Source organism: Arachis hypogaea, chromosome 16 (genome assembly GCF_003086295.3).
Source record: "Arachis hypogaea cultivar Tifrunner chromosome 16, arahy.Tifrunner.gnm2.J5K5, whole genome shotgun sequence".
Lineage (NCBI taxonomy): Eukaryota > Viridiplantae > Streptophyta > Magnoliopsida > Fabales > Fabaceae > Arachis > Arachis hypogaea.
Window position 1 is genome coordinate 142819670 of NC_092051.1, and position 72089 is coordinate 142891758.

General features: G+C 30.7%; 2 protein-coding genes across 2 annotated transcripts; one reads left to right on the forward strand and one right to left on the reverse strand.

Annotated features, from left to right (window-relative positions):
• The first annotated feature begins 8083 nt into the window (after positions 1-8083).
• LOC112757738 (tetrahydroanabasine acetyltransferase) lies at positions 8084-12150 on the forward strand. The gene is made up of 2 exons (XM_025806294.2): positions 8084-8706; positions 11254-12150. Exons 1-2 carry the CDS (start codon positions 8224-8226, stop codon positions 11863-11865), a joined length of 1095 nt encoding a protein of 364 aa, XP_025662079.1. The 5' UTR covers positions 8084-8223; the 3' UTR covers positions 11866-12150.
• An 8482-nt stretch (positions 12151-20632) lies between these two features.
• On the reverse strand, positions 20633-40576 carry LOC112754134 (fatty acyl-CoA reductase 3-like). Its single transcript, XM_072220760.1, has 11 exons — positions 40444-40576; positions 38273-38446; positions 38064-38167; positions 36074-36276; positions 35844-35944; positions 34914-35094; positions 22619-22780; positions 21909-21990; positions 21555-21821; positions 21329-21456; positions 20633-21037 (listed from the first exon to the last, which is right to left on the reverse strand). Exons 1-11 carry the CDS (start codon positions 40574-40576, stop codon positions 20884-20886), a joined length of 1689 nt encoding a protein of 562 aa, XP_072076861.1. The 3' UTR covers positions 20633-20883.
• Between the last annotated feature and the right edge of the window lie 31513 nt (positions 40577-72089).

The following is a 72089-nucleotide window of genomic DNA, read 5'->3' on the forward strand; positions in this document are numbered from 1 at the left end:
CTGGCTTTATTATCCATTCCTTAGAGCTAAAATGCGTCTGGTTCGCTTAATTTCAGAGTGATCATCATCGTTCAATTGTGTAGATACTAAATAGTTCATATATCAAACCAGATCGACAAAAAGTATCCTAACCTAGCCAAAGCGGGACTTGAACATAGTATGACTGAGTTAATAAAACTGTAATCAATTGGATTGATCATATCACATGAAGAAATACTACTTAATTTCTATAAAATTTTTTAGGGGTTATAGCTCTCCCTCTCACCCCATTGTTATCTCATTCCATTGCTGCCACTCCATCATGTTGTGGCTGCCCCTCTCACCCATCGATGTCGTTGAAATCGCTAAAAACTTTAAGAGTAAAATCATTGGAAGTCATAAATAAAGGGAGTACTAAGGAGCAGTAAGTTTTGTGATTTGTAACTATTAATTAGTTATTATTAATGTTTTTAATGGTGTGAGATTTCATCAAATAGTGTGGAATTGCTCATTTTTTTTTTGGCTGATTAAGTGCTGTCACGAACCAGAAGAATCATAATTACTTATAATGAGACGAAGGACTAGACCAGACCACGCAATCACACTAGATTTTAATAAAAGTGGTGGGATTTTCTTCATAATACTAATTCATCGTCTTAATTATTCTCTTAATATCTAATAGAATAAAAAATTTTAATATATATTTTATTTTTAAAAAATAAATTAAGATTCTTAATATTTTTAAAAAACTTAAATAGGCACTAATAGTATTTAAATGGAAAAAACTTTAAAACAATAAAAAAATATGTTTTTGAAGAATATTTAGAAAAGCTTATATACAAACACTTTTTTAGATTCTTATTTTATATAATATAGATATAGATTATGTTATTATTGATTTACACAACCACAAAAAACTCTAATATGTTCTTCTCCTTCCCCCTTTCTGTCAAGCTACTAAAAACCAAATTTATAGAATTAAAAATTTAAAAGTTTAATCAAAATTTAATTAGAATTGAATTAAATATAATAAAATAATATACTTATGTGTAAAATATTTATTTTAAAAATATTTTTTTATTCTAACATGAGAATGTTCGAATAGGTAAAATAATAAGACATTTAGTACAAAATCAAAATTATATAATACATTATTGCATTATAAAATTAGAACTAGTACTGGATATATATATATATATATATATATATATATATATATATATATATATATATATATATATATATATATTCATTTACTGCATTCACCTAACCATTTGGTACTTTCAACACCTCACTTTTTCTTTCTTAATTTCTTTCTCCTTTGTCTATTCCATATTTGTGGATTTGTTTTATTTAAAATAGAAAAAAAAAATCCTTTTTTTTAGCTTTTTCTGTTCTCTGTTATCTTTCTCTTTTCTTTATATATATATATATATATATATATATATATATATATATATATATATATATATATATATATATATATATATATATATATATATCAGAAATTTTTGGAATTAACCGTTTTTAGTAATTTTGACTAGTTAGCATAACCATGAAATTTTTTTAATAAATACATTTTATTAATTAAATTTTGATAAATATAAATATAAATTTTATTAAGTCATGTGTTCAAATCTTAATAAATATAAATATAAATTATATATTTTTTATGTATAAATTTATATAAATAGGAGTTATTACTAGTTGAGAAAATAAAAAGCAAAAGAAAATTGAAAGAAGACAAAAGCACAGCCAGCAGCTGCACAGGTATGAAATCCCACAAGCTTTTTAAATAAAATCTAACACAAGTTTTTTTTCCAACTTTTACAAAAAAAAATTACGTGAGTTTTCTTCATTTATTTATTTTGTGTTATTATGTATTGCATGTGAATAACCTCTCTTTGTTCGTTTTCAAATGTCTCTTGACTTTATTGAAAAGTAAATGTTATTTCAGTTACAATGGAATTTACTAAGGTCTTATAACCTATGTATTAGAAATGTGTTAGGAAATTAACTTGGTTGGTTGAGTGATCAGCTTATTCGTTTATTTAAGTAAATGTTGAAGATTTAAATTTTGCTTTGTGTATGAAGTAACTCATGGATCAGTGGCAAACCCCTTAAATATAGCTAAAATCTGCGACAGATTAGTTTATGGCATGTCAAACATGAGTACAATTTCCTCATTTTACATATGGTAAGTAAAAAAGATTATGTGCGTATTTGTAATTTTTAAAAAAAGGTTTAATTACTTTATTAGTCTTTATAGTTTTACTAAATTTTTAATTAAGTTCTTATATTTTTTCTTTTTAATTGAATTTCTATATCATATCAGATTTTGCAACTAAGTTTCTACCATGATAAAAACGTTGGAATTAACAGAATATTCAGTCAAGTGTTAGGCATTTTATTTAATGAAATATCCGTTAATTCCAACGTTTTTTTTACGATAGAGACTTAATTACAAAATCTGATATGGTATAAAGACTCAATAAAAAACAAAAAAAATATAGAGATCTAATTAAAAATTTAGAAAAACTATAACAACTGACAGAGTAATTAAACCTTTAAAAAATAAAAATACTTTTGAAAACACTTTAAGTGGAGCTTTTCAAAAATGGGTTATGTTTATCAAAATTAAAAATTTAATATAATCTCATATATTAATTAATATATAAATTTAGTTCTTGCATTAATGTTTATTATAATATTTTTAAATTATAAAATTTATTTTTACCAAACATAAATGTTACAATTTTTAAAAAACTATCCTTTAAAAGTTAGTTTTTATAAACTAATTTAGAAAAAAATATATAATTTTACCAAACCAAATATAAATTTTCTCACATAGAAATTAATCCAAACACCAAAAAGTCAACTTTTATAAATTTAAACTTTTTTTGTATTTTTATATAATAAAAATTTTGACAACCAGCCACTAAAATTAATTATTAATATAAAATATATAAATATATGATGACTGATTTTAATGTATAAATAACATTTTTTATATCAATGACTCTCAATATCCTTTAAAATTTTCACCGCAATCTTGTTGTTATACTCTTAGTATGTTATGATTGCCGTCTCTTAATAAGACAATAATAAAATAGGTTATAGACGATAGGGGTGTCCGCGGATCGGGTCGGATCGGATATGGTCAAAATTTCGATCCGATCCGCACTACAATCATCGGATCGGATCGGATCCAATATTCGCAGTTTTTAAGGTTGGATCCGATCCGATCCGATCCGCACATTTGCGGATCGGATCGGATCGGATATCGGATATATCCGCAAAACACAAAAATATTTTTAAAAGCTTATTTTTATTAAAAAAATATCAATAAAATTTATTTTTTTCTATTCTTTTAAATATGTTTACTCTTAAAATAATATTAAACATACTTTTCTTGAATAATAAATTAAAATAATTTAACATATATGATAATTATTAGTTAAAATAAAACATAAAAAGAATATTTTACTTATTTATTTCTTTATTTTTGTGGATACGCGGATATGCGGATCGGATATGCGGATACCAACACAAAATCCGCAATCCGATCCGATTAGTGTGTGGATCCGATCCGATCCGATCCGAAAGCCTTGCGGATCAGATCCATATCTGCAATTTTCAGATCGGATTCGGATAAACACCGCGGATATGCGGATCGGATCCAATCCATGGACACCCCTAATAGACGACTCACCAACTGTTGGCAAGACATACTAAAATTAGTATTTTAATTTTTTAGTGATGTTACATGTATAAATTTTATTGACAATTAAGTTTAACTAAGTTGATCTAATTATAATAAAAATTACTCTCAAAATGAAACCTATGACATATGAGTAGTGCTCCACTAACACATAATTTAAAGAGCTTGCACTAAATATACTAGTCTTTCTACATTTTTTAGAGTATACAAATTTTTGAAGTGTAGCACACAAAAATTATAATGTAACACAAATTTATTGACACAACACACAAATTTTTGCACATAATATACAAATTTTTTAAACACAATATACAAATTTTTACTACACCAAAATTTATGTGTATATTCTTTTATTGAGTTATATTATACATTTTTTTCTCTCTCTTTTTTTATGATGTGTAAACCAATCACCATTCATTGCAAGCCAATGTTACATGATAAGTTTCATTTTTCAAAAAGAAAAAAACACACACACATACAAAAAGTACTGTTGACACTCTTTTTAAATATGTCATCATGGTTCATGGCTATTAATTCTGATCTGCAGTTTCAATATTTCTTGGTGGTTAGGGTCTTCAGAGAGTGCGGCACGACAATTTTTAAGTGCACCCAACACATTTTCTTTGTGCTTATGGAATGTTGTTCTTAAATGCAAGGGGTGCAAATCAGCTTTGAATGTAAATGGTTTTTGAAAAGTTCAGCGAACGCTTCGTCTTTGTTGTAGTTGTCCATCAACACTGTAAACACTATACCACATCACATGTGTAAATCAAATAAAATGAAACAACACACACTCTTACATTTTTACAGCACATAAGTAACGGAAGCTATTAGTTTGGTAGCTCACACTAATTTGACAGGTATCATTAAACAAATTCTGGTTTATCATAGCACACAAATATTTAAGTGTAGCACATATTTTTATTCAGTATAGCATACAAATTTACATATATAACTGCATAAAAATCAGAATCATAGAATAACACTAATTTTTCAAACAATTCAATTAAAGAAAACTAAAGACATCATAAATAACCATAATAAAAGAAAAAAAATATATACAATAACAATACAAATATCGAATATAGCAAAATAACATAAGTAATAAAGTTAATAGTTTAGTAACTAACACTAATTTATTAGAAATGATTAAATAAATTCTGGTTTATTAAAGCACACAAATATTTAAACGTATCACATAAATTCACACATATAGCATACAAATATTGAACATAAAAAAATAATATAAAAAATATTTATACGTTTTCAATTTCGCTCAATAAAAAAGATACACTCAATTCAAAAAAAAATAAAAAAAAAGAAGAAGAAGAACAACAACAAGACGTTAAAGAAGGAAAAGAAAAAAATGAACTAGTAATAATAATAATAAGAAGAAGATGACAACAATAATAGTAGCAGCAGTAATAATAATGACAGTGATAGTAGTGATAACAGAGGAGCAGGAAGAAGAGAAAGAGCGCAACTGAAATTTAAATCCTAGTAATTTAATTATCTTAGTTAACAATAAAAATACTTAGACACCTAATATTTTTATTATTTATTTTATAGCGATGCAAAATTAGTTACAACCGGGTATAAACCCAGATAGATATTTACTTTCTTAAAATATATAAATTAATGTAAAATCTAATGATTATGTAATTATGAAATTTAGATTAAATTAGGCTATTAAGTAAAGTTATAAAAAATTCAATTATATTCATTTAATTTTATATAATTATTTTTATCTTATTTTTTTAAATAATCACTTTATTTATTATTTTTTCTTTTTTTAGTTATATTAAAAAACGATAGTGTAAGACTAAAATTATTAAGTGCAATACTAATATAAAGGTGAATTCTACCATGTCTTCTCTAAATTAAAATAAAGGGTAAATTATCCCTTGTGGCATATATAATGATTATTGATAAATTATTTTTTAATTAGATTTTTAAAGTTTGAATGAGATCGTCAAATCTAATTACTATCTCTAATACGATCCCTAGAAAATCTAAAAAACGAGAGAGCTAAAAAATGATAGAAATTTGTGATATATTAGTTAAAAATGATGGTAATTGGTGCGTGAAAGGAGACACCAAAGTATTTTATTTTTTTTTATCTTTAATCGTTCTTAAATTATTTTTCAATTATTATTCAGATAATAAAAATCCTAAGATGGTAATTATTGACTCATTGTTTTTATGACTAACTAATATTTTGGTTTGTTTTTGTTATATAGTTATACAAGGTTACGAAAGTTGGTTATCTGAAGAGGAGTATCATTGTTAATCCGACTGAATTTTAAGAAAAATACTAGGAAGAAAATCTTAGGAAGGAGAGAGCTGAAAAATTAATAGATGTGCTCGTTGAAATGGGAGATTGAAAGTATATGAACAAGTTTAAAATCCTAACCTAATTGATTGGAAATGGTGATTAGATTTGAGAGGAATTATGGTTTTAAAATTGGAGAAGAAAATGTGTATTTGGTGTGGATTATGAAAATGACACTATTATCAAATTTAAAGAGAAACATCGTGCCAATTGAAAAGAAAAAAGAAGATAACGTGAATCTTGGAGGTCTAATAGAAGAATAATTTATGAATAATCACTGTATATATCACAAAGGGTAATTTACCCTTTATTTTAGAAAAGATAGAATAAAATTCACCTAATATAAATATAATATGAAAAAGTCTAGGGGCCAGCAACTTTGTTAAATTCTGACCAGCATGTAACCAGCAAAGAAAAGTGAGCCATTGAATAAAATCTCACACCATTAAAACCATCATTAATGGCTATTTGATGACTACAAATCACAAAAGTTACTGACTATTTGATAATTACAAATCACAAAGTTACTTACCCCTAATATTCCTCATATAATATTTCAATAACCGAAAATACTATTCACTTTTTCATGAATCATAACAGTGTGTAGTTTCAGCAAACATTATTGTTATAACTACATAAAAATAAAAAGTAAGAGAGGATGAAAAAATAAGACTAGACACTATATAAAAAAATATAAAGAGATGTTTCTAGAGTATTCAGATATAAAGAGATGTTTCTAGAGTATTCGGAGTATAGAATTTAAAAATTAAAATTAAAAAAAAAAGTTAACTCCCTCATTAAAATCTTTATGGAATTGACCTTTTTGAATAAAGTTTTTACAGATATCAAATAATAAATGAAATAAATTTTTAGAATTGAGATAGGAAGTTAACTTTCTTGAGTTAATATAAACAGTTTTTTAATTTAAAATTTAAATTGTAATTTTAAAAAATAAAAAAAATAATTTTACAAAAAAATTTGTTACTTAAAAATTAGTTGTCTGTATTTTTCAAATTTTTATTTTTACGAAGATAATATCAATTTCTATAATAATTTTTTGCATAAAAAATAACATTTTCTTTTTTATGAGATGTTTAAATAATATTTTTTTTATTTCTAAAATATGCATTCTTCTCATCTGCAAGAGTTAAATGACATACATTTTAATTTATTTGACTAAAATACTTTTCAATAATTATTTTTATATATCGATTAATGATAATTATTTGGTTATTCAAGAAAAGCAATAATATATAATATATAATATAAAACTATTATTATTGTAATAAATTTTAATTTTTAATATTTTAACTTGTTATAAAAATATTTAATTTAAATTTTTTATATATTTCATGATTAACAATAAAATATAAAAAATAAATAAAATTAATTATACTAACAGTAATATATTTTACTTATTTTTGATATATTATTATTAATCATGAAATATATAAAAAAATTTTAATTGAATGTTTTTTTAAAAAGGTAAAATATTTTATATTATGTAATAATAGTAATAATAGTAATAATAATAATAATAATAATAATAATAATAATAATGATGATATGAAATATATATTTATTGTTAAAGTAATGAAATTTATTTATTTTAAATATTTTATTATTAATCATAAAATATATAAAAAATTATAAATTAAATATTTTTATAATACGTTAAATATTAAAAATAAATTAATTTTGTTACATTAATAATAGATATATATTTTATATTATTAATACTAATATATATAATTATAATATATTATTAAAGAGTATTTTAGTCTAATAGATTAAAATGTATGTTATTTAATTCTTATAAAATAATTATATATTTTAAAAATAATAATAATAAAAAAAGTCATTTAAAAGAAAAAGTGTCATTTTTTTTTTCTAAGTCTGTTGAAAATGCTACACAAAAATTTTTATATATAGGAGTTACTTAAATAAAGATGTCAAAAATATCTTTTTATAAAATTATTTTATATAAAGTACATTTTAAATAAAAATAATACTTTTATAGTATATCAAAATATAATCCTACAATTTTCATCATATAAGGATCAACAAAAATTTATTTTACATGAAGGAGTATCCATCCGTGTATATATATATATATTAAGAGTGACAGTTCGAAGTAGAATCCGTACAATTCATTCCAACTATCAAAGGTCATTACTTAACCCAAGAAATCATGGAGGTTGTGCTTGACAAAGGTGGCAGCCATGATGATGATCATAGCCTCCCAAAGGTGCGGATCTTAGCCGTGAAGACTGTGGCACCGGTCAAGGAAACTCAGCCACGGCTAGCTCAAAAAGTGTTGTTAGCCAGTAACGACCATGATAGCATTGTTGGAGGGTGCTACCAAGTAGTGTTCTACTATAATAACGATAATGGTGAGGAGAGTGGTTGGTCTTTTTATGGTTGGATTGTGGAGTCACTGTGCATGGCCCTAGTGGACTACCCTATACTCGCTGCCAGGCTCCTGGAAAGAGACACGGGACTCGAAATTGTGTCTATTGATTCTGGCTTTCGATTATTGTCGGCACAGTGTCAATGGACCTTGTCACAATTTCTTGATCTGAATGAGAGACACAATGATAATGAGACTGAGCTTGTCTACTGGAAGGAAATTGATGAGACACTTCCTCAGTTCTCACCCTTGTGCTCCGTTCAGGCAAGTACTATTATTTCTTCTACATGTACTTCACTTTACTTTTCGTTTAATGAATTACTGGTGCATTTACCCATAGCATAAGTTTAACCACCTAAACGTCTTTTTTTTAAATGTTTTCATGTTATGTTTTAATTGGTTTCTGTATAATTTATTTGGTATTCCTCATCATATATTATTAAATTATTCAAAAGATTTTCTATCCAAAAATAATAAAAAACATTTAATTTAGACTAAAATAAAAAAGGTAATAGATTTAAAAGATTATTTACATAAAAAATATATCACATTTATCAAAAAAAAAATATATATATATATAAAACAAGCTCTTAAAATTTTTATAAATAAAAATATAATTAATTTTTATTCGTATAATATATAAAATAATTATTATATTATTATTATATTATAGATTAAAATTTACTAATTTAAATTTTGTTTTTATTTTTAATATAAGCATTAAAAATAAATAAATTTTTTATAACAAGATGTAATCTAACAATATATATATATATATATATATATATAATATTAATTAATTTTTAAAAAAATTCTGAAAAGATAATTTTTTTAATAAAGTATTATTAAAAAATTAACATTATAAAAACTAATTTCAACCAATATGATATAATAGGTTATTAAATATATTTAATACAAAACACATTGAATATAAATTTTTATTGAGTTTAAAATTTAAATAACTTTTAATTGAATTTCGAATATTTTTATTTTAAAGTGTTAGAATATTTTAACATCATTTTTTTCGTATCTTTTTAATTGAGTCTTTGATTTTTTAAATTATAAACCTTATTTATAATTAAGAGTAAATGTTTTAACACCACCAATTAGTCACACATATAAAAATACAAGAACAATTCTATTGTCATAATTATAATCTAACTTTATAAGCAATACAATACAATGAAATTATATATAAGTAATATATCTAAATTTTATCTACATCTATAATCACATTTCATAAATAATATAATTAAATTATATTTATGTTTATAATTAAAATATAAATAAAAATACAAAAAATTATCAGGATAGTTAATTTTTTTCGTTCATAAATTATACAGAAACCAATTAAAACACAACATGAAAACATCTTTAAAAAAAGATGTTTTAAGCATCTTTATCTGAGTGGCCTCCATGTGAATAATAAGGTTTTAAGGGGACACAATCATATCTTTTGTAGTTAGTGGAGGCAGAGGAGTGTAAACACATTAAATCCATTACTAAGTTTATTCATTTAATAACAACAACAATAAAGCTTTGTCCCACTAAGTGGGGTCGGCTACATGAGTCAAACGATGCTATTGTGTTCTGTCATGTGTCATGTCTACAGAGAGACCATTTACATATAGATCTCGTTTGACCACCTCATGGATGGTCTTCTTAGGTCTTCCTCTGTCTTTCGTCCCTTATCCATCTTCCATCTCATCCACCCTCTTGACTGGATGTTCTATCGGTCTTCTTCTCACATGTCTAAACCACCTAAGACGCGATTCAACCATCTTTTCCACAATGGGTGCTACTCCAACTCTCTCCCTTATATCTTCATTCCTTATTTTATCTAATCGCGTATGACCACTCATCCATCTCAACATCTTCATCTCTACCACACTCAGCTTATGTTCGTGCTCTCATTTAGCCGCCCAACACTCCGTACCATAAAGCATAGCCGGTCTTATAGCGGTGCGATAGAATTTACCTTTAAGTTTTAAAGGCACTTTTTTGTCGCATATAAACTAGATGCACTCCATCATTTTGACCACCCTGCTTGGATCCTATGATTTACATCCTGCTCAATCTCTTCATTTAAATTGGCGAATTTTTCCTTCTAAAATTAGGTTGGTTTAAATTTTGAGTTAAATAAATACGTTATATTTAATATATTTTTTTTGTATTTATTAAAACAACACTTTTTTGTTAATATTCTTTATCAGAAAGATTTTTTTAAAAGACAAATACAAAATAAACATATCATCCCATTTAATTTGTTGAATTGATCATAAACGATTTGAACTGAAAATTTATGGCCATAAACAAAACATTCACTCAATTTATATAACCTGGGGATATAGATAAATTGAATCTAGATAGATCGTACTAGTCCATTAACAGCTTTAGTGAGTATGACTATTCGATAAGCCCTTAAATGCATATTTGCATATGAGGCCGTATAAAAAAAGTTGCTTATTCGAGTTGTTCAAATAATATTATTTTTTCCATCGACATCAGTTAATTTTTTTAATTTTAATTTTAAATTTTAATCCAAAATTCTAATATTAAATCCTAAATTCCTAAAAAATAAAGCAAAAAAATAATTTAATAATGAGAAAATGGATTAATTTCGACTATTTAAAAATTAACTCTCTGTACTTTTTATATTATTATAATTTTGTGTAAGTCTGACTTACCATTTTTCTTTCCTCGTTCATTTTTCAGCCAACTGAAATTCAAAGTTAACATCACATATCATGAAATTCAAATGTTTTGAATATTTTATTGAAAGTGATATTTTTTCCCCACTCACTGTCTTAGGTGACTAAGTTTGAATGTGGAGGGTACTCAATTGGCATTAGCTGCAGCCTCTTATTGACAGAGGTTTTGGCAGTTGACAACTTCCTCAAGAAATGGACAGAGATATACCAAGAAATGTTACCCCAAAATGGAGAAATTAAGAAATCCATATTTATCCACCCTTTGGTGAAAGATCATGAGGTTCTCCCCAGCCATGTAATCAGCCCCACATTCAGCAGAAAGCGAGCAGAAAGCATGATTTTCAAGATCACTTCCACCACTGATGTGATGATCATGAGTATCAATCAAGAAACATGGAGGGAGTTAGCCATGCTTTGTGTTAAAGACTTGGAACATAAACATAACATACAAATGGGTTCAAAATTTTCTTTCCTTGTGAAGAACGACTCATCCTCATCAAGTGGGGTCGTCACAATTGAAAGCTGCTCAAATAATGGTGGAAACAATGTTAAGAGTTTGGGTCTCAAATATCAAATCACCCTAGCAACGTGGAACGAGTTTGGATTGTACGATGTAGCATTTTGTGAAGGAAACAAACCTGTCCATGTTTCATGTTGGGTTGCATCATCAGTTCCTGAAGGACATGTTATGGCAATGACAGGATTAGCATGATTATAGTCACACTCCAACTCCAAATTGACACGAGGATAATATCCATTTAAGCTTAGCTTGCAATAAATAAATCAAGTTAGCTTATGAGCTACTTGTGGATAGATTATTAACAAAAGCTTATGGATCGACCTTATATATAAGTATGGTTTAAATTAAGGGTTTGAACTTAATTATTTATATTAAATAAACCAAATGGAAGTGCTGTTGTATTTGATTTAATATCTATAGGTTGTGATTTGAGTCGATAAATATAATAATACATTATTATATATCTAAGTTAATATACTTTTTGGCGTTCTTTGAAAAAGTTTAAAAATAGTCCCTGGCTATCTTATTTTCAGTTTTCCAAAAAAGATTTTCAGCCTCAAGTTGAAGAGAAGAATTTGTTGTCTGCGCTCAACTGTTCTTGAGGAGATTTTTTTTATCATGCAACATTTTTGTCTTTTCCTTGTAGAATTTATCATTCTCATATACGACAACCATAAACTTATTGAGCTCATTGAATTGAAGGAGTCTCTTCCTACAGTCTTAGCATCAAAGTTAAAGAACTTGGTAGCCCAATAAATTCTATGCTCTAATTCCACTAGTAATAGTAAGTGAGAAAATCTGCCATACATAAATTGGTATGGTAATATATTAATGGGTGTCTTAAATGCCGTTTTATATGTCCAGAGAACATCATCTAATTTCTTGACCCACTCTTTCTTAAAGCTCCCACAGTCTTCTTTAGAATCCTTGAGTTCTCTATTAAAAACTTCCACTTGGTCACTTGTCTGAGAATTAAAAACTTCTCTATTAAAATATTCTTTATGTTTGATCCCATGTATTTGTGGAGAAGAACATCCAATTATTTGTTACAGAAGTAACTTCTTCCATTACTAATCAAGATTTTAGGAATACCAAACCTATTGAAAATGTTCTTCTTGAAAAATTGAAATACCACTTGAGCATTATTAGTGGACAATGGCGCTGCCTCCACCCATTTAGAAACATAGTCCACAACAACTAAGATGTAATTATTTGAATATGAGGGAGGAAAAGGTCCCATAAAATTAATTCTTCACACATCGAACAATTTCACCTCTAGAATGAAGTTTTGGGGCATTTCTGCTTCTTTGGGAAGTTTTCTAACCTTTGACATTATGGACAATTCTTTCGAAATTCCTCACAGCTAATGGCATAGTGCATCATGTTAATAGTCTTGGCATTGAGCTTCACTTTCTTTTTGTCTTCATCATTCCACTCCACTTCTTTTGGAACAACTTCACCTTGGCATTGGTCTTTGTTGGAACATCTAGGCTGTTTACGATTATCTTCCATACGTTGTAGGCTACGGACTGTATAAAGATCATCATCATTTCCTTCCAATAGGTGTAGTTTTTGCCATTGAAAGATGATGGTCTGTTATTGGATTGCCCTTCGTTAAGAGTGTAAGCAACCACATTTGCTCTTATATTGGCCATTTGGATCTTTTCTCTAAGTTGTTAGACTTGATGCTTCAAACATTAGCTCTTGATACCAATTGAAGGTTTTCAATCGCCTAGAGAAGGAAGTTTAGGGTCACCTTTTTAAGGTTTTAAAACTTGAACACCAAAATAGATTTGGCATCTACTGAGTCTATGATAGCGATTATGCAGGAGATAATTTATTTTCGTTTCATAATTAACGATATAAAAACAGGGTAGAGAAGAGAAGAGTATACGGTCATATATGTAACATCCTACCACACAGAGCCTTACGCTTAAGTTGTAAAGCAGAGGTGGCGAGGTATTACGACCTCTAAAAGTAAAATACGTATATAAATATAGTTGAAAGAAATCATATCTATGAGCCTTGAAGAAGAAGCTAAGCAAAAGCAAAAACAGAAAATCGTGTCACACTCGCATGGATAATCATAAAATAGATAGGTAATATCATAAGAAGGCAAAAAAAAAAAAACATAATATACAGATTAGAGTTCCAAAACATAGATATCAAGTTCCAGACTCGACTTGCGAAGCTAAGGCTGGCCAGAGTATATATATATATATATATATATATATATACAACCTAAAATAAAACTCAAACTATAAAATAAACACATGTTTCTCCAAGTTAACCTCTGAGAGGGGCAAGTATAAAATACAAGATGGAGAATCTATATACAATAAACATAAATAAAATACAACCCTAAGTCCCCAGAGTTCTTCGCTTCTACAGAGTCTCCAGAATGCTCAGTGAGGTACCTCCTGACCTGCATCTGAAAAGCAACAATATGTATGGAATGAGAACTGGAGGTTCTCAGCATCGTAAAGGTGCCTGCATAGTTAATATAAAAGGTTCCAGAAAAGGCAGAGGCATTCCTAGAACTCCAACACACTCAGATTTTAGCTTAAAGATCCAACTAAACAAGAAATTAAGTAAGTTATCTAAAGTATTCAAGTTCTAAATCTAACTTTAACTTAACACTTCACTTTCTGTCTCCTCCAATCCTTCGAATCACTGGTGGAACAACCCCCTCACACCTCCACTAAAAAGGGTCTCTCAGAAAATATACGCATGCAATTTAACCAAAGAAATCACAGATAGAGGAGCAATTATAACAAGTAGAACAAGTAGCAGATAAGTAGAGTTAAGCAATTAAGTAAACCAAAATAATACACACTCAAGCAAAATATATAACTGCACATGATGTATGCATGTCCTATGGCTGATGAGCTCATTTGTCGATTATATAGCCAAACCCGACATGTCCGGTAGCTAATCCAAACACTGTCTCTCTGTTGCGCATTAATACCATTAGAGGGAATACGTGCCCTATCACTATTAGAGGGATTATGTGCCCTATCACCCTTACAACCAGAGAGAAAACACAGACATACTCATCATCAATCAACCATAATCATGTCTCGTTTATTATATTCATTCAATTTCATAATTCAAACTTAGTTTTCATCATTTTTCTTCCTCATCTGTTCCCGGAGCAAGTGTACAACGCCACTGCCTCTTACCCCGGGTCACATATCTCATTCATTTACAAACCATCATTTCCGCACTTTCTCAACCACAATTCATTACTTCAAACCTTATTATCACACCTTCCGTTTCGTTCATTAATAATTCATACTCAAAACACAATTCATTCTTTTCTAAATAAAGTAAACTCAAAACATAATCTTTTTCTTAATAATTCAAAATTAAATTATAAAATCCTTAAAAATCCAAATCTTTCTAAATAATCACTTCAAACGAAACTTCATATTTTCATAAAAATTTCGGTAACATCTCTTCTAAAACTTGAACTTTTGCCACCCCTTAATGGTTCCATCCACCAAACCAAACATCTCTCGGTGATTCAAATCATTTTCAGTATCAAATTATTTCAAAATTAAATCACACATTTCTCAACTAATCCGTTCAATTCAATTTCACAAACCCTTCATCAACCCTCAACACATCAACATTCATAATTATTTTATACTCATCAATGTCATAATCCAGCACATACAAATTAATTCATCCTTTATACACACATCATATACCATATACACAATCTATCAATAATTCATTCAATTCATTCTTATCTTAAAGTCTTTTAGCCTAAGTTTTCACGAGACATTAAACATTAACTACAAGAAACCAAAACCATACATTGACCGATTCCTCTCTAAACTCAGAATGCCTCAAAAACCTCTTTTTTTACAAACTCCAAGCTTCCAAACGTCAATTCCTCAAACTTAATCATCCAGATTTTATTTCAAACTGCCCAATTAAACTCCAAATCAATAAGAACAAAATCTAATTCACCCAATATCACTATAATCATCATAGGATTTACTAATTCAATAATTCACAAGGGTTTAACAGTTCCTTACCTTACCCACACATCAAATGAACAAAATCTAATAGTTTCCTCAAGCAAACTCAAGCCTAGAACATCAAAATCACATAATCTATCAAACTCAAAATTTTAAAATTCGAAATTAGTGAAGAGTGGTTGAGTAAAAACTTGCTAGATTCTTACTAAATTGATATGTGAGTTTTGTAGAGAATTTCGAGACGAAAGCGTGGTCGCTAACAGCTCATCAATCAGATCTCTGAATTGAAAGTTATGGACAATTGAAATTTTGGTGGTGAGGGTTAGGAATTTCAACGTCGTTCTTCACTCAAGAACGTGAATCCCCTTTCCTTGAGGGAGAAGTGGCTGAAGCCACTTATAAGAGTGTGAATGGGTTGGGCCTTCGGTTCAATTTGGGCCCAGTCCAACTGGTTTGGTTCATTCGGCCTAATTTTGGACTAATTTTTTTAAAATTAGTGTTAAAATTTATATTTTAATTATTTCTATCTCATTAAATTATAAAATTTAATTTTTTAATTTTTTAAATAATAATTAATTTATTGATTAATTATTTACTAATTACTCGAGGTTTACAATATATCCTGGTTTAACCACCTTATATAGTGTGGCATACATCTAGTATCTACTACAACTATGATAGAATTTTTACTATCTTTTTTAAAGATTAAATACACCAATTTTCTTGGATTCTTCCTAATCCTATCCAGGATGATTCAAGCTTCTAACTAAACTTATTTTGGTTAGGTTCACTCCCTACACTCTCAACACTAAGTGCTAACCCAACTTAGCAAGAAAATCTCTCATGCTCATGACACAAAACAGAAATACATCAAAATAGTTTGACATATTCAATGACCATTTTTTTTCAAGTTCAACTCTCTTTGCCATTTCTTTCATGTGGCCTTTTCATATATCTCACAAATTACATTTTACCATGAAAAATTAAAGAAAGATAAACTGAAAAAGTAAGATATTCAATGTAACTAAATGAAGGAGAAGAAATAAGATAACTTAAAAATTATGAGAAAACCATATTTAAGCCTCTTTTTATTTGTCTTTTGTCTTGGTAGAATGCTCCTTTAATATAGGTGCATTGCTTTCAAAACTTCAAAATTAACCAATAACAAAGATGCTATTAGAACCTCTGATTAGTATTTTCTCTCCTTGTCTACAATATTTTACTGATTACTCCTTTTATGGGGGGGGGGGATAATACTTCCAAAGCTTAAAGCTGTCCTTGGTGACAACTTTGCAATAACAGCAGGATCATAATGTCTTTAAACTTCAAAGTACTTACTAGATCAACACATTTGATCCTTAAGTTTTGGCCCCAAAATACACTCTTTTCCCTTCATTTTATCTGAAAAATAAGAATTCCTTTTTCTTCTTCATTTTTGAAATGTTGCAGCATCTTAAAGTAGCTTTAAATAGCTATTTTGTTTGCACATTTTAATTGTTAGAGAATCATTAGAATCAATTTAGATTAATTAGTATCGTCTAGTATATCTGTATATTAATTGTAGGATTCTATGCCTTTATTGTTCTGATTCATTTATCACCTATAAATACCCATTGTATATTGTACCTTTCAACACAACTCAATAATACACTTTTCAGATTACTCTCTCAGTCTCTTATTTCTAACATGGTATCAGAGCTTAGTTTTCTTTTTTCAATGAATATAAGTATGCTTCAGATCTATATCAACTTTGCTACTATGATTAAAACTCAGTTTTCCAAGGTCATTAAGGTTTTCCGACGTGATAATGCTATGGAATATCGTGATTCCAAACTCTTATCCTTTCTTGCAGAACATGGTACTTTATCTGAGTTTTCTTGTCCTGGTACATCTCAACAAAATGGTAGAGCTGAATGCAAACACCGTCACATTCTTGACTCCGTCCGTGCAATGCTCCTTTCTTCTTCGTGTCCTGAGTGTACTTGGGGTGAAGCTGTTCTTACTGCTGTTCATGTTACCAATAGACTCCCTTCTTCTGTTCTTGGTAATGTTACTCCCTTTGAGCGTCTTTATCATACTTCCCCAGATTATAGTTCTCTTCGAGTTTTCGGTTGTGTATGTTTTGTTCTTCTTCAGCCTCATGAACATAGTAAACTTGAACATCGGACTCGTATGTGTTGTTTTCTTAGTTATGGCACTGAACATAAGGGTTATCGTTGTTGGGATCCTCTCTCTAAACGTATTCGTATATCTCGTCATGTTGTCTTCTGAAAGCACCACATGTTTTCTCGATTCTCATCCTTTGAGTCCATTCCTACTACTCAGTCATCTTTGTTTACTAACTCCAATGTTGATCTTTTTCCTAGTGATGATTCTACAGATTCTATCTTGAGTGACCCTCCACAGCCTCCTATTCTTCCGCCTTCTCCATCTCCCGATGATTCCAGACCGGACGATAATCCTGCTCCTACCGTCATGCCTCCTCCTCCCGCTCGTTCTTCTAGGGTAAGGAATTCACCTCCTCATCTTCTTGATTACCATTGCTTTTCTACTATTCTTCATCAACCTGAACCTAAGACATTCAAAGAAGCCTCCTCAAACCCAAATTGACAACAAGCAATGCAAGAAGAAATACAGGCACTTAAAAAAGTACACACTTGGGATCTGGTTGATCCTCCTTCTGATCAGAAAGTTGTGGACAGTAGATGGGTATATAAGATTAAGACTCGCTCTGATGGCTCTATTGACCGTTATAAGGCCCACTTGGTTGTTCAAGGTTGTACGCAAGAGTATGGTATTGATTATGAAGAGACTTTTGCCCCTGTCGCTCATTTTACGTCTGTTAGAGCTCTTCTTGCCATTGTCGCGGTTAAAAAATGGTCTCTCATTCAGATGGATGTGAAGAATGTATTTCTTAATGGGGATTTGAAAAAGAAAGTCTATATGAAACCACCTCCGAGATATCCTTGTCTTTCTAATAAAGTTTGTCTCCTTCGCAAGGCACTTTATGGACTTAAGCAAGCTCCTCATGAATGGTTTGACAAGTTCAGCACTACCATATGCAGTCTTGGTTTTACTTCTAGCCTTCATGAGAATGCGCTCTTCATTCGCAAAAGCGAACGTGGAGTTGTTCTTCTACTTTTGTATGTTGATGACATGATCATTACTGGGGATGATGTTGATGGTATCTCTGATCTCAAGGCCTCACTTCACCGTACCTTTGAGATGAAAGATCTTGGTTCTCTCAGCTATTTTCTTGGTCTCGAGGTCATCTCCACTGATGATGGCATCTATCTCTCTCAGGCTAAGTATGCTTCAGATCTTCTTGCTCGTGTTGGGATTACAGATAGTCGCACTGAGTCTACTCCTCTTGAGCCTAATGTTCGATTTACCCCTATGGATGGCACTGTTTTGGATAATCCGACTCTCTATCGACAGTTAGTTGGCGATCTCGTCTACTTGACTGTCACCCGACCAGATATCGCCTATCCGGTTCATGTACTTAGCCAGTTCTTGTCAACTCCTCGTACTACTCACTATGCGGCAGTTCATCGCATTCTTTGCTACATCAAAGGCACTCTATTTCATGGCCTTTATTTTTCTGTCCATTCCTCTTTGTCTCTTCAGGCTTACTCCGATGCTGATTGGGCTGGTGATCCCACTGATCGTCGTTCTACTACTGGTTACTGTTTGTTTCTTGGCGACGCTCTCATTTCTTGGCGTGCTAAGAAGCAAACATTCACTGCTCGCTCAAGCACAGAAGCTGAGTACCGTGTCCTCACTGACACCACTGCTGAAGTTATCTCGGTTCGTTGGCTTCTCGAAGATTTGGGTGCTCCTCAGTCGTCTCCTACTGATGTTTTTTGTGATAATCGCAGTACTATTCAGATCGCCCATAATGATGTGTTTTATGAACGCACCAAACACATTGAGATTGATTGTCACTTTGTTTGGCAACATATCCTTATTCATGCTGTTCGTCTCATTGCTGTTGGAACACTAGATCAGACTGCTGATATCTTCACGAAAGCTCATCACCCGACTCGTTTCCAGACTTTGTTATCCAAACTCAAGTTGGTATCCTTAGCTCCCACTTGAATTTGAGGGGGGATGTTAGAGAATCATTAGAATCAATTTAGATCAATTAGTATCGTCTAGTATATCTGTATATTAATTGTAGGATTATATGCCTTTATTGCTCTGATTCATTTACCACCTATAAATACCCCTTGTTATCTTATATATTGTACCTTTCAACACAACTCAATAATACTCTTTTCAGATTATTCCCTCAATCTTTTGTTTCTAACATTAATTATCATAACTACACCACTTTTCTTCAAAACAAAATCAATATTTGATTTTGTCTTGGGCTCCATTATTTGACTTTTTCCTCTGGTGCTTATTTGATGAAAGTTTTTGGCTTGTAATAACAAAAAATGAACTGCCTTTTGCTTGATTTGCTTCACCCGAAATGATAAAGCTTTAGCTATATCAAAAGCTTTTATCCATGTAATGAGCCATGTTGCTGAGCTTTGTTTCTATTTGGATTTTGCAAAGAAAAACGACTATGGCTTGCAACAATAAATCATACATCAAACAATTTTTGGACTTTTAACTCAATCAAATACTTATATATTAGTCATCACCAATAATAAAATTGTTTCTTATACTCAAGACATGTATGTGAAGATCATGTTCTGGTTTCTGTTTTCAAATGACTCCCCATACATTATAAAAAAGTGGATACTATAACGAAGATTTTATAATTATCTTCATGTGAATATATATTTTTTTATCCTTAAATGATGGATTGTATGATTAGATTTTAATATTTAAAAAAGTGTTGTTTTTGTTTAAAGTGTGGCTAAATAAATAAACCATACTTTTAAATAAAACATCTTTATGAGGAGATATTTTTACCATCTTCATTTGAGTAGTTACCTTATAAAAATAATTGGCAAATTGCATTATTTAAACGTAGTAATTGAGAACAAATAATACAATAATACAGTGTCAAAGTTTTCAAACTAATTTGGGAGGCAGCTAGCTTATATCAATTACATACACTGTCTTTGATTAACAAATAAATAACATACAGATGGATTCAATCACTCTAGCACAAATTTGAACTTAACATATATAACACTATATATATACCAGCTTAAATAATCACTTTAATTTTTCTTTTTTATTGGATAGTGCTAATTAATTATAATGATCACTTGAAAATGTACTTGACGAGGCCTGGGATATGAGTGTTTATAAAGTAATCATCCCAATTGATCACTTTAGGATCGAAGCAAAACAAATCTGTCTCTACCCTTCCTTGTGTTGCTGCCACTCGCAGTTTCTCTGTGTTCATATCATCAAATCTGCGTCCCATAACACATTTTCTCTCTTACATACATAACCAACCAACATATATATATTAGTTATAGATGAATGCTAGAAGACCGTCAGAATTTATTGTTTTTGGTCATCATTTTAGTCATTAATATTTAAAAGTATGTAATAAAATATGTTGTTGGATTATTAGACTAAAAAATTTAAATTAAAGGAATTAAGTTGATAGCTTAATGATGACAAAAAATAATAAATTTTGATAGCTCGAACATTTCTCTTAATTAATAATGACTAGTGTTAGGAAGAGCAATACTACTTACATGCCGTTGAAGAACAAGTAAGGCCTATAAAGCTCCACCAACCGCATCACAATTTCGATCTTCCTATTCAGCTCTTGATATGTTCGCTGAAAGTACCTGCAAAATGCTATATTGGCCAGTTCAAGTCCCTGTTAAATTGTAAAAGAAAAAATGTCAGCCTAGTTAATTAAGAAAAGATTACAATGACAAAACATTGATATATAGTCAAGTGATTGCGACGAAGAACCTTCAACCAAAAGAGGTAGTGAATGAACATATATCTGCGGAAGCTAGCCATGTTGGCGAGGACAGTAAGTTGGCCAACTTTGACAGGTATTCCATCTCTGTTTATCCAAGGTTTTGCAGTGAAATACCTAACTACATAGTCTTGGAGATTAGCGTATCTAACAGGGTTTCTAACAGAGGAACCCACATGGTATATGGCATCACTTGGATGATATGCATGGGCCACCATGGCCACCAGTATTGCATTCACCACCATGTCTGCTGGTATCTGCTTGTTATATTACATTGCAGCTTATCAAAAATCATGTCATATATTTTGGACAATATAATAGTTTCATGCGAGCAACTAACTCACCACATCCACAACTCCATTGATGTTTCCAAGGAAGCATGTTAGTTTTCCTTTCCCATAAGCAACACCTAAACTATCAATTGTTCTGTAACAAGTACAAGAGTTGAAAGAATTCATATTACTTTTCATTAATGTATTATTATGTATCATACTATTTCCGTTTTTAATTAACTATCCGTTCTCTTTATTTGGATAAAACATAGGTATAGTGGACAGCGGGACAGTTAACTAGAATAACAAACAAAGTAACCAACTTGGATTGGTCGGATAGTCAGCTCACTCTTTCGCTTAAATAAGTATCGAGTGTTTGAATCTCATTTTGTGCATGCAGCAACCCATTGTCAGCGGCAGACCTTTAAATAGAGCTCAAATTCGTGACGGATTAATTCTTGGCCTACTAAGCTAAGAGATATTGTGCACAAAAAAAAAAATAAATAAACAAAGTATATGAATGATTATTATTTGGTGCATTATATGGTTAGTGGTTTTATGGTCAACCAATTTTTTTTTTTTTTCTATAAAGACACAATTTCAGTCATTATTATTATCTGCTTAAAGTGATACCTCGTCAAACTTAGATAAAATTATCCCCTATAGTAAACTTCATACCGTTATCAAGAAAAGTTTAATTAAAGTAATTCTTGACTCATGATAAATAAGATCGTATTCATCATAAATACTCTTATAAAAGTGATGTTGATCTTAATATTTACCTTAAACCTTCAACCCAGCCAGGAAAAGGTTCGTTGAATGTACTTGTAACAATGGCAGGACGCAAAATAACAGCGGAAATAATATCTTTCATTTGTTCTACAAGCATTTCAGCTATTGCTTTTGTAAATACGTACGTATTTGGCCAACCATACACCTTTGCCCTGATCAATGATATAAAACATAATACATGAATAATGGAGCTGATAAATTGAACCACAATGTATGAGAAAAGCAAAGAGCAACGCACTAAAGGAATTTAGCAGAATACAAGGTTTTTTGTGAGTTTGTGAATGTAAGTTTGATTACAGAATAATCATATATGCTTAAATACTAGTAAGCACTGCTAGTCAAATGATGAAGTAACACTCTAATAAGGCATATGCACATTAACTAACAAAGCAGAATCTGTTAGACCAGTTTAGTTACTTAACCGGAATTAATACTCAATATGGTCCTGATCTTGCATGTGAATTTTAATTTATTCATTGAAGTTTTAATTAATTTTATTTAGTGTCCAAATTTTACAAACATAACTCACATTAGTGTGTAGCACAATTTTCGGCTCACCAGATGTTAATGTAGCGCTAACATGGACAGCAAAAAGTTTCGTTGAAATTTATAAAACAATATCATATCACTTGTTTTGGAAGAAAAAAGTTTTAATAAACACAATTTACAATGTTATTTTTGAGTTATTTGAGTGCCAAAATCAAAACGGCGTCTTTTATAAAGTTCAGCGTGGCATTTGACTGTTCATGTCAATATTTTCTTAACGTCTATGCATAAAAAAGTATCCCAGAAACTAATTCACAAAGTTTTAATATTAAATAAAGGCAATTAAAATTTTAATGACTAATATAAAACTCGTCTATAAACCTAGAGACTAAATTGAATATTATCTAAGCAGAAAAGAAAATTAGTCGTGACTAGTTGCTTCACTGCTACGTTACCACTTCTTCTTTATTATCTCTTGTTCTTTGCTTAAGCTTTATCAGTGAATTATGGTTTGCAAGGTTATTTTCATATACAAACTATGATGAAAATTAAATAAACAAATAATATGGAAAAAAAAAAATCAAATAACATTATGATACACTACGTATTCGTGTAGGCATCATCGTGAGACATATACATAATGATTCATGATTACTTGGATATATTAGTTATTAGATATATATGCACATAACAAGTACTTTAGAACCATATCAAGATAACAAGTAATTTAAAAAGTTCGGTATATATTTTTTGTTGAAAAATAAGGATAGGAAATAATAAATTTTAAATATTATTTATATATCAAAATCAACTACTAAAATTAATTACTACATATGTATAAATATATATAATATTTAATTTATTTTAATATATATTTTATATTTTAATATATATTTTATACTAAAATTTAAAAAATAATTTTAATATATACATAACATGATTGAATTAATTTTTAATCAATTAATAATAATTAATTTTTAATTAAAAAATTATCTTTTTAACTTTTATTTGTTTGAAAATTTAAAATTTAAGATTAAAATAGTAGAATTTAGAATTTAAAATTTTTAAAAATAATTTAATAATTAATTTATATTAATTGAAACAATTAATTTTCTAATTAAATTCTTTAAAAAATTGATTCAATTGTAGATGTGGCTAGTTCATATAAAAATTTATAAATTCTCCCTCCTTCCTCTGTTTTGCAGGTCTTAACTCTATGTAGAGTGTAGATTTGACATTTTGACCTTTGAACATGATTGCTTAACATACAAAGTTACAAATATCCGTTGTATATCAGTTTTTTTCACTAATAAATATGCCTGATAATTAATATACTTTGTTAATCTATATATAAAGATTATATTAAAAGCCTAACTTTCTAAGGAAAATGATAATACGGAGACAAAAGTGCATGATTTGGATTGCTGGATTTATGACACGTTCTAGGTCAATGATAAATATGGTCTTCGTATATTTAATCATGATATATCACTCTTCAAAAGAATAACATGTCACTAATTTCAAATCGGTCGTTAAAATTTTTAAAATGAAATACTTAAATTTTTATTTTAAAATATATAAAATGATCTTCGATATTTATTTTTATTAAATAATACCATCTTTCTTTATTAGTAATTAATAATAATTACTAATATTAAATATTAACTTACATACATTGTCATTAAATATCAATATGTGAGATGGACAAATCAGTAAAAAAAAATTTAAAAATATCAAAACTATCCTTAAAAAAGTTTAAAATTTTAAAACAATTTTTTTGAATTATTTATATATAATTATTTTTAAATAAATAAATTTTAATTTCTAAAATTCTTGATTTATTTATCTCAAACTTGATTTTTTTTATAACAAAAGTTTTAAATGTATTTTCACAATAAATTATGAAAAAGACATTATGTTTCTCTAAAAGAAATAATTTAAAATAATAAACCTATATTTTTAATCATAAAAGATATTGTTAAGTTTAAAATTAAACAATAAATTAATTAATGATGACTAAATATTATTATTGGAGTAAAAGTCAATTATGTGTATGATTAATTTGTTTAAGTGTGCTAAAAATTAAAATAAAACAAACTGGTCGAAGAAGTAAGAAAATAGGCCCAACAAACTAATAAAACCCAAAGAAATATGAATGGCTAGTGTGAAGAAATTAAATTGGCCCAAGAACAAGCAAATGGCTCAACTGGAGATCCAAATCCATTCACTTACTCATTTGGTTGCTAACTAAAAAATTGAATTCTATTTCCATCAGAACCCAACTACACACCACCGAACCAAATTCTCTCTTCTCTCTTCTCTCTTTCATTAGCCACGTGAAATCACAGAAGAAAAACGAAAAAAAGAAAAAAGTTATGTATATGACTCGTATCAAAGAAGAAAAAGGGTTAGCCATAAAGAAGAAAGAAGAAGAAATCAAAAGTTAGGACAAAAATCAGATCTTAGGCAAGATCAAAAAATATTTTTGTTTTTGGTACATCTAAAGTAGCTTGCTGAAATTTCCTTCTTCTTCATACACATTTCTAAAAAATTAAAGAAAATGGAGATTATGGAGTTTTGCAAGAAATTAATGATAAAAAAAGTTACTTGGAGGAAAAGTATAAATAAAGAGTTCAAATTCAAGAAGCAAAAAGAAAAAGGAAGAAGAGTAAATAGCCATTTCTGACTATGAAAGATTTGGATGCTGACAAAACTGACCATAAAAAATTGAAACTAAAGTTATATCCATATAAGATATGTTTTGTTCGACAAAAATAACCAATTATTAAATTTTTGTTCATAATTTCATAAATACCCCTAACTTTTTATCTTCTTTTATCTCTACACCCAATCTCTAACCCTAACAATTTAATTTCGCTCCCTCCTTCTCTACCTCTACCCTCCAACCTTCTCCGCCGTCACAATTCCCTTCCACCACCACCATTCCCTCCATCCTCCTCACCTCCTTTTTCTTTCAACCATCACTAACTCCAACACCACCACCACTCCATTTCCTTCCTCACTCTTCCTCTCCAACCACCTCCTCTACACTATTGAAGACCTTCCTCAATCCTCACAAATATATGTTTGTTACTATGTTAATATATGTTGAGAATGTCAAAGAAAACTGAGAAAAAGTGCAGGAACCTAAAAGACACCAAGTTGTGTATTAAAATCAGATTCGAACATGATAAGAAGCAAAGAAATATGAAATATATGACCATCAGGCATACTTATATGCTTATCCGTCTTTGTTCTTTCAACAAAATCACTCATTCCCCTATCAAACGAGAACGCAGCAAAAGAATTTTAATTTTTCAGTGTAATCAAAATGCACATTCTCTCTAACCACCACCGGCTCTTCCACCCACAACTTCACCAAACAAACCCCCAAAACCCTTACCACAATCAGAACCAAGAATAGAACCATGCACAAGTATGCAGCACTCAGGAGCCCAACCCCAAGTTTCTTAAAGAAGAGTGCCGTCATGATGGTGGTTGTGGTAGTTTCTCCTCCATGATGAGCTTGTTGATAAAGTTCTAATGATTCTATGATGGTGTATTTGGTTTAATAATAATAATAGCATCCTTCTTTTCTTTGTGTCTAAAAATATGAGAGACGGTTTATTTGGTTTAATTTTGGGTTTACTTGGTTCTATTTTATTTGTGAGGACTGAGGAAGGTCTTCAATGGTGTGAAGGAGGTGGTTGGAGGGGAGGGTGAGGAAGGAAATGGAGCAGCAGTGATGATGGAGTTGGTGATGGTCGACGGGGAAGGAAGGGTGAGGGGGCTGGAGGCGATAGTGGTGGTGGAGGGGGATTGTGACGGTGTAGAAGGTTGGAGGGTAGAGATAGAAGAGGAGGGAACTAGATTGAATTGTTAGGGTTAGAGATTGGGTGTAGAGATAAAAGAAGATAAAAAGTTAGGGATATTTACGGAATTATGAACAAAAATTTAATAATTGGTTATTTTTGTCGAACAAAACTTATCTTATATAGGTATAACTTTAGTTTCAATTTTTCATGGTCAATTTTGTCAGCGTCCAAATCTTTCATGGTCAGAAATGGTTATTTACTCAAGGAAGAAAAAGAAGAAAGAATAAAAGTATAGATGCATTGTATGTACTGTTAAATCATTGCTGCTACTCTATTCTGCACCGCTGCTGCTGCTGATTTTTGGGGAGAAGAAGTCAAATATGTTGAAGTAAAGTTTTAAACTTTGAAAAGCTTTACTCCTCTATTAAAGGGGTAAACGACAAAGAATTGGAACAATGAGTGAGAGTACAAAGTTTGAGTTTTCATAACTTACAAAGTTATTACCTTTTCCTTCATGGTTCTCAATTGAATATTTTGCTTTCTCAATTTTATCTTTTCTTTTCTTTTTTTCGTTTAATGAAAAAAAGTATTACATTGAAGAATGTAAGAAAAAATCATTGAGAGAAAAAAGGCAAAGAGAGTGAGACTTGGAGAAAAATCAATATTTATTTCAAAAAATTTTTGTATGTATTTCTATTTTGTTGTTATGATACTAAGAAAATTTTCTTGTAAGTTGGGTGAGCACTTTGTAGTTGAAATCTAGGGAGTGAACCTAGTCAAATCTGACTTGGGTAGAAGCTAGGTTTATCTTAGATATGATTGAGTTGAATTTTAGAAAAATTGGTGTATGTAATCTTGTTCAAAGATAGTAAAATTCCATCATTGTTATGATGGAGACTGAATATAGGCTACATTGCACTAGGTAGTTGAATCAGGATATATGGTTGTGTTACTTCTCTTTCTCTTTTCGATTTTGGTTTTATATTTAGGAGACAAAACAAAATGATCTCCTACTTATTCTATCCAGCCATAATTTACAGCTGTATACCTTGTACATAGTTCTGTTTTGACTCCTCTTTCGACAAGAGACAAAATAAAAGTATCTCATACTTTTTTACACGAGGTGACTCAACTGAATCTATAAGATACACCCAGTTTAAAAAAAGGAAAGCAAAGTTAAAAGAGGCCTAATTCAAACTCCATTTTCTAAGCCACGATATCCATCAGATATTAATTTAATTTGTAGGTACTATATTCCATTATCATTATTTGACGATGCAGAAGAGAATGAGTTAGTGTTGTGTCAAGAGGTGTGAGAACTCCTATTTAACATAAAAATTTGTACAAAGGCTTATGAACGCAACATCTTAAAACTAATATGTAATACAAACTACGTCATTTCTAAAGTCAAATTTGTAAATTTTGATCAACCACAAAATCAACGTGGATTATTTGCAAAACCTCAGTATATAGTTTGCTTAAAGAATAAATGTCTTAACAAATTCAAGTTCTGTTAATATTTTTTAGAAAATTTTAAAATTTATTGGTTGTAATATTGAATAAAATAGATTTATAGTTAAAATTGTTTGTATTTTCATAATTTTGAGATTTTTTTATTTTTCAGGAACTATTTTATACTTTATTTTAAGAATTAATTTGTCTAGTTTGCACATATGAATACTTAACAACTACGTATATAAATTAACTTTCTACGTCAATAGTCATCGTCAGTTACTAACAAAAATGATTATATTATTTAATATTAAAAATTATTTACTATATTTTAAAATCTAAAAAAATTAAAATGCTTAATTTTAAAACTCTTAGAGCTAATTTAAATAATTAATGATAACAAACAGCCACCCACATAGATAAGTATCAAAGTTAACTAAAGGTATGTAAAGTTGTTAGCTACGTATGATGTTTCTCTTTCTTGTGACTCTCTTCAAAGTATGAGATGACATGTATCCTATTCTATTGGTGGTTAATTACGGGATTTAGTAGTACTTTTATATTTCTCACCACATATAAGCAATTTGTACAACTCTCCAACTTTATCAAATTAAAATTTAAAATTAGTTTGGTTTATAATCAATTTAAAATTTATTTATCCTAAATTTAAATTAAATATTGAATTCAAAAATATTCACGTTCAGTGTAAAGTGAAATGTTATCTATTTGATCTTTTATAACAATAGTAATAACAAAATTTTATCTCGTAATTCAAATTATTTTTATTCAACAATGCTAGAAAACTAAGAGGATATAAACAAAAAATTAGTCAAATGTTTTTGGGTGAATTTAAAATCTCTATGTGGATGGTGTTTACGCTAGGCATTAGAATATTTCTTCTACTAAATATCAGAATGTTTCTTTTTCATACTAAATAGATGTTCTTTTATATATTTTATAAATTTTTTTATATACTAAGAATCGAGATTGTTGGAAGTTCCGTGATTCCCGCCCCTATTTCTCCAACGTATCATTCAGAATTTTAATTTGGGGTGAGAAGCAATTAATATCAAATATTATAAATTTAAAACAAATAAAATTAATTAAATATAATTATAAATTAGTTAAATTATTTACTTTTTGGCTGATCACCTATGGTTCCATATACTTTTCTATTTTTATTATTTGTTTTTTATTTATCTTCTATCTCATTCATCTTCTTAACCGAATGTTCTACTAATATTCTTTTTACATGTCCAAATTAACTAAGAAGAAATTCTACCATTTTCTTTACAATAAGTGTTATTTCAACTTTTTCTCTTATATATATATGTTCCTTATTTTATCTATATATGTATGACTACTCATCTATCTCAACATCTTCATCTCTACCACACTTAATATATATTCATGCTCATCCTTTGTCGTCTAACACTCTATTCCATATAATATAGTCAATCTATTAGCAGTGCGATAAAACTTTCTTTAAATTTTAAAGATATTTTTTTGTTATATGTAAACTAGACTCACTCTGCCACTTTGACTAGTCTGCTTGTATCCCGTGTTTCACATCTTCCTCAATTTCTCTATTATCCTATATGATACACTCAAGATACTTAAAATATTTTACTTGAAGTAAGATAGTTTCTCCAATTTTCAATTCTATATTATTATTTTTCTCCCGCCTACCAAATTTACATTTTATATATTCCGTTTTACTCTGACTTATGCGCAATCCTTAGTTCCTTACCCTCTCTAAAGCTCCTCTCCCAAAAGAATGGTGTCATTTTCAAAAAGCATGCACCATGTTATTAGTTCCTGGATATGCTCGGTAAACACCTCTAAAACTAATGTGAAAAGATATGAATTTAGAGATAATCATTGGTGCAATTTTACACTAATAAAAAACTCTTCTATTATACCACTTTAAATTTTTACACTAGTTTGCAATCCCATTGTACATATCCATAGCTGCACGAATATATACAAGACTTACATTCTTCTTTTTCAAGACCTTCTATAGGACCTCTTTTCATATCCTATTATATGCACCTTATCATATACGTTTTTCAATTAAATAACCATGTGTAGATCTTTTTTATTAATCTGGTATTTTTCTATCATTCTTCTCAACAAGGGTATAGCTTCGGTGGTGGATCTACCTGACATAAAGCTAAGTTGATTCTTTAGGACCTCCTGTATCTCTTATCTTAATCTCTATTCTATTATGTTCTCCCATAACTTTACAATATCACTCATGAGTTTTATCCCTTTGTAGTTTTCACATTCTTGTAAATAGGGACCAATGTGATTTTTTTTCTATTCATCTGACTCTTAGACACTAGAATTTCATTAAAAAGTTGTATAACCAACTGACACCCTTCCCTCCTAAGCCTTGCCATACTTCCATCATAATATTGTCTGGTCCTACTATACCTTTTCATTCTTTATCTGCTTTAAAGCCTTCCTTTGAAGCCTTGAATCTTTCAATAACAATACAGTTGAAGTTTTGTTCTTCTTTCTTCTATGTAATCGACCAAAGTATAGAAGAGTCTCTTGTGCTTCATTAAATAACTTATAAAAGTAGCTCCTCCATCTTTCGTTAATGTTCTCATCTTAGACTGAAACTTCACCATTCTTGTTCTTGATACATGTAACTTATCCAAATCTCTTGTCCTTTTTTCTTGAGTCTTTGTGATTTTATATACACATGTTCCACCTTCTTTTCGTACCCAAAGACTGATAAAAATTTTCATACGCTCTTGTTCATATTTCGCTTACTACCACTTTTGTCTCCTTAATAATCTTATATTTTTCAGTTTTCAACATTATAACTTAAAGATTGCTCTTTAAAATATTTCTCCTTACCTTTTATCTTCTTTTGTAAACTTGTATTCCATTGCTATTACTTTTTATCTCTTTTTTCAATACCTCTATTTCACTAAATTTTTTTCTCTTTTGATAACTTTTGTCATCTTATTTTATATCTCACATGCACTTCGATGTCTTTTTCACTTTACTTCTTCTTCTACTCGTCTTTGAAAATTTTCTTATTTCTTACCTTTTATCTCCCGTCACCTCGTTTGTGGGTTCTTTTCTTGGTATCTTTTTCTCACCTTTTGCTCAATGCAAAAATTTATGACAAAAATCATATATTATCAAACTCTCTCCTGAAATAATTTTATAATTATTGCAAAATTTTTTGTTGACTCTTCTTAACTAAACAAAATTAATTTAAGAGCTTATATTACACCACTATTATAGGTTAAAAAGTATTCGTCTCTCTTTTTAAAATAAATATTTACAATGAGAAGATCAAAAATTGAGAAAAAGTCTAAGATGGTTTTACCCTCCATATTGATAACTTCAAAATCAATACACATATTTATTTACATCCTTTCTAACATGACCTTAAATCTCTTCCTAAAAACAAAAATCTTGTCTCCCAAAGATATGTTTTGGATTAGGCTTTCTAGCTCCTCTGAGAATTTTTTTTATATTATTTTTCCAAATCTACTTGTAGTCCATAGGCGCTAATCACATAAAAAGCACTTCTTTTACCATAAATTTTATAGTGATGATAATCACCCATCCTTCTGATGTCTACCACATCTTTATTCCACTACTTATCCATAATAATGCCTACTCTATTTTTATTCTTCACCTTTTTTGTATATCAAGACTTAAACCCTGAAGTAACTCTCTTGCCTTCATCCCCACCTATTTTGTTTTTTGTAGGCACATTATGTTAGCTTTATAGATTTTTCTATTAGTGTGTCTATTTTTTATGTCCCAAGTCGTAACTTTCTGTTGTCTATGTCTTTACCTTTATCTTTACTTTTTTCTTCACTTCTTTTTTGGTAAACTAATTTATTTACTCTCATCTGTTTGTAAAAATGTGAAAATCCTTTCTCACTATATTCAGGCACCAATACAGTTATTTTTGTTCATTTGACACTGTATTCGAGATATATAACATGTTGTTTTGGAGCAACAACCTAACTTTAGCATAATAATATCTTTGGTCCATGTCAAAAAAATTTGACATGTGTTTTATGTTGACTGTCGAAGGCCTAATGCATTACTCCTCTTTTATTCGGGTTTGAGATTGACTATGTAATATAGCTCTAAAAGATCGAAATAAATAATACTATAATATATCTATTTATTATAATATATAAAAGGAGAGTCCAAAATAGGGTTCCAGTGAATGAATGACATATTGACTTTTAAGTTTCATATAAATTATTGCTATGTCATCCATTGTAACAACATACAAAAAAATATCTATCTTAAAAATATATTTATACTACCATAGAGAATAGCACCTATATAACTAATCTAGGGTCAATCTCATAATTTTATACACTTAATTATCTAATTCTACAAAAAAAAATTACAGTATAAATAATGTTAGTTCATATCGATAATCTACATACATTCTAATATTATATATCCTATTTATAGAATAAATTTTATTTTATGAAAATCTATTTATTTATTTGTCTATCTATATATTAATATATCTATCTATTTATCAATGTAGTATAAAAAAGAAAATTAAGTAATGACACAATGAACTCTTGATATATTAGATAACTTCTAATATTGCTACATAAATATTTTAGTGGAATTATGATTTTATAGGTTTTTGTGTAGACCACCAAAATAGTATCCAAAATTTTTGTGGTTGATAAAAATAACACAAAAATTTAAAAGTCTCTTAAAGATAGTTTAATAATATGACAAAAGTGACCATTTCTTAAGTGATATATACCATTTTTATTAATGAAAAATGCTGAGTTATTTAATTAGGTTGATGAGATGGAAAATGTGAAGGTTAGCGTGGTACAAATCATAATCCTAACCTCCTAATATACCTTCAACTCCCAAAAAAACTCAATAGAATAATTCATTTTTTGGGTACCTATCTTCACCATCTTCAGTTTTAAAATAGAATAATCCATTAAAAGAAAAAATCATATAAAAAAAACTGAATATTTTTTGCAAAGTGTATGAATGGAAGATTCATTGAAAATTATTTCGAAGAAACAGACAAATTTTCAAAGAGAACCCAAATCCAAAAAATGAAATGTCAAGAAAAAATTACAGCAATAAATACAACGAAAGAAGGAGGGCATTGTTGTTGCAACTAACATGGAGAGAGAGAGAGATGACAATAAGGTGGTGGAACTATAGTGATGGTGATGGTTCAGATTTTAGGGCTTAGTTTTGAGAAAGGGAGAGTGATGTACTGATGTATATGTCTGTGCGGCTGTGAGTAGAGAGAAGATAAGACTAAAAACTAATTGGCTGAAACTAGACAGATATATAAATTTGATTCCGTGCTATAATTATATTAGTTAACTCAGTATTTTTCGTTAATAAAATTGAAAATAATTAATCTTTTGGTTACTTTTGTCAAATATTAAAAATTTTAAGGGACTATTTTATTATTCGTATCTATTAATATTATTTATTTTTGTCATAATCAGTGAATTTTTTAGATACTAATTTGATAATTTATTTATAATTTTTCTATTATTACATTATTTTTTATCCTTTATATGTAGTATTTAGTCTTGTTTTCAATCTCTTTATATTCTTTATTATTTCTATGTAAGTTATATATTCTATGTTTTTAATAGTAATAATGTTATTTCTCTTTAATTGATATAAATTGATTAATAAAAGTTAATTCATTCTCTCTTTTTACTCTCTCTTCTACTTATATATATTTACTATATAAATCAACATTCACCTCATACAACTTGTTCAATTTTTCTCATTAATTTATGCCTCTCACTCGTTTTCTTATATATTTGTTAATGTTTTGCACAATTATTTAAAAATTTGATTGATAATTCCAATTCTTTATTTTAGTTTGCTAAATAATTTGATCACTATATGTTGGATGATAAACTTCTAAAATATTATAATGTATGATGTTTTTACAATGTTTTTAATTTTTTTTATTTTTAATTTATTTGTGTTTATCAATTATATATTATCTTTGTCACTTATATACTATTTTTTAATAATTTATATTTTATTGTTATTTAGTTATAATAATGATTCTGAAATTATATGATGTTATGATTCATAAAAAATAGATGTTATTTTTAATTATTGAAATACTATATTCAATTTGCACTACATCGAATAATTTTGTTCTTGTACTACAATATTTAAGTTTACTAAATATATAAATTAGGTAACAAATTTTTTTTTAAACACTAAAATGTATAATGTTTTTTACAATTTTATTTAAATTTAATATTACTTTTTAAATTTTTTTATTAAATAATTTCTTATATATAAAAATCAATCTATTTTGGTTCTTTCTGACGCACGAATTTAAATCTAGTATACACTGTTTATAAGTAATAATGGACCACTAACTTATGACATATTTAAAAGCAACAACGAAGCGTCTTAAATACACTTATAGAAGATATGAACCAAAAATATACTTAAAAAAAAAAATTAACAATGATAAGTAAAAAAAGGTGAACAAATATAATTGACTAACCTGGTAACACCTAAGTCCTTCATGGCCATTTTGATTTCATTATCAGTCGCTCCTTGCTTTTGTAGGTCGTCTAACTTGTCACGCACAATTTTCTTTTCAGCATCGATGTCTAATCCAGGTACAGCAGTGAAGTGATATGGGGTCTCTAATATGAGCCCATCTCTCTCACCACACACATAAGCTGATGATATATAGAGATATGAAATAATTATAATTTATAAGGCTAAGCAATAACAATCAATCTAATTTGCTGGAATAGATTAGGGATGATAATGAAATAAGATATGGCGGGGTGAATATTTCAGTACTCATATGCATTCTGATCCATCGTATTATTCGACATATTATTTGTAAATATTTTATTTATCATTCTAAATTCATATGCACAAATAACTTGTTATTATGAATTCGAATCTATCTCATTTAATTTCACTCCAGGGGCGGAGTTACGTAAAAAGAAGGAGGTAATGGTATCTCCTAATTTTAATTTTTTACATGTAAATTATATGTAAATTTTAGTTTATTTTTTTTTAAATTTTATTTTAATATTATTTTATGAAAAAGTCTAAGGGCCATCAACTTTTGTATTTTTTGCCCAGCACTTAACCATCAAAACAAAAGTGACTGATCTCCCACCATTAGATGTAATCTCACACCATTAAAAATACTATTAATGACCAATTGATAATTACAAAACACCAAAATTACTGACCCTCTAGTATTCCTCTTATTTTATTATATAAATATTTTTGGCTTTCTTCTAATATTTCATTTAGTTCTATTTCTGTTTCACTTTAAACGTTATATTGACAATATATGTCAGATTATATATAGTAAAGTAATTCATGTCTTTTCTAGTAAGGTTATATTAGTAATAATAACGACATGCATTAATTAATGTATATTATATATATATAATACACACACAACCTGTTGATATATGGACTAGTACTTCCAGCTTAATGCATCGTTTGGCAAAGTAAATAACATGCTTAGCTCCAAAGACATTTAGATCCAACGCTATGTCATATCTGCATTTTCAAAGGGAACAAGTGTGAAAAATAGTGTTTCAATTCCCCCAAGAAGGAGAAGACAAAACTGGAAGAAAAGGAAAGAATAATAATAGTTTAATTAATTAAGATCGTTATAGCTATATAAACCTTTCATCAAAGTTAGTGGTTGCAGCCAAATTAACAATAACATCAACTTGGTTGCAAATCTCTTCCTTTAGGGTTGAATCCTTCAAACCCAAGTCCTCATAACAAATGTCCCCAGGAAACACAGTCAACTTTTCAGATATAAAGGAGTTAAAATTTGCACCTAGCTTTTCTTTTAGCAAATTAAACAAGTCCGTCCCTAAGATCTGCATGCAAAATTAAATCAATATAGTTTTTAATTATCACGTGTACCATATAATAAGCTTAATTAATCTATTGATGTAATGAGAATTAAACAAATAATATGTGCCTACTTTATTATAATTAATTGAACAATGATAGGTTGACGAGGGGCTAAACCAGCAAAGTAATATATGCTTACTAAAACCATGTAAGATCCATCATTATTAACTTTTTCTATACTTTCCCTCTTCATCATCGTATCATACTACATTTTTCTCTTCCATTTATTTTAGGGCATTATGATTTATAGTTATTAATTAATTATTATTAATATTTTAATAATATAAAATTCTATCTAATAATATAAAATTATACACTTTTTTGGTTGATTAAATATTAATTAAATTTTAATAAAAATTTTGGCCTTTAATTTTTTTTATTTGATCTACTAATAATTAAAAAAGATATTCAATAAACATGATTTTTTGTATTGCCTTTCGTGCACATAAAAAAGGTCATATGTATGAAATCAGGGGTGGAGGCACGTATAATTAAAGGGGGGCATAGTGGCCCCCAAAATTTTAAATTTTATGAAAATGGTCCACCTTTTTTTATTACCTAGACTTTTTTTTTTAAATTATAATATATACATATAATTCATTAATAATTTAGAGTAAACTCAAAAATTTTTTTTAAATATTTTTGTATAATGTTAAATAAGATATAGTAGTCCTAAGCCTAGTCCACTTTATTTAAAAATTAAAATATAAACTTCTATTCCTTTTTCAATGTCCTTATTTATTTAAAGAATTTTTCTTACATAGTAACAATTTTTCTTATTTTTTTATCTTTATCTCTTTAATTTTTTTTTATCTTTTATTCTTTGACTCTTTTTTTTTTTTGCAGATTAAAAAAAAATTCTAGTTCAATAAGTGATTTCATTCTTCTTTCACAAAAAAAATCTATTTTTACTCTCTTTTTTATTTCAAGAAAATTATTAAACTAACAACCAATAAAGCACATAATCATACAAAAGTAGAGCATGTTTAATATTTTCTTTTACTATTTTTCGTAGGTTATTGGGTGTAGCCAATAGAATACCAAAAATTCAAAATGGAATAATGGATTGGATAAAGATGTGTCCATAGTGCATTTAAAAAAAAAAAAGAAAAATGAGTTTAAACAATAGAATAAGTAAATCCTTACATCTTTATTATTTTTAAATATTATATGTAGATAAATAATAGAATACGTAAATTATGTTTTTTTTATTTAAATAAATTAATTTTATTTTTCTGTTACTCTTGTTTAAATTTTTTTTATATTTTTTATATATTTAATTATTTACTTAATTTACTATTATTTGTTAAATTTGTATGTTATTATATGTTAGTTTGTATATTTAGTTTTTTTTATTAATCAACTATTTAATTATAATTTTATATTATTTATACTATAATATTAGTATTATTTTAATATCTTATTTTAAATTAAAATATATTTTATATATTATTGTCTTACTTTATTATTTATGATATGTATTCTTATTTACTTATAAAATTATTTTGTTATTTTACAGAAAAAAATTGTATAATAAATAAATATTACATATACATGTCAACAAAGACAAAATTAATGGATATTAATACATATATGTATATTTTTGTATAATATTTAATTGATATACTTAGTTTTTTTTTTAATTTTATCACTAGAAATAGTAATATAAAATATTTTTAATAAATTATTAAAGATGATGATCCCCTAAATAATTAGTCTAGCTCTATTCCTGTTTATGATGTCCATGCACCTCATTGTTCAAGCGATGAGCGGCAGATTTGGCATCTGCGGCTCTCAAGAGAAGAAAAACCTTCTTAATATTTGGTTGAACCCTCAACACCTTCTCCAAAAAAACTGAAACATACAACCAAATAAAAGACATATCAATTCATCACAACTATGAATGAACGAAAAAAAAAAGAGTTATATCTATATATGTATATGTATATGTATGTATACTTTTGGCTAGAAAGCCTGTGGCTCCAACAACCAAAATGGTCTTGTCCTGAAGAAATTGGAGCACACTCCAACCTCCATTGAAGAAAAATAAAAGCTTAAGGTATATGATGAGAAGGGCAGAGAAATTAACCAGAGCGATTTGGCTTATTTTGAATATAAGGATACCAGCATAAGCTATGCAATATATATAGTGCTTGTGATAGTGAAAAGTTATTTGGTTTGGTATGAGAATTTGTATTCGAAAAATATTTAATTAAGAATCATTATAATTTATTATTTTTTTATTATTTTTAGTTATTAATTTAATTTTTTTAGTTTAGTAATTTAATAATATACTTTAATTCATATTTTAAAATATTGATGGTTAATTGATTATCACAAACAATAAAATCTGATAATTTTTTAGTATTTTTTATATTTCTGAAAAGAACAAATTTTTTACTTTTAAAAATACTTAAAGTAAAATTTTTTAAAATTAGTTGATTTATATTTATCAAAATTAAAAGTTTATTATAACTTTATATATTATTTAATTTATAAATTTAATTTTTCTATTTATATTTGTTATAATATTTTAAAATTTTAAAAATTATTTTATTAAATATAATTATTATCATTTGTATTTATTAAAAATTATTTTTATTTTAATTATCAAATATAAATATTATAATTTTTAAAAATTATTCTAAAAAAAAACTTTTATCAAATGAAGTCATAATCTAATGGCATGCCAGCCAATTGATAACTAGAGAAATTAAAATAATTATAAATAGAGCAATTAATTATGAGACGGGGGTGACATATGTATATGCCCATAAGCTGTCGGTGATAGTGAAGTCCAATTTTCACTTTTTCTTTTCATTTTTTTTTTCCAAAAGAAATCTCTATTTATTATAGTTGAGAGCCAAGTTATCAACAATTATTAAAGTGAAAATCATTTAACGAATTTACTATATTTGGACAGTACTCTTAATTAATTTTTTTTACCAAAAATAAAAAAATTATGTCATTTAAATTATAATTTATTGGCTCTTAATTAATTCATTTAAAAATAAATCAACAAAAACTAATGGCATTAACATACTACATGCCACGGCATGCTAAATAACGATAATGATATTAGGGGTATAGTTTTCAAAATCAAATCGTTCATCAACTGTTCTAACTACTAATTTATTAGTTTAATTAATTTGATTATAGTTCATTCAAAAAATTGTTTTACAATAAAATAATAAATAAAATATAAATAAATACGTTAGACTTCATTCAAAGTTTGTAATTGACTATCATTAGATTTACGACGAAGAGAAGCTTCATTCGAAGTCAAATGATTTTTTGTATTATTATTCCGACGTATTTTTTGGTTGATATTCTCATTCATACCTAAAAAATTTCAGCAATCCAATAACAATATTACAGGTTTACGACAACCTAAATCAACCCAATAATCTAAACATAAATAACTAGAAACAGTGATATACAATAAAAAAAAATTAACAACAGCAAGATTCGAATAAAAAATATCAAAATCAAATCAAACAATTAATAGAACCACACCATATCAGAATTCATATTCAAGATCATCCACAATCCTAAACTAGAGCAATGAAATATCACAGATTAACTATTAGCTTTATCAGCTGGAGAGAATGATATAGTGCACCTCCTAGCTCAACTAGTACAGAATGTGGATGATGAAGATGAGTTTGATGATGACAATGATGAGAATCATGAGGATGATAATGAAAAATCTACATCTCAATCGTCTGATCTATCCGAGTAAAAGTAATGTGTTTAATAATATTTTGTATAAAATTTTAGCTTCCATATTTTATTTAAGTATCTTCTTATATCTTCTATTATGAGAACATATATATGTTATTGAAAGTGTTTCTTATTTTGTTTGGAATAAGAGACATGGTTAAAGATGCAGGTTGGGGTTAGGGTTCGGGTGGCAGAGGTAGTGGTGGTGGTTGTTGGGGACGGCCAAAGAAAAACACGTATGTGTTGCTTCAGTTATGCAACACATCTTCACGTGCCACCCCTATGACTACTACCACTACTACTCCACCTATCATCCCATTCCACCCCCTCTTTCACCCAGGTCCTAGGCTGCAACCTCTCTTGGGTTGCCACAAATCACTATGATCTTGAAACCTGGGATCAAAAGCCAGTCACAGTAGCCCTAGGCCCAGCCTTAGCCTCAACTTCAACTTTAACCTTAGCTGCAACCTCAGACTCGGCCGCAAGCACAATCTCAGCCTCAGCAGCCTGAGACCTCTCAATCATAGATTCCACGATCATAGATACAGGAGGGTACAACTTTCATTGTCGATGATCCTCGTCCAATACTTAGATATGGGATGAAAAAGATTGGTATAATTTATATTTACTCAACTAAATTTCCATTTAATTTAATTATTTAATCGCATATATACTTAAATTGTGTTTGAAACATTTGGCATAATCCGCGCGATGGCACAGAGAGGATTACCTAAATTTTCAACAACCACTATCGGTGGTTCATACCTAGTTTTGGCCGAACGTCAGAATGGGTGATTCAGCTTTGGTGGGACTTGTTTAAGGTAAATAAGTTGTACTTGCTTGAATTTTTCATTTATTTTAAATTACAATGTTACTAATTCTCTAGTGTTGTCTTATTGTAGAAACACTTCCAATTCATCTCCGGTGAAGAGTTTCACATAAATAGGGATTGGCAGGTCAGAGCAACCAAGCGCCTTTGGGAGATATTTGTGGAATCCTGTAACAAGGGTGCTCCTACCAACTGGATCCCTGATGATATTCCCCAACCGCTTAGGGACTACTAAGCCACAGAGAACTACACCGAAGGAACGATGCACCCTGGTGGATTGACCATATACAAGGCCATGACTAAGAAGATGGTATGTCTTAACATTTTAAATAGTACACAATATTAGTTACATATATGATATTGAAATGATAAACTATTGCTAGACAAGAGAAAGAGTTAGGTTGTAAGCTACTAAGCTAGCCCTGTCGGAGCGAGCTGTTCAAGCAGACCTACACTAAGAAGGGGGATTACTCGAAAGAGGCCGACAAAGACTCAGAGAAGGTCCACCTAAGATTTCTTGAATCTTAATGTTATTCAAATAAAGTATATGTACTTAGTTTAATGACTCAAACTTGACAATCAATTTTTTAGCATCTCTTCGAGGAGGAGTTGGCGAAGGCCCACTAGGAGTGCCAAGCATAGATTGATGAGAGTGGTTAAATGTAATTATTAGAATTTATATTAGAAATTTGTTTAAATATCATGCTTTATAAATTGCTATTCGACCATATATAACAAGTACCAAAATATATAATTAATATGTAGAATGCATGTAATTAAAATAAAAAATAATTTAAAAAAAATTAATTTTACGTACTACTTGATAGTTGGTAAAATTAATTAATAAAAAATAAATTTAGGGTTGATTAATTTTTTCGTCCCTAAAGTCTTGAGTCAAAATTAAAATCGTCCCCAACCATTGCTACGCATCGCACCCCCCTCTCTCTCATCATCATCACCACCACCACCCCCACTACTTTTTTTTTTTTTTTGTCGTGGGTTAAGGCCAGGCTGACACAAGCCCAACCCGAAGAAGCTGTCTGAGATGCACTCGACTCCAATGACGCGCTCTCTCTGTCTTTGGTGATGATCCATGGTTAATGCTTCATTGCGATGTCGTTTGAAGCTCTGCCGTCAGCCATTGCTATCCACTCTTTTTTGCTTGAATCCCTGTCGCTTTCTGTCTTTGCAACTTCCATCCCTTCCGTCGAAGGCGACGATGCTGCATTATAGAACCCTCTTTGCCCGATTTCGACGGATCAGTTTGAATCTCCCTCTCAGCAGAACCAGATCGATCATCCACGGGAGACGGCTACTTCAACAGCATCATCAATGACAGAAGTTAGTTTTTTTTTTCTGCCTTTGCATCCTCCTCGACCCACATTTCCTCCTTTGATTCGAAGTTGCTCGTTCATCTTCAATCGCCATATGTTCCTTCTCAAGTATGTGATGTGCTACTCATTTCCGATGGCTCTGAGAAAAACAAACAAATGAAAGTAGAAAATAGAAAGATTGATTTACAGATATTAGCGGGATCTTCTTCTGGCAATTGAAAACATCATGGTTAAGAGATCGATCTAGAAGGTTGGAAATAATGTCGATGTGGCCTTTGGCAGCGGCAATATGAAGAGGAGAGTGGCGATTGTAGGCAGTGGTGTGGTGGAGGAGAGAAGGGTCGTGGAGGACAGTGAGAAGGTCACCGTGGTGGATGACAGTGAAGAGGCCATGCTTGTGTGGAGAGAGAGAGAAAGAGAGAGAGGTGCGTAACAACAGTGATGATAATGCAGGGATTAGTAGTAAGGGAAGGTTTTTTTTTTTTTTGTTTAAGAGCAAAATGGTCTAAAAAATATTATTTATGAACAAAAAAAATAATTTTATAATATTTTATAATGTTAAAAATATTTTTAATTAAAAAATATTAGAAACAATTTTAATTTTGACCTAAGATCTTAAGAAAAAAAAAATATTTACCTTCTTATGATTTTACCAATGGCTTACTCATTGAAAAATATAAATTTTATTTTTTAATAAGAAAATTTTTTTATCGACGGCTGAAGTATCAGTAAATACGATTTTTTTTTTTTTTGCAATGCATTTATTATCGACGGAAAAATTATCACTATAATTATTTTAATATCACCATCGACTCGATTGTCAGTTAAATTATATCAGATTTTTTTGTCAAATCATTTATCCACGTACTTGTGTCGACCATCGAAAATATCAAAATGTCTTATAGTGTTAAACAACAAATTTCAATTGGGTTGTAGTAAAAATAAGGGATAAGTATGTTTTTGGTCCCTAAAGTAGGGGCCAAAAATTTATTTCGTCCCTCGGCTTTTTTTCGCAACAAAAAGGTCCCTTAGGTTCCGGTTTGTTTTAAAATCGTCCCTCTGACGATTTTAACCCTGTGGTTGTTGGATTTCGTTACGACCGTTTTTAACGGATATGGGAAACGTTAATTAATATAAATAAATAATAATAGAAGGATTAAATCAAGAAAGTGAAAGAAAATGAGGTGCAGGGGAGGGAGGAATAACGACGAGAGTTGCTGCTGAAGGTCGACGGCTAGGGTTTAGGAGTCAGTGGCGTCCATGGCTTCCCAGAGCTCAAGAGCCTCACGTTTTCGTTCAAATGCAAAGGAGTTGCTCTGTGGCCATGGTGAGAGGCCGGTTTTGCGAACTTCATCGACGAAGGATAACCCTGGACGAAGATTTTGGGGTTGTGTATACTATGAGGTAAAGTGTTCTTCCTATTTTGCTATTGTGGGTCTGAGAATTTGAGATTTCTTCATATGTTTCTGTGGCTTGCACTAGGTTCAGGATGGGTGTGATTTCTTCAGATGGGCAGATCCGGAACCTGGAGCTGTTCAGGAAGAGGTTGAATTTGCAAGAAATAGGAGAAAGATAACGAAATTAAAGGCAAGATTGAAGGAGTTGGAGACGAAGCTTTGGGTTGTGGCTGCTCTATGTTTTGCTGGGTGGGTGGGATTTCTGTTCTTATTCCTGCAGAATCATTACAACTTGAAGCAGCCGAATGGAATGCACTTAGGTTATAGATGATTTGGTAGGGAATGTTATGAGGTTTACTGTGTTGTGTGAGTAGAGTTTGAGGGTATTCTCTGATGTTACAGTGGTTTAGGTTTGTAGCAACTTTGAAAGTGTTTGAACTAATGAAGAAAAGTGTTGTGTAATGTTGCCCAAATTGTCACCTTCTTTGATAGTGGACCTGTTTTATTTTGTAATGTAAAAGTAGTTTATGAGCAAAGCAGAAAAGCATTCAATAGAAGATCTAGAAATTCAGTAATTAGTAATGCAATATTTCATTTGATGACTAGTTAAAACATACACAAATATTTTGTCTTTGGCTCCACATGCCTAGTACCAAAAAACAGAGAAGCAACACTGCAAGTGTCCTCAGGCACTTAATACCAAAATACAGTACTCAAACCAATGTAACTAAGGTAAAGTTCTTAATGTAAATATCCAATACCAAAATTAAAAACACTTCTTGCAAAACATTAACACAAGAGTCATAGAAAATTTCACACTCTAATCCTAAAGATTTCCCCACTGAGATGGGGGTAACTTGGCCATCAACCTCAGCTTCTGCATGGGTAGATGAGGTGCACTGCATTGAATGATAGAAAAGGGCTTCTTCCTCACAGATGGCTGGCTAGGAGGCTGTTTGTTGCTGGTGGAGGTTGCAGAAGATGCAGCCTTGTTCTTGGGCTGGGCCAGGATGTTGGGCTGAGTGGAAGCTTTCTTGGGCTTGGTGGAAGCCTTCTTGGGCTGAGGTGCTTCTGTGGTGGGCCGGGCTTCACGTTTCTTGGGCCTTGTGGGGTTTTTCCTGGTATGAGATGCTGGCAGATTGGATGGTGATGGTGTAGTAGTCCTCTTTCTCCCTCCCCAAGCTGTCTGACCAGGTGCCAGCTTAGCTGCATTCTTCTTAGCTCTGTTGGTTGAACTTTGGGCCTACAATAATTATGTAAATCATATAGAAAGTAACACACATATCATATAGTAGTAAACTTATATAGTTGGCAATCATGATGGTAGTTGAACCCTAGAATAGCATATCACAAACCCTCTTACCCTCTTCTTAGGAAGGCTGCAGCCGCTTTTCTTGTGTCCAACTCCACCACAGTTGGAGCATCTTTGGACTTCTCCCCTCCGTGACATATGAGTCTGGCTTCTAAAGTCTTCATCTGCAGCCCCTCTTTTCCTCTTCTTCACCGGTCTGTGGCTTGGCCTCCTGTAAGGAGGTGGGATGACATCATCATATTGAGTCCTCTCCCATAGCTCCGGGCCGTTTACAGGGTGTATCACCGCCTCGTAGCACCTGATATAAGCCTCCTTCTTGTAGCATTCATCCACATATGACTCCAAATTAAGGCCCTTGAAGGTGATGCAGCTGATGGCATGAGGACAAGGAATCCCACTGAGTTGCCAATTCCTGCAAGAACATTCACCAGCTGCCAAATCCACAACATACTTATCTAGACCACTCATGACCTCGTATTGGCTAGCAGATGACCAGTAAGGCCTCCAGTCCCTAGCTAAGCTTGCCCGTTTCTCTAATTTCTTACAAATCATTGGCATAATGTTTCCTGGATAATTAAGAACCCTTTCCCTATTTGCAGCCCATCTAGTCATCATGTAAATCCTAATATCCTCTAACATGCTCACAATTGGTTTTTCTCTTGCTTCTACTAACACAGAATTGAAACTCTCACTCATGTTATTAACAAGACTGTCACATTTAGATAGGAAGGTAAACCTGGATCTTGACCAGAACCTTGGTGGAATGCCATTCAGATGTCTAAATGCTCCCTCATTCAGAAGTCGCAAAGTTTTCATTTCCTTCTCCCAGATCTGCCAATGACTTGCTTTAGCACACCTCCACATCTTGTTCTTTAGCTCTAAACCAGGAAACTTCTTCCTAAAGTTGCTGTAGAGATGCCTGACACAGAACCTGTTATCCACACCTGGAATGACCTCTTCAAATGCCGGCAATAAGCCCTGTTTACAGTTAGGTAAGATTTCAAATTGCTACTTCATTTATTAAAATAAATTCAAGGACAACTTGTGAAAGGCTGATATATTGTGAGTTACCTTTTGCTGATCAGACATAAACGTGCACTTTGCAATATTGTGTGGGCCTAAGTCATCGGACAGGTGACGGAGAAACCATACCCAAGAGTCCTTATTCTCCGCCTCCACAACCGCATACGCTAAGGGGAAAATCTGGTCATTTGGGTCTCTTCCGACTGCAGTCAACAGTTGTCCACCTTGGGGGGTTTTCAAGAAGCAACCGTCCAGCCCAATGAACCTTCTGCAGTGTTGAAAACCTTTCTTGCAAGCCTCAAAGCATACATACATTCTTTGGAAGACACAATAGTTCATCAGTTCTGCATTCTGTCTCTCTTGAGCAAAATCTGGTGATCTAATAACCTTGAGAATCACTGTGGAACCTGGGTTTGTTCTTAGGAGTTCATGGCAGTAGTCGTTTATTCGCTTGTACTGCTCCCTAAAGGCCCCCTGTATCTGACTCAAAGCTTCCTGTTTTGTCTTAGCTGCCATTGCCTTGGTAACAGTCAAGTTCCATTTTTTGTGAGCCTTTGCAACTAGCTCCTTCACCTTGATCTTTGGGTTGGATTCAACTTTCTTCTTAAACTGGGTACCCAACCATTTGCTGTGCATAATCCCAACCCGGTGTGTCTGCATGCAGGTATGTTGGAGATTCATGCTTCTTAGTTGCCAAGTGGACTCCTCACCCACCCTGTGTGCATATAACCAAAATGGGCAGCCTTTCTGACAAACAGCTCGGACCCTCACCAAGTCGCACTTGCTGAATTTAATGTTTCTAGCTGTGTTGACTGCATAGGCCGCCACTGTGTCCTTGAACTCCTGCCGAGATTCATACAATGTGCCAACCTTCCATTGGTATTTTCCCATTTCCTTTTGTGTCTTATGCACTGGAAACCTCTGCCCCCCCTCCTCAGCATGATCCTCCTCATCATCATCACCCATCCCTACTCCTGCAATTACATGATCCTGCTCCAATTCATCACTGTCAAATGCATCCTCATCATCCAAATCACTTGTAACAACTTTTTTGCCCTTCTCCACATTGCAGTCCTTCGGCACAGCATTATCTTCACCAAATCCACTTTCATAGTCGTACACATCATCACTGTCAGTGAAGTGGATGTCTTCCACACTGTTTTTCTCTTCATCAGATGGCAAGTATGTTGGGTCATCACTGTCTTCGCCACTGCTAGCATCATCACCATCCGCCTCATCTCCCTCTTGGCCTAATTCCACTCTACCATCCTTATTATCGCACTCTTGTTGATCTGCAACCCTAGCTCCATCACTGTTATCTACATTGCCTTCGAACAACACTAAATCCATAGCACCACCTAAGGGTTTCTCATTCTGGCCACCAACCGTTTGTCCCCCCACGTCCAGAAAACCCACCTCCGGAAATCCCTCGGCATCCTCAACATCATGCACCACAAACAGATCAACATAGCCTCTCCTCCCTGCTATGGTACACATTTCAATTGCCTCTGTGTCACCTACCAATAGCCTCAAATGACGCTCATAATCATCCTCAGTTGGGTCTATGTACCATAACGCTGAAATGTTGGATTTCAGGTATCCAAGGTGTCTCAGTTCCTCGTATGCCTCAAACACACTCCACCGATCGCCGTCAATATCCTCCACAACTGTAGATTGACCCTTCAAGTACCTCAGCACACCATTATCATATCCAAATAACCCACCATGGTGAACCCGCATGTTGAACAGCGCCATCTCCTTCCCGAAAAACCCTATTAATCAACACAGGGAGTTACTCAACAAACTATGAACAACAACAACAACAATCAGTTCAAACCCTACCCTTTCACACACCTTCGCACATTCCACATTAAGAAACGAAAAATTACATTCACATAATGCTTACCTTGCCGAGGGATTTTTGTTGGAACGAAGCCAAGTTAACAAACCACGAAGTTTTCCGGCAACCTCTCTCAAGCTACCAACGCCGGACGTCGCAGGAAGGCCTTCCAAGGGTTTCGCAAAATCGTTTCACACAAACGTTTCACTCTCTACTCCTATTCTCAGTCGAAGCGTTGCTTGGGAAAGGAAATTTGATCTCGCGGGAAGTAATACCAACCAACAAGGGCATTTTCGTATTAAAAATTTATTTTTGGGGGCAAAGGACGATTTTAAAACAAACCGGAACCTAAGGGACCTTTTTGTTGCGAAAAAAAGCCGAGGGACGAAATAAATTTTTGACCCCTACTTTAGGGACCAAAAACATACTTATCCCTAAAAATAATTATCAACACCTAATAAACCGTAGATAATATCGAAATGTCTTATAGTGTTACAACAACAAATCCCAAATGGTTCTGTATAAGCATTAAGTATACAGTAGTAATCAAGCTTTTTGCAAATATTTTAATGTAATAACCTTGGTCCAGTTGTACGTCCACACGTAAATACTCCGATTATAAGTAGAAAATTATGTCCATAAGCTATGTGTATGGTTGTACCTAATTATTATTATTTGAAAAATTATGTCCATTAGTTATATATGTGACTGAATTTAATTCTGATAATGGAATAATATATGACACTAAAAATAATATATAAAAAACAAAAATATAAAAATTAGTATTTTTGTATTTTATTTTAATAATAAATTAAAAAATTATGAAAATTTAATTTTTTTATTAAAAAAATTTTAAAAAAATATAATAATAAAAAATTAATTATAAAAAATTAACAAGAATAATAAAAGAAAAAATAAAAAATAAGTTGTATCTTTTGTTAGTGTTTTTATATTTTTTCTGTTAGGATGGATATAATATACACTAATTCAGTGTTTTTAGACACAATATCACTCTTACTGCGTTCTACGCGCTTTCTGAAGATCGCTGCTTGCTCTCTCTCTCAAGCACAACATCTCCTTTTCTATTTCTGCCGCCGGTAACCATAGCTCCATCGCACGCATCTCCCTCTGCATCACCATGCTACACGTGTCTTCCTCAACCATTTTATCGGAACTTATCCAAACTGTAAATTATTAACATCTTCCATCCATCAATTTACAAAGATATATTAAATTATTACTTTATTTTTATTTGTTATCTTATATTTATTCATGATCTTATCTTTATTAGTTCTTATCTTATTCTTATTTGTTCTTTTCTTTTATAGGCAACGCTCTATATATATTTAACTTTACTTTAACAATCAATCAATTAAAAAAATACAAAATACAATTTTTTTATTTCTTTTTATTCTTTCGTAGTTTTATTATTTACACAAGAAAGAGGGGAAGTAAAACTTGCTAGTACTATTGTTATGATTATTGGGAAACATTCCTAAATGATAGATATTAATTTAGGGGTCAACATGGATCGGATCAAATCGGATATAACCAAAATTTTGATTTGGTCTGCACTAAAATTATCGGATCGGATCCAATATTCGTAGCTTTTAAGGTTGGATCTGATCCGATACACACATTTGCGGATTGGATCGGATTGAATATCGGATATATCCACAAAACACAAAAATATTTTTAAAATGTTATTTTTATTAAAAAATATCAATAAAATTCATTTTTTCTATTCTTTTAAATATGTTTACTCTTAAAATAATATTAAACATATTTTTTTAAATAATAAATTAAAATAATACAACATATATGATAATTATTAGTTGAAATAAAATATAAAAATAATATTTACTTATTTATTTCTTTATTTTTGCGGATACGCAAATATGCGGATACCTATACAAAATTCGCAATCTGATCCTATTAATGTGTGGATCGGATCCATATCCATAATTTTTGGATCGAATTCGGATAAACACCGCGGATATGCGAATCGGATCTGATTATTCATGAAGACCGCTAGATATTATTTTGATGATTGTGAAACTACTTTTGTCACATGCATATATAGCCGAATATCAATTATTAAACCAAAATATTTCCTCTAAAAAAGATATGAAAAATTAAGAAAATGAACATATTAGTATATTATTAATCTATCTTTTTATAAGTTAAATAATAATAATAATAATAATAATAATAATAATAATAATAATTCGAGATTAATTAAGATAGTAAATATTTTACATTAAAATTAAGAAGTCACAAGTTTAATTTAGTTAACAAAATATATTATTTTTATAAATTATATATGATAATACTTTTTTTTTTAAAAATTGGTATGTTAACTCTCTCCTATAATATATTATATATATATATATATATATATATATATATATATAATTTCTCCTATATTAACAAAGAAAAATATTAAAAAAAACTAACATTTTTTATTAATATTAGTCAATATTTTTATGTTAACATTTTATTTATATATTATTAAAATGAGAGTTATTGGTATTTAAAATTTAAAATATTAACTAAATGTTAATAAAAAGTAATAAATTTTATTGATCATATAGTATTATTGTTCCTAACAAAATAGTAGGTATTATGAGACGAGACTACACAGATAAATTGAGACATACTGTTGCGGCACAAAATAATACCCCCTTTGCTCACAAAAAAAAAAAAAAAAAAAAAAGTAACGTTAAGAAGATAACAAAATGCCAGAATTTATTTTATTTAATATTTACTAATTATCGTAATAATTAATAAATAATAAATAAGTTAAATTATGACTATTTTTTATTAATTTTTTTTGTTATCTAACATTAAAAAAAAATATATTACGGCAAAAATGGCAAGTCATAACATCCGTGCTATCCATCCGCACAAACACAAAACATGAAAGAATCACATAATTAGAATGTTATCAATTAGCCAATTTGATTAGGGAGTCTAAGTTTTAAATAATGTAATTTTTACAATTTATATTAGAAATTTGCTAAAATATCGTGTTTTATAAATTATTATTCGATAATATATACCAAATATCAAAAGATATAATTTTTTTTTACCAAAAATATGAGACTTGAACCCACAACCTCTTAATTGAGTATGGGGAGACTATGCCATTTGAGCTATAATTTATTGGCTAAAATTTGAAAAGATATGTGACTCAAAAGATATAATTAATACGTAGAATGGATGTAACTAAATAAAAAAAAAATTTTACAGACTATTTCACAGCGGGTGGAATTAATTAATAAGAGATAGATTTTCGATATTACTAACAGCTTATTCGTTGATAATCTAACCGTCAATAAAAATAATTATCGATACCTAAACCGTTGGTAATATCAAAATGTCTTGTAGCGTTAAAACAACAAATCCCAAATGGTTGTGTATAAGCATTAAGTATAAAGTAGCTTTTGCACTATATATAGATATATTTAATGTAATAACCTTGGTCAAGTCGTCCACATGTAAATACTCCAATTATTAGGGAAAATTATGTCCATAAGCTATGTGTATGAATGTACTTAATTAATACTATTTGGAACATTATGTCCATAAGCTATATATATGTGTATGGATGTACTTAGTTACTACTATTTACTATTCTTAAATTCTTTTAATTACTCACAATAGTATTACTGACAGAGATTTACAAGAAGAAAGAGCTTACAAAAAGAAAAAGGAAAAATAAAATTAACCGAGTTAAATTTCACTTTTATCTCTAAAATTCGTAAATTATATTATTTTAGTCTTTGAAATTTTAATTATTCTAATTTAATCTTTTAAATTAAAAAAAGTGCATCACATTAATCTGATGTCCATTTTCTATCACCAGAACAATAATACTGTAAATGACGTGGCTTACTCTTTACTAACGACTAATATAATTACACTAATTTAATTCTTTTTTTTCCTCTATAACCTAAACCTGAGATTTTATTTTTCCTCTTATTAGATCCTGATTTGGATTATCTTCATGCATGTGCATCTATTTTTGATGCTACTAAATAAGTTATTAAGCATACAATCGTTCAATTCAATTCAATACTTGTTAATAATCGAAAGAAAATAATTGAATTAAAAATGGAAGAAAACACAAACTGCAAGACTTATCGATGATGAAGACGAAGCAGGTGGCAACCTTAGCATTAAATTAGAGCAACAACTTAGGATGGCACGAAGGTTTTGAGGTTACGAGGCAGGCGGTGGAGCTACCTAGTAGAGGTAAGGTGAAAGAGGAAGCGAGATCACTCGGGTCATGAGTGAGAGATGAGGAAAGAAACGTGATGGAAGAAGGAAGAGAAAAAGTTGCTATGGTTTGAAAATGTTGATGTTGCTGGTGCTGGTGTTGTTGTGGTTATGGATGGTGATGGTGCTAGGAGAATTTGAGTTTGAGAGGAGTGGGTGCAAAAAATGAAGTGGGAGTAAAAAGAGTGACGGAAGTTTGTGGAAAGAAAGAAGAGGTGGCAGCGGTGGCGAAAGAGTAGATAAGTAAGCTACGTCATTTACAGTATTATTGCTCCGGTAATAAAAAATAAACGAAGAATCAATATGTGTATTTTTTTTAATATAGAAGACTAAATTAGAATAATTGAAATTTCAAAGACTAAATCATTGCAACTTTTAAATGATAGAAACTAAAGTGGGAAAGTAAAACTAGCTAGAACTATTATTATGATTGTGAAACATTCATAAATGATAGACATTCTTTTGATGATTGTGAAACATTTCTAACTGATAGACAATAATTTTGTCACATGCGTATATAGCCGATAAGTCGAATATCAATTATTAAACTAAAATATTTCCGCCAGAAAATATGAAAAATTAAGAAAACGAAGTATGATGCCACGTTATTACACACAATATATATATATATATATATATATATATATATATATATATATATATATATAAAATACCCAAACTAAAATTAGTTTCAAGTCTTAGACATTTTAAAGTATAATTTTGTAATAAATTTTATATGATAAAAATATTTTAAAAAAATAAAAGTATACATCAAATTTCTTCTATATTAACAAAAAAAAAATATTAGGAGATCAATACTTCTTTATTAATATTAGTCAATTTTGTTGTTCATATTTTATTATATATTATTAGAATGAGAATTTAAAATTTAATATTTAAAATTTAGAATATTAATCAAATATTAATAAAAAATAATAGTTTTTTTATTAATTATATAGCATTGTTCCTAACAAAATAGTAGGTAGGGCAATTCACGATTGATAAGTCAAGGAGGAAGAAATCTACACAAGTCCGCCAAACCAAAATTTGCTTCGTGAATCAACCAAACCACGTTTATATGTAGTTCGAATCAGCTAAATTCGAACTGCATTTACACATAATTCGAATGATGTTGATTCGAATTATACTAAAACGCACATACCTACTAATTCGAATCAACCTGATTTAAATTACACTCACATACGCTGCACATAGTAATTCGAATTGGCCAGATTCGAATTACTCATGATTTAATTCTGCCCATTCTTTTATTAAAAAATTAATAATTTAAAAATTAAAAAAATATTTTATTTCATGCATTAAAAAAAAGCTAACAAAATATTTAATTACGAGACTTCTTTAAAATATTAATGAGCTATCAATTCGAATTTCATAAGTCACCAAAAAAAAAAATTCGAATTTCATACAATACTCTTTTGCCCATTTATAATAGCTCATGAATATTTTTTTATAAAATTTATTAATAGATAAAATATTTTATTCTATACAAAATAATTAAAAAAATGACTTAAAAGATGTTAGAAGTATTATAAAAATTTGTAATGTACTAATAACTTAGGACATTAAAGAAATACTCTACATAATCAATAATAATTTAGAAATTAAAAAAAAATATAGTTATAACCAATATTTACCTAAATTACTAGAATATTACAAACTTTTATAGTACTTCTAACATTTTTTAAGTCATTTTTTTAAAATTATTTTGCATAGAATAAAGGGTATTTTAAGTCATTTTAAGCCATTTTCTATGCAAAATAATTTAAAAAAAGGACTTAAAAATATTAGGAGTACTATAAAAGTTTGTAATATTCTAGTAATTTAGGTAACTACTAGTTATAACTATATTTTTTTTAATTTCTAAATTATTATTGACTATGTAGAGTATTTCTTTAATGTCCTAAGTTATTAGGACATTACAAATTTTTATAGTACTTCTAACATCTTTTAAGCCATTTTTTAAAATTATTTTGTATAGAATAAAATATTTTTTTGTGGTATAATTTAAATAAATCTATTAAAAAATTTTATAAAAAAACATTCATGAGCTATTATAAATGGACAAAAGAGTATTGTATGAAATTTATTAATATTTTAAAGAAGTCTCGTAATTAAATATTTTGTTAACTTTTTTTAATGCATGAAATAAAATATATATTTTTTTAATTTTTAAATTTATTAATTTTTTTAATTAATTATTAATTTTTTAATAAAAGAATGGACAGAATTAAATCGTAAGTAATTCGAATCTGACAAATTCAAATTACTATGTACAACATGTGTGAGTGTAATTCGAATCACCCTAATTCGAATTACTGTGTATGCAATTCGAATCAGATTGATTCGAATTAGTAGGTGTGTGCGTTTGAGTATAATTTAAATCAACATCATTCGAATTATGTGTAAATGCAGTTCGAATTTAGCTAATTCAAACTACATATAAACATAATTTGATTTATTCATGAAGTAGATTTTGGTTCGGCGAATTTGTATAAATTTCTTCCTCCCTTAGTTTATCAAAGGGAATTGCCCTAGTAGGTATGACAGGAAACTATAGAAATATATTGAGACATAATGTTGTGGCACAAATGGCAAGTTACAACACCCGTGCTATCCATCCGCACAAAAACAAAACATGAAAGAATCACAAAATTAAAATGTTATCAATTAGCCAATTTGGTTGTGTTTTAAGTTTTAGGATTTAAAATTTAAGTTATAAATAATATAATTTTATAATTTATATTATAAATTTGCTTAAATATCGTGTTTCATAAATTATTATTCGACAATATATACCAAGTATCAAAAGATATAATATAATTAATATATAGAATGGATGTCATTAAATAAAAAAATTAAAATTTTAAAAATTAATTTTATCGACTACTTGACCATCAGTAGAATTAATTAATAAGAAGTAAATTTTCGATATTACCAATGACCGGTAAATATAAATTTTGTTTTTTATTAAAATACATTTTTTATTGACAGCTAAAGTATATATCTGCATATACAATTTTTTTTAAGATTTTTTTAGCAATGCATTTATTACCAACAGAAGAGCCTTCGCTATAATTATTATTTCAATATTACGAAAAATTCGATCGTCGGTTAAATTAGATAGGTTTTTTTTATCAGACCATTTATCCATGCACTTTAATAACAGAAATGCTACACATTCATGTAACCATGTAATCAAACGAACTCAATTCTAAAATAATTCATGCACTTCCAATCTCATTAAATAAACGTGATTTTCACGCGTCCTATACACATGAAACCATTACATTCGTGCTTCATTATGAAAAAATATTCCTTCTTCTTCAAAATACACGAAATTGCTCATTCTCTTCGAATCTCTCTCAAAATCACTCAAACTTCAGTTACCTTTTTTGCGAAAACCACTACTGCAGAAGAATCGCGAGAAGATTTGGCAAGGAACAACCACAAACGAACGAAAACAACAACACAGACTACCAAAGGTATGAGAAAAACTACTGTTCATTTGAAATCTTACAATGTTGCGTTTCTCCTAGTTGCATTTTAGGTTTACTAGATTGATTTGCTTCGTTTAGTTGATCGAACTATTGTGAATGCATTTTTACAGTATAATTAGGGCTTGGAATAAAATTTGTTGTTATTTTCATTCAGTTCAGTGGATAGTGTAACTAGGGCTTTGAAATTAGTTGTTACTCTGTTCAGTACTTCTTTTGCATGGAGAATATTATTCTTGATGATTAAAAGTTGAAAATGATTTATTTTTCACATGAACATTGTTCGGTTCGGTGGCATTCTTTTTCTTTGTTCAAGGTTACTGTGATTGCATCTTTACAGTATAACTAGGGTTTTGAATGAAATTTGTTGTTAATTTCATTAAGTTGAGTGGATAGTTTAACTAGGGTTTTGAAATTAGTTGTTACTCTGTTCAGTACTTCTTTTGCATGGAGAAATACTATTCTTGTTGATTGAAAGATGATCACCATTTATTCGCCACATGGACGTTGTTCGATTCGGTGGCCTTTGTAATTTTTATTCACCAAATGAATGTTGTTCGGTTCAGTGGCCTCTTTTTACTTTCTTCAGTGTTTAACATTATTGTGATAGCATGCTTGTGCTTATTGGTGTATTGAGTGAAGTATTGACCAAATTTTTTCATTACAGCAAAACAAAACAAGACAATGGTGACAATGAAAGAGAAGCCGCACTATAACGTAAGCACATTAAATATATTTATCCGCTTTCATTCGAATAATATCTATTTTGTATTATAAATATATCCTCACATTTTGTTTCAAAACTTGCAGAAAACTCATGATTGCAGATGCCAAATAAAGGCAATAGCAACAGTGTTCAGGGATATGACTCAAGAAAAGAAAGATATAGCGGAAGAAATGAGATTTGGTGCACTGGCACATGTCTCATAAATGAATGTCTCTCATGCCCTCTTGAGAGAATTGATTGATCGCTTTGATGAAGACAAAGGATGCTTGAAAACTCTCCATGGGAAAATATACATAACTCCTCGAAAACTAGCAGCTGCACTGGGCATAACCAACGGCGGTAATACAATTTCCCTTCCTGCTTATTTTCAGTTCATTGGTGTATAGAAAATTAAATTGAGCCTTTTTGATTGATTTTTGCTATTAAAATATTGTAGGGAATCGTTTTGCTGACAATGTTGATTATAACAAACCGAATCTGGAAGACAAGGAATGTGCTGGATATGAGTGTTGAAGGGGAGGAGAATCGGAAAAAAATTCAAGAGGACTTTTGTTGTCTTCATACAAAAGTGCTTCTTGCACTCGACAACGGTAAGTGTGGCCTCCCCGATCCATAAGTCCCCGATCTTTCATGTGGACAACATTCGGGAATGGAATTGGGCAAAATATGTGCTCAACTTTTTGATGAAAGGAGTTGAAAACAAAAGAAAGGGAAGGAAACTGTAACAACCACCCTTTCTAGAAACAAAATTAAATTCGAAATTTGAAAAATCAGTTAGGAGATAGGCTTAGAATTTTAAGTTTATGGATAGGAATCTAGTAACCACCTTCCGTTTGAAATTAAAATTATCCCAACCACCCTATCCCCAGATGTATATAAATAGGGGTGCACCTATAGGTGGAAAATCACTCCTCTCAAATACCAAATCCTCTCCATTCTCTCTCTACAAAAAATATATTCTGTGTGCAAACACAAGAGGCAAGCTCAAAGAAGCATTAGAAAAAGGGTAGGAAATTATGCATTTCTCACTTTATGTTGGCACGTAGTATGCTCTAGTTATTTTTCTTCCATCCATGCATGGTTACTATCTTTCATATGTCTCATGGCGTTAAGTACCTTTTTCTCATCCCTTATCCATATTGACCATGTCTATCTATTTTTGTCATTCATAATCTTTGGACTTATGAGTACATACCTTTCTACCATGTTTTATTTAATTATTTATTATATCCTAATTTTATCCGATGCATTTACATGACTTTTCATTATATCATTAATGTTTCTTTAATGTTGAGAGTACATACCTTTCAATAATGTTTTATTTAATTATTTAGTATATCCTAATTTTATCCGATGCATTTACATGACTTTTCATTATATCATTAATGTTTCTTTAATGTTGAGAGTACATACCTTTCTACCATGTTTTATTTAATTATTTAGTATATCCTAATTTTATCCGTTGCATTTACATGACTTTTTATTTTATCATTAATGTTTCTTTAATGTTGAGAGTACATACCTTTCTACCATGTTTTATTTAATTATTTAGTATATCCTAATTTTATCCGATGCATTTACATGACTTTTCATATCATTATATCATTAATGTTTCTTTAATGTTGAGATTACATAACTTTTTACCATGTTACATTTAATTATTTAGTATATCTTAATTTTATCCTGTGCATTTACATGACTTTTCACATCATTATATCATTTATGTTCCTTTAATGTTGAGAGTACATAACTTTTTACCATGTTACATTTAATTATTTAGTATATCCTAATTTTATCCATCTTCATGAATGCTTCTTGTACGACCCTCTTTTATGTATGCTTAAAATAACCTTGATTGTAAATTGAACTGAGGGAATGATCCTTCGGTAAGGGAAGGTGACCCCAAAGACAAGATATCGATATGATCCTTCGGTAAGGGAAGGTGATCGCCAAAACGTTTGGGATAAGAACCTTCAGTAAGGGAAGGGGACTCCCACCTTTTATACCGGTTTGAGCTCAATACCCTCCATGAAAGTTATAAGTTAAGAAAGGAGAAAGCATGAATGAAAAGTTTGATTATTTTTTTTTTTAGATTTATTTATGACTATGTTGATGTTACTTAAGATGTTATCCTTCTATTCTCTTTCTATGTTCTTTCCTTTTTACCTATATGTTTTACGCTTTACAAGAGGTTCATATTACATGCCATATCATACGACGTTCTTTTAAAATTCCGCACGTGGGCTGGAGATAGTTATGGAGGTGTTGCATAGCACTCCTACTGAGACGTTAGGTTCTCATCCCTTTTTCTTTTCCCATACTGTCTCCAGAGGAACATGGCACAGCGGATAGAGACGACGCAGTGCCCCCCGAAGGTAACTTCTGAGTATGACCCCTCGAAGCACGCGTGGGTAGTTACGACCACTACTGCCGTGCTCCAAACTATCTACTTAGATCGAGAGTTCGTGGAAGGAGAACCCCAGCGGCCCGTCGAGTCCTAGTTCATCCCACACAACGGAACCAGATCTTCACTGCGCGAAAAGGTGTTGGAGGAAAACCACGGATACCTCGATTCGAGAATAACTGAAGGGTCCTGATCAAGGATAGGATAGGACACAAGTATGGGAGCCTCTTTGACGAAATTAGTTAGGACGTATTAGTTCCTTTCCTTTGTTTAATTACCTCTAAGCATTTTATTTTGAACCGTACTCATGGATAAGTTTATTATTTCATATTTATTATCGTTTTAGTACTGCTTGTTTTTCTCTTCACGCGCACTTCCTCCCTTCCTTGCATAACGATTAAGTTTAGTCTCTTTCTCTATCGAGTGTGGCACCTTATTGAAAGACCCTCAAAGATAGGATATATCTTAGGGTGTTACATTAATGGTATCAGAGCAAAGTCGATCCTAGGGATCCTATCTTAGGAGGTACGACTAATAAAACTTTTCCCTATGGTTAACCTTGAACAGGAAACTTATGGCAAGCCGTGGACGCCCACGTGGCTCGAGCTCGAGCTCATCAAACCTAACAAAGCACATGAAGGAGATGGCCAAGGCAATGAAGGAGCAGGCCCAAGCCACCACTCTGATGGCCCAACAACTGTCCACTGGGGACAAGGATCCCAATATTTCTAGGCTGGAGGTGGGACAGACTCGTACAACTTTTGCTGACTTCAAGAAGATTGGTCCGCTTGAGTTCCGTGGAGCCCTCGACCCTGATATGGCAGAAGAATGGTTGACGGAAATGGAAAAGGTATTCACAATTTTTCCATGCACTGAGGAGCAGCAAGTGAGCTACGCTACCTTCATGCTCAAAGCTGATGTCGAGTTCTGGTGGGATGGAGCAAGACGGTTGTTGGAGGATGTTGGAACAGATATCAGTTGGGTCACCTTCAAAGAAGCTTTCTACAAGAAGTACTTTCCCCTTTCTGTTCGAGAGTCTAAGGAGATGGAGTTTCTTCAACTGAGGCAAGATAGGATGAGTATTGCAGAGTACACAGAGAAGTTTGAGAGACTCTGCAAATTTTCCGCCATGTATAAGGCTAATCCAGATGAAAAGTGGAAGTGTATGAAGTATCAAGGAGGGCTCAGGGCAGAAGTCCTAACCGCTATAGCCCCACTGGAAATCCGGGAGTTCTCCTCCCTCGTTAGCAAGTGCCAGGTGATCGAAGAATGCACCAAAAAACTAGCGTCGGAAAGAAGCAAGGCTTTCAAGAAAAGGCAACTGAATCAAGAATCATCTCAGCAGCCGCCGCAGAAGAAGGCCTTTCTTGAGAAACCTACAGCAAGGCAACCTCAACAGGGCACGGATCGACAGGAACCTCCCACTGATGCCTCACCAAAGACCACCGAACTCAAGGAGTGTGCTTCATGTGGGAAGCAACATAGGGGTAGGTGCTTTGCCAGACAAAATGTCTGCTTCCGGTGTTTTCAGCCGGGGCATATCGCCAGGGAATGCCCAGCAGTTCTCTCACCCCCTGCCAATCCACCACAGCGTCAAGGGCGAGTCTTTTCCCTCAGCAGCAAGAAAGTCCACAAGTCAGAAGATCGAATCGAGGATAAATGCACAATTAATGGAATCCTTTAACCATCCTAGATGATACTGATGCTTCTCTTTCGTTCATATCTCTCTCCGTTACTAGTAAGATTAGCTAACCCATGTCCAAATCACTATGCATCCTACTAATGACCTTTGTCGACCAAATTAGGATGTAGAATTTGGGGACAAATTCTTTTTTCATGGGGTGATAATGTAACAACCACCCTTTCTAGAAACAAATTAAATTCGAAATTTGAAAATCAGTTAGGAGATAGGCTTAGAATTTTAAATTTATGGATAGGAATCTAGTAGCCACCTTCCGTTTGAAATTAAAATTATCCCAACCACCCTATCCCCAGATGTATATAAATAGGGGTGCACCTATAGGTGGAAACTCACTCCTCTCAAATACCAAATCCTCTCCCTTCTCTCTCTACAAAAAATATATTCTGTGTGCAAATACAAGAGGCAAGCTCAAAGAAGCGTTAGAAAAAGGGTAAGGAATTATGCCTTTCTCACTTTATGTTGGCATGTAGTATGCTCTAGTTATTTTTCTTCTATCCATGCATGGTTACTATCTTTCATATGTCTCATGGCGTTAAGTACCTTTTTCTCATCCCTTATCCATATTGACCATGTCTATCTATTTTTGTCATTCATAATCTTTGGACTCATGAGTACATACCTTTCTACCATGTTTTATTTAATTATTTATTATATCCTAATTTTATCCAATGCATTTACATGACTTTTCATTATATCATTAATGTTTCTTTAATGTTGAGAGTACATACCTTTCTACCATGTTTTATTTAATTATTTAGTATATCCTAATTTTATCCGATGCATTTACATGACTTTTCATTATATCATTAATGTTTCTTTAATGTTGAGAGTACATACCTTTCTACCATGTTTTATTTAATTATTTAGTATATCCTAATTTTACCCGTTGCATTTACATGACTTTTTATTTTATCATTAATGTTTCTTTAATGTTGAGAGTACATACCTTTCTACCATGTTTTATTTAATTATTTAGTATATTCTAATTTTATCCGATGCATTTACATGACTTTTCATATCATTATATCATTAATGTTTCTTTAATGTTGAGATTACATAACTTTTTACCATGTTACATTTAATTATTTAGTATATCCTAATTTTATCCTGTGCATTTACATGACTTTTCACATCATTATATCATTTATGTTCCTTTAATGTTGAGAGTACATAACTTTTTACCATGTTACATTTAATTATTTAGTATATCCTAATTTTATCCATCTTCATGAATGCTTCTTGTACGACCCTCTTTTATGTATGCTTAAAATAACCTTGATTGTAAATTGAACTGAGGGAATGATTCTTCGGTAAGGGAAGGTGACCCCCAAAGACAAGATATCGATATGATCCTTCGGTAAGAAAAGGTGATCGATCGAGATGATCCTTCGGTAAGGGAATGTGATCGCCAAAACGTTTGGGATAAGAACCTTTGGTAAGGGAAGGGGACTCCCACCTTTTATACCGGTTTGAGCTCAATACCCTCCATGAAAGTTATAAGTTAAGAAAGGAGAAAGCATGAATGAAAAGTTTGATTATGTTTTTTTTTTTTAGATTTATTTATGACTATATTGATGTTACTTAAGATGTTATCCTTCTATTCTCTTTCTATGTTCTTTCCTTTTTACCTATATGTTTTACGCTTTACAAGAGGTTCATATTACATGCCATATCATACGACGTTCTTTTAAAATCCCACACGTGGGCTGGAGATAGTTATGGAGGTGTTGCATAGCACTCCTACTGAGACGTTAGGTTCTCATCCCTTTTTCTTTTCCCATACTGTCTCCAGAGGAACATGGCACAGCGGATAGAGACGACGCAGTGCCCTCGAAGGTAACTTCTGAGTATGACCCCTCGAAGCACGCGTGGATAGTTACGACCACTACTACCGTGCTCCAAACTATCTACTTAGGTCGAGAGTTCGTGGAAAGAGAACCCCAGCTGCCCGTCGAGTCCTAGTTCATCCCACACAACGGAACCAGATCTTCACTGCGCGAAAAGGTGTTGGAGGAAAACCATGGATACCTCGATTCGAGAATAACTGAAGGGTCCTGATCAAGGATAGGATAGGACACAAGTATGGGAGCATCTTTGACAAAATTAGTTAGGATGTATTAGTTCCTTTCCTTTGTTTAATTACCTCTAAGCATTTTATTTTGAACCGTACTCATGGATAAGTTTATTATTTCATATTTATTATTGTTTTAGTACTGCTTGTTTTCCTCTTCACGCGCACTTCCTCCCTTCCTTGCATAACGATTAAGTTTAGTCTCTTTCTCTATCGAGTGTGGCACCTTATTGAAAGACCCTCAAAGATAGGATATATCTTAGGGTGTTACAGAAACAGTCCGTTGATGGCTGTATTTTTGTGTTGATGTTGATATACTTTCATGAAACCAAGTTCCCACGCCCGTTCGGACCTGATGCTCCCCTGGCACCGTGGGTGGCCCATTGGACAAAGCAAATGATGCTTGAAAGGATTTCTAGTGAAGCAATAGAACCATTGGTAAATACTCTACTAAAATTCCCCTAAAATTTGGTTTCAAATGCTTTTAAAATACTCTACTAACTAAATAAACTTCTGTTTTAAGTTATAATTAATTTATTTATCCTACTAGTAATTGTTAGTGTGTTCATTTGAATATTTGTGCATTCGGAAATATTTTTCTTGATGATTGTTTGTCACGTATTATTCACCATATGAATTTTGTTCGGTTCGGTGGGCTTGCTCCCTTTGGTTCACTTGATTGTTAATTTGTTCATTTGAATCCTTGTGCATTCAGAAACATTAATCTTGATGATTAAATGATTGTCACGTTTTATACACCATATAAACCTTGTTCGGTTCAGTGGGCTCGCTCCCTTTAGTTCACCTGATTGTTAGTGTGTTCAGTTGAGTCCTTGTGCATGCAAAAATGTTTATTTGATCATTAAATAATTATCATGTTTTATGGCGTTTTATTCGGCACATTAGTATCATTTGGTTAAGCGGGTTGCTCATGTTGATTCAAATGATTGTTATTGTATTTCTCATTAAATAATTGAGTACTTGTTTCTGTTTTAGTGACTTCTGTACAGAAAGGAAAAAAATAATGAAAAAACAAAAACAAGGAAGTTGGATAAAAAAGAAAAAGGAAAGAAAATAAAAAAGAAAATTATCAATCTGGATTCTTCTTTGGAAGAAGAAAGATTTTCCGAATCTGAATCTCAATCTGAATCCGACAAAACACCACCAGCAAAGAGAACAAGACAAAAGATGGTGTTTAAAAACAAAAGCTTATTGAGACGGATTCAGAATCAACAAGTGAAACTGAAAGCATTCCCACGGATTCAAAAAGCAAAAGTGAATCCGAAAACTAGTAAGTTTAATGTTCATATTGATTTCATTTAACTTGTATTTGCTTAAATTTGTTATTATACGCTTGTTCTTATGTATTGCAGAGAAGAAGAAATAGAAAAAATCGGAACAAAGAAAAGAAAACAACCACCGAAGGTGGTTAAAAAACAAACCAAAAAAGGAAGCATGTGTCGACAGATTCAGAGAGCACAAGCAAATCTGAAAGCCAGTAAGTATTGTTCAGCAAATGAATTGCTTTTGGTTCGGTGGTCTTCTAATTTTCAGTTCAGCCTTTTAATAGTTTTTGGTTTGGTGGTGTCTGTCAGTTTCGTTCACTTGATTGTTAGTGTCTTTTTCTTGCTTATATTTTTCTTCGGTATAAATTCAATGTCTTTGTCTGCATTGCAGAAAAAAAGAACTTGAGAAAACACCCATAATAAAAAGAAAACAACTGCAAAGGGTGGCAAAAAAGCAAACACAATCTGACAAGCAGTAAGTTTCTCGAATCATATTTTCTTTTACTTTATTGATGCTTTCGTTTTAGGTTCCTTCAAACTTATTTTATGAACTTTCAAATATGAACAAATAAAAGACAACGATGCAGAAAGAAGAAGACACGCATTGGAGACAATAAGAGAAAAGAGGTCAAAGAAAATAAATGATGGAGCTCAAATAGCGAAGGTTGCTCCGGATCAGTTTGACTCGACGGAGCCACAAAATGATTTGTCTGAGAGGTAAGATTCGGCTTCTTTTACCGAGTTATTTTTCTTTCTTTTCTAACTATTGATAGAACCTTTTCTAATTCCTCTGAATTCAATTACTAATATTTATTTATCATGGTTAGACTGTCGACTGTAAATCTCGGAAGTGAACCACTCTTGCAGACTCAGGGAAGCTCCACATGGTCTGTAAATGCCCAAGACAATACCAAGTAAATTGGTTCGTTGCACTCTTTAATTTCGGTTCGGTGGTTTCTAAAAATGAATTTCATGTGTTTCTAGACCTCTGCTTTTAATCTTGGTTTCTATTTTTAATTTGTTATCTTTTTTTTAGGACAAATACCCCAGAAACCACAGTAAAATATTTTAGAAAAAAGAAAATCCATCCAAGAAAGACTTTTAAAAGTCCACCAGTATAAGTTAAAAATATTTATGTTACTCTTTTAGATTTAGGTAATTAATTTTTGTTTAATTAATCACACGTAAAATGTGTTTAAATGTCACTAGCGCTACACCTGATTCTGAGCTACAAATCATTGAGGTTCGATAAGAAACTCGTTCTGAACCTTTGGAAATGTGAGTTTTTGACTGTGCAGCTTCCCGTTTCTTAGAACAAATTCTAATTATTCAACATTAACTTCTTCCTTGTTTACATTCCTTAGAAATCCTCTTGCATTGTCTTTTCCAAGTTCTCTTCAGGAAGAGTTGATCAATGATGACTTTATCTATGTCCCTTCAGAAAGTCAAACACAACAAACCTCTGATGAAGAGTAAGTTTATAAATATTTATTCACCATATGAATCTTGTTCGGTTCAGTGGGCTCATAAAATACTTTTTATTATTTTTAATAGAATATGATAATAGTTTGGGATCATTATTGAACTGCTTCCTCTTTAATGCAGCAGCCCTTGGGAACCACAACAGCAGCCGAGCAAAGAACCACCGGCACAACAAACTGAACAACAAAAGCAGATTGCTGAGGAATCTTCACCAAGGAATACAGAGCCAGAACCTTCAATTAATGTGTAAGTTTTAATTAATATCATTTTTATTATCTTTGGTCTAGCTGGTAATTAAAATTCTTTTTATTAGAATATGCTAACTCCTTCAAGAGCTTATATGGCACATTCATGGGAGGGATGTGTATCAAACCACCAAATCCCAATTCTTAGACAATGACTTTTTTTTCATTGCTCGTGTTTTAGAACTTATCATGAAGGAGTTTTATCGAGCATCTCAAATCATGAGTTTTCTGTAAACAAACGAGAATCATATAAATAAACTATATTTATACAAGCTGGTCTAAGAAATATGCTCTTACATTATATTTTGGTGTTGCGGGATTCTTGTTTGCCATTTTTACTGTAAGGAATGAAAAATAAGGTTAATAGATAACAACACCACCAGTTACACTTGAATTCACTTGATATACACCAAAATACCAGCCATATACACCTCTATTATTTTTTAGATTACATGACATAATATGAGCTCAAAATGATATTCAGGTCAACTAAACATGCATAAAATGACACTAGAAGCTAAAGGACAATATTCTGTTTCTAGTTACACCAAGGATACGACTACAGAACCAGTTACACTCGAAATCACTTGATATACACCGAAATACCAGCCATATACACCTCTATTATTTTTTTGATTACATGACATAATATGAGTTCAAAATGATATTCAAGTCAACCAAACATGCATAAAATGACACCAGAAGCACAAGGACAATATTCTGTTTCTAGTTACACCAAGGATACGACTACAACACCAGTTACACTCAAATTCACTTGATATACACCGAAATACCAACCATATACACCTCTATTATTTTTTTGATTACATGACATAATATGAGTTCAAAATAATATTCAAGTCAACCAAACATGTATAAAATGATACCAGAAGCATAAGAATAATATTCAAGAACAACAGCATTAGTTACACGCAAATTTACTTGAAATACAGCGAAAGTTTCTATTTATACAAACTCAATTCCTAGAGACAAAACTCAGTTCAAACATGCAAACATGCTCAAAAACACATGAAAATACACATTAAACTATACGCGAAACAGTACGTAAAACAGTTATCACCGATTGAACAATATGATGAGAATAGTAATAACAATAATATGTATTTTAAACCAAGAACACATAATGAATCTACTTAATAAATAGAAGTATGACTATCTAGTGTTTTGCGATCGAAATGAAAAAGACAAAAGTGAAAAACTGGACGATTAGTAAAACAATACCTTGAATAATTTTTTGTCTTTTGTTTATGTGCTTTTTTATGGAGATTTTGAACTTCTCTTGTAGATTTTCTTAATTTTTTGCAACGATTTTAACAGTTTTTTGAGAGATTTCGAGCGTCGTTTGAATCTTCAAGGTTAGTGTTTTGATCGAGAAAAAAAAAAACTGTCTTTCATAATCTAAACGCGCTATTGAAACGGTTGAGTGAGTGTGTATTTACACACACATTAATGTGAGAATTGTTTTTGTTGAACTTAAGCTAACTTATATTAACTTGTAAGTTTTTTTTTTGGTGACTGAAATAAACTAAAGAAAGAAAAACAAAACAAATGATCTGCTTAAATAGAAGGATAGTCCTTTTTAAGACTACTTTTAAACTCCTCCCAAGGTGAAGGAAGCTCTACATGAGAAAGTTGTAACTTCATCGCCATCTTTGCCATAGTATCTGCCACCGTGTTTGCATCTCTCATAATCAAACGAAAGTCAACACGCCAATTCTAATACATGATATCTCTTATTTTGAGCACCAATGGATCAATAAATCCAAAACCATCTTGGTGATTAGTAACAAGATTAAATGCTTCCACACAATCCGTCTTACAAATAACATCTCGTTGACCTACATCTCAAGCTAAGAGATATCCTTTCCAAATAGTAAACAATTCCCCTTGAAGAATACTATTACTCTCAATCATTCCCAAACACCCCCTTTGCCAACTCCCATTACAATCTCTAATGACACAAGCAAAACCAACACTATCACCCGAACCAAGATAACTAGCATCACAATTAATCTTGAAAGTACCAATGGATGGGGATTCCAAAAACCATTTAGAGTAGAGGGAAGGGACATACGTTGTAATTCAAAAATATTCCTAAGCTCCTTTTCTGAAGTTAATGCCAGACAAATTAAATCACTTTTTCCGGAGGTCAAGTTTCATGAGGATTAAAGATGTCATTATTCCTTGCTCGCCATATCCACCAAGTCCCGAAAAGAACTTGAACGGATGCTATCTGCTATGATACAAGAACCAGTTCTTCAAATCCAAAGGATGACAAGAAATATCCAACCTATGCCATACAAGCTGAGCTTCTGGGCAATCCCAAATACAATGTAAAACCGATTCCTGGTTAGAAATACATTTTGGGCACCTATCCGATGACGACATCCCTCTTCTAAAGCGAAAACTTACAGTAGGAAGAGCCTCCTTAAGACACAACCAAGCCAAAAACTTGTGCTTTTCCAGAACAAGCTGACGCCAAAGCCAAAGCCAATTCTCCCACTCCTCCCAACCAAAAAGCTTCTTACACAACCATAAGTAACCATTGTGTGAGTCATAGACTTTGGCAGCAGACCCAAACCAATACCAACCCACTTTCGGACCTGCTTGTACATCTGGATTGTAAGAGAGAATATTACCTTTCAGATTTTGAGATAAAGGAGAATAAAGAGTATCCAAATTCCACCTACCAACCGACCAAATATCATGTATCCGGAGATTCGAATCAGAAATGTGAACATAATACATATCGTTAGATAACCGTCCTTCTCTCCTCCAGTTAGAAAACCAAAAATTCTGGTTCAAATCCCCAATACACCAAGCAAACCCATCCTTCAACACTTTCCAAACCTTGCAAAGACTCCTCCAAATGTGAGAGCCCTTGTTCTTAGGACAACTAAAACAGTTATATAGAGATGATCGGTATTTGGCATCCAACAATTAGACCCATAACTTGTTTGGCTGCTGGAAAAAAGTCAAAATTAGCTTCCCAAGAAGAGCAATATTCACACAATAAGGATCTCTAATTCCCAAACCTCCATATATTTTTAGAGTAACCAGTACCTTCCAACTAACAAGATTCAATCATCTTCTATCAACTTGTCCTTTCCAAAGAAAATTCCTCATCATAGACTCCAATTTACTAATGATTCCTTTGGAAAAAATAGAGACCTGCATCTGGTACGTGGGAATAGCGGCTGCAACAGAATTAATCAAGCAGAGTCTACCAGCCCGATTGAGTAATTAAATTCCCTTTTCACCTTGCTAGTCTACTTGAATCTTATCCAGGACACCATTGAAAGCTGAACGGGTCACCCTAGAATGGCTGAAAGTAACTCCAAGATACTTGCCGTCATGGACAAATCTGATAGAGTATACCCCAGTGAAAACCTCTTTCCTTGTTGCAGAGACATTCTTGGAGCAAAGCGCTTTAGACTTCTCCACATTAATCTTCATCCCAGATGCTTTGCAAAAAGTCTCTAAAACCAACATCACATTTTGCACTTGTCTCTTTGTAGCTTTACAGAATAGAAGCAAGTCATCCGCAAACATTAAGTGGGATATTCTTGGTCCCCCTCTAAAAACAACAACTGACTCCCACAAGCCCAAATCAACCTGATAACTAATAAAGCATGCCAATCGCTCCATACGCAATACAAAAGGATAGGGTGACATAGGATCTCCTTGTCTAAGACCCCGGCTAGGAGTAAAACCATTCAGACGATTCCCATTCCAAAGAATAGATAAGAAGGAAGCAGTGACACAATTCATAATCAAATTAATTGTAGGAATAAAAAAACCAAAGTTCTTAACTCTTAAGGGTATGAGCTAAAAACATCCAGTTTGTCAGAAGCTTTCTCTAGATCAATTTTAAAGGCTAGTGTACCTTTTTTTGATTTAGTCTTTTTTATAAAGTGAAAAACTTCTTGAGCAATAATGATGTTGTCAGGAGTTTCTCATTTCAAAATAAATTCTCTTTGAAGCGGGCTAATAATCCCCACAAAATAAGAACTGAACCTATTAACAAGGACCTTCGTAATAATCTTGTAAACTACGTTGTAAAAAAGTTTATATATGTAATGGTACTGAAAACATAAATACTTAAAAAAGTCCTAAAGTGGGACAGGACGATAAGACTTGGTGAGGCACCGACCCAGGGCTTACATCGGACGTTCATCAACATAATTGTAATCAATTTTTTAAGTCTTAATCTACAAATTAATTTCTTCATAAATGACAAAAGGGAGAGCTAACTAGTAACTAATCTATCCGCCCGTCCTATCACTTCAAGTTGAAAATCATTGTAACCAAATGTGTCACGTGTCTAAAATATGAGAAATTTATTAAGTAGCATTTGGAAGAAACACAAAATAAAAAAACTAAAATAGAGAGATAAATGCTGAAAAATAAAGAGTGAAATAAGTTTTAATATTGTATTTAATATAAAGCGAAAGATAGAGATTGAAATAAGAATGAATTTATAATTTAATTTGTACAAAAAATAAAGTTAAAATTAATTAATTGAAATAGGAGTATTTTAAGTATAAAATGTTATTAAAGTTTTAGTCTCTATTCTAAAAAACTCAGTCTCCTGTATTTTTACTTTTTAGAGGTACTTAAATACTTAAATTTTAAAAATAGAGACTGAAATTTTAATACAAGTCTTTAAGCCAACAAATATGATATTGAGTCCCAATCCTTCAATCTCTGTCCCATTACCTCAAAACAAACGCTACCTTATACATGAAAAACATTAAAGTTTTAATTAACTATTTTTTAATTATTTTTCTAATTTTTAAATAAAAAGGTTTAAATCTGAATTTTTGAAAAATAGCAAATTTATTTAAATCTTTATTCATTAAGTATTAGAAAAATAATTATAAAAATATACTAAGACTTCCAATTATTATATATTCATAATGTATTATACATATTAACCTCAAAATGTACATGAGCATTAGGATTTTTTAACATACAAAGTATAACTATTTTATTTGTATGTAAATCATGGTTTAAAATCACAAATTAAAAAATTGTTTAATTTTCATGTCATTAGTATAAAAAATTTTATACAAACAATTAATTGTCATATTAAAAAAATTTTAAATTTATTATTTCAAAAGCTATTTAAATATATAAATCTGATTGAATATTGTGTAAAATTCTTTACACTGATAATTTATTATTTTTTTTAATAATATTTTCTACTTTATTAAGTTAACGATTAATTCGTCGCATTTAAGGATTTATTGTTGGCCAATAAATTACTACATGTATAAGGTGAGATTTGAATCTCTTAATACTTACTTAACTAGACTAATGAATTAACTACTAGATCAATCTAAATTAATTAATAATGCATTAAAATTAAATACTTAAAAAATATATATACAAATCGTTTAAACAACGGTTTATTGCCAAACAAAAAATTCCTGTGATATTAGTTCTTAACAAGGATTTATGAACAAGATGAAGATCCCTTTTTCAAATACAATTTATTATAAGTACAGTCTTTATAAAATTCAAATAAATCTAACTCTGAAAGGCAGTAGAAAAAGAATAATAACTGGAAATAATGACAAAGATGGTATCTCTTTTGGTCGTTTTATTTGTGAAAAATTTCACATTTTAGTACTTTATATTTTTTTATAAGTAATAGATTATATTTCACTCATGAGGAATGATTTTTTTTAAAAAAAAAAAAATTATCTCATTTGAAGCGGGATAGATATGAGTTTATAAAATAAGCGTGGATATAAATTTGGGACGATAAATGAAATACTTGTGGGATAATAAGAAAAATAGTTAATATTCGTAAAATATATGTTTTTTGGTTTTTCATAATATTTTTTAGGTGAAGAACTAATCCATTGAAATATTGAGCTCCATGTAATGCATAAAGCAATATTCAAACTCCCAATATTTATTTAAGGAGACTTAATAAATTAACTACTAAACCAATCCAACTTGATTTAAAATACATGTTTTTATCTATCTCATTGTCATTCCTATTTTTTATCACTACTATCGGTTAACCCATAAATGATAAATCCAAACTTATCCGACAATCAACTTGATCACGATCGTGAATTAATAGGTTAATGGTTCAAATGATTATTGTTGATTGATCGAATCAGTTATATCAAAAGTAATTAATTAATGTATAAAATATAATTTAATTATATGTATGTAATATATTTTATGAAACTGGGTATATTTAACAAGAAGTTAAATAGCCAAGTGGTTTTATTAGTCATTCGTCTTTATTAGTTTCACAATAACCTAGCCAAAGCGGGACTTGAACATAGTATGACTGAGTTTATAAAACTGTAATCAACTGGACTTAATTTTTATAAAATTTTAATTTTGACGGGCTATAGCTCTCCCTTTTGCCAATGAAAAACTGGCTACCACCCTGCTTTGTCGCTGCCACGTCCTTATTCCATCGCCATCACCCTCTCACCCCATTGCTATCTCATTCCATTGATGCCCCTCTCACCCATCGACGTCGTTGAAACCCCTAAAGACTTAGAAGAGTAATGGAAGGAATGACATAAAATTTTATCAAAATTTATTATTTTTTG

Bases quoted from the DNA above. Each gene is read 5' to 3' on its own strand.
- LOC112757738 (XM_025806294.2), top strand. From the start codon at position 8,224: ATGGAGGTTGTGCTTGACAAAGGTGGCAGCCATGATGATGATCATAGC. The intron at 8,707-11,253 runs GCAAGTACTATT...TCACTGTCTTAG, and splicing joins CACCCTTGTGCTCCGTTCAG to GTGACTAAGTTTGAATGTGG.
- LOC112754134 (XM_072220760.1), bottom strand. From the start codon at position 40,576: ATGATCGTGGAATCTATGATTGAGAGGTCTCAGGCTGCTGAGGCTGAG. The intron at 38,447-40,443 runs GCTTTTGATCCC...TATATTGCATAG, and splicing joins GCCTAGGGCTACTGTGACTG to CTTATGCTGGTATCCTTATA. The intron at 21,822-21,908 runs GTGAGTTAGTTG...TATAACAAGCAG, and splicing joins TCAATGGAGTTGTGGATGTG to ATACCAGCAGACATGGTGGT.